This window comes from Schistosoma haematobium, chromosome ZW (assembly GCF_000699445.3).
Source record: "Schistosoma haematobium chromosome ZW, whole genome shotgun sequence".
Lineage (NCBI taxonomy): Eukaryota > Metazoa > Platyhelminthes > Trematoda > Strigeidida > Schistosomatidae > Schistosoma > Schistosoma haematobium.
Window position 1 is genome coordinate 86,874,325 of NC_067195.1, and position 72,089 is coordinate 86,946,413.

At 40.7% G+C, this 72,089-nt stretch overlaps 2 protein-coding genes across 4 annotated transcripts; one reads left to right on the plus strand and one right to left on the minus strand.

Moving 5' to 3' along the window:
• Positions 1-5,546: 5,546 nt before the first annotated feature.
• FAM98B_1 (Protein fam98b) lies at positions 5,547-33,267 on the minus strand. Of its 3 annotated transcripts, XM_051212594.1 has the most exons (10): positions 32,856-33,267; positions 32,698-32,819; positions 32,605-32,661; positions 29,843-29,920; positions 29,209-29,423; positions 22,060-22,260; positions 14,834-15,019; positions 13,890-14,682; positions 8,295-8,554; positions 5,731-5,814 (listed from the first exon to the last, which is right to left on the minus strand). In XM_051212594.1, the coding sequence occupies exons 1-8, from the start codon at positions 32,906-32,908 to the stop codon at positions 14,644-14,646; spliced, it is 951 nt and encodes a 316-aa protein (XP_051072787.1). In that variant the 5' UTR covers positions 32,909-33,267; the 3' UTR covers positions 5,731-5,814; positions 8,295-8,554; positions 13,890-14,643. The 3 variants fall into 3 exon arrangements, with proteins under 3 accessions (XP_051072785.1, XP_051072786.1, XP_051072787.1); XM_051212593.1 differs by having other exon boundaries at positions 5,686-5,814; positions 5,871-8,554; positions 13,890-15,019; positions 22,060-24,860; positions 32,605-32,819; XM_051212595.1 differs by lacking the exons at positions 8,295-8,554; positions 13,890-14,682; positions 14,834-15,019 and having other exon boundaries at positions 5,547-5,814; positions 32,605-33,267.
• Positions 33,268-55,878: 22,611 nt separating this feature from the next.
• MS3_00004651 (uncharacterized protein) lies at positions 55,879-57,086 on the plus strand (the record flags this gene model as incomplete). Its single annotated transcript, XM_012946569.3, has 1 exon — positions 55,879-57,086. One exon carries the CDS (start codon positions 55,879-55,881, stop codon positions 56,839-56,841), a length of 963 nt encoding a protein of 320 aa, XP_012802023.1. The 3' UTR covers positions 56,842-57,086.
• Positions 57,087-72,089: the final 15,003 nt, after the last annotated feature.

Below are 72,089 nucleotides of genomic sequence, written 5' to 3' on the forward strand. Positions count from 1 at the left end.
CGATGATCAGATTGTGGTGTTGTAGAAGGTCCATACCAATGATTGGTATAGAAACATCTGCAACAACGAAAATCCAGTGTATGGGTTTGCGTAAACCCACGTTAAGGTAAACGTACCTTTTGCCATACGTAGCGATCGGTTTTCCGTTTGCCGCCTGTAAGTTTAGGGTCGATTCGTGAAGCCGGTCGTTAGGATTCGCTGGGAGAACGCTAACTTCTGCGCCAGTGTCGACGAGGTAGCGAACTCTCGTTGTCACATCTGTGACGAATAACAGACGGCTTTGTTCGCCGGCTACGGTTGCCGTTAACGCGTGCCGGCCTGGAAGTTTCCCGAATTGTTTTTCGAATCAGTCGGTTTCGTGTTGGGAAAATTGCAGGGTTTTCTGCAATTTCTGGAAAGCTTTCCATACTGGTTATGATACCAGCACCAGTCGGGGTTATCTGTCTCTCGTGGTCTAGAGACAGATCGCTTACGAGAAATGCTTCTACGTGGTGTGCGTGATCTCTTATGGTCGGTACGAAGGCTAAGATAACGCGTGAGTGTGTGACATAAGTCGGTTATATCATTCTGAGTCGTGTGAGGCTTTTCTTTGACTGAAAATACCTCGGTAGTAGAAGGTTTCGTAATTTCTAGAATGCGGTCGGCAGATGCAGCTAGCTCGTCTAAGCCGTTGTTCTGGAACGAGACCAGAACTGCTTGCACCTGTTGGGGAAGTTTTGACAAGAAGAGTTGTTTGAATAGACCTTCGTCGAAAGTTCTTAGGCCTATAACCTCTCTCATCCATTGCAACATGTCTGTCGCAGAACCGTGTTGCAGGTCGATGTTATTGAAGAGTTGATCTAACCTTTGTCGATCGGTTAGGTCTCCTATTTTAAGAATCGAGCGTTTTAAGATTTCGTAAGGATCGGAAACATCACTAGTAAACATACTAGGTGTTACGTACCTGTTGAATTCGCGCGGTAGTGCCTTGACTACTGCGAGGAATTGTGCACGTGTGTCGATCACGCCGTGCTCGGAGAAGTCGGCTTCTGCGTAGCAAAACCAGGCTTCGATGTTGTCGGGCCAGAAAGGCATCAAATGAAACGAAGGTGGGGACAAAGTCTTAAGCTTGAGTACTTTAGGTGTCTGTTCAGTCATGATGAAGTATGAAGTACGATAATGAACGAGGGGAAAATATATATATATCCAAGAAAAAACACGAAAAAAAATCACAATGTTTAAAAAAAAATAAAAAATAAGGCAATGATATATCAAAATCCCAAAAAGGAACAGACTCACAGTTGCAATTAGGTGTACCAGATCACGTCGGGTTCACCAATGATTGATGTCACAGGTATTCAGTGTTTGACAACGCTTCTACCAGTAACACCTTCTAATATATTTCGTTCCCACCAAGAGAAATCAAAAGACAGAGTCGAGGAGATCGGAAGAGTATATTTGGCGATGACCAATATATCGGAATTCTCTGATCTAATCTGGCTAGCGATTGCGGTTGATGTTGAGCACGGCGTTACCACACGTGATCTGGTGTGGATGCCTGACCGAGCGCCTTCAGCTAGATGAGTCCACTAAAACATATGGTCAGCATCCAATGTCGAAAACTCACAGAGCTATTTATTTTAGGGATTTATTTACCGCTACAAGCTCAAACGACTAGGTATCAAACCACCTCTAATCGATTGGCTTACTTCATACCTGAAAAATCGACATTTTAAGGTCAGGGTTAATTTCACATTATATCAGGCTATGGAATGTCCAAGTGGGTTCCTCAGGGCTCAGTACTAGGACCTCTTCTCTTCTTGATCTACATAAATGATCATCCACAACAGGTAACGTCAGACTTATTACTTTTTGCCGACGACGTGAAACTTTGGAGAGAGATACGAAGCCAGGACGATATACAGGCACTTCACGAGGATCTGACTCGACTTCAAAGTTGGGCAGACGATAACGGACTTACCTTTAACACTTCAAAGTGTAAAGTAGTCCATCTGCGACATGTTGCAAACTACAGTTACAACTTAGGAAACTCCTTTACAGTAGTATCCCGAGTCGAAAAAGATTTAGGAGTCCTGGTGCCCCATGATTTAAAGTCTTACGCTAACTGTGACAAAAACGCCTTCCGAGCAAACCTTGCACTGGTAACGTTGAAGCGCATTTTTGGACAGTTTGACGGACGAACTTTCCATACAATCTTCAATAGTTTCATCTGTCCCCATTTAGAGTACGGAAACATAGTACTCCCCTCCCTCACTCCAAAAGGACAAGGTCACTTTGGAGCGTATCCAACGTTGAGCCATGAAATCAGTTCGAGGACTCAAATCTAAACCTTACGAAGAACGCCTCCATTCACTAGACCTTTACCCATTAGAGTATAGGCGTCTTCGAGGTGATTTATTAATGGTTTATAGTACTCTTAACACTTCTGGACATCCTCTTAAACACCTACTTAAGCTTAGTTCGAATAATAACCTAAGGGGTAACACCCAGAAACTGGAAACACAACATAGCAAGACGGAATGTAGACACAACTTCTACTCCTTAAGAGTTGTCAAATGCTGGAATTCGCTGCTGGCCGAGCTAGTCCAAGCGGCTTCTCAGGAGTCCTTCAAGAGGCAACTTGACCTATTCTTAAGGACCAAGGTCAGCATCACACTATGATTTACCAATTTCTTTTCCTCTTTTATTGTTAACATACCTAGTTTCCTGCCTGGAGGATTTGGTGATCCCCTGCTACTAGACACGGAAGCCTGTTAAGTGAAAGCTTCTTCTATTCCGTCCACAACCATTTGAAGAGCACTTCATCTGGTCTACATTTTCATTATTATCTATCTTTTGTTAAGTCTGCTAATTCTGAATAGCAATATTTCAATGATAAATGGGACACTTGCCATAACACTTATTTACTAGTCCTTAAGTTAACCATCATAGAATGTCTCACCAATCACTAGAGTTTACCATCATCTATATTGGATACGAGTCCCAGTTGCCATCGTGACAAGCGCGATGCACAAACACTGGCCTTGACTATTTAGAAGTTCCTCCGTATGTATGGGCTCTAGTTATAGTTAAATGAAGATCCTGTTTCATTAACACAGTAAACAGAGATATATTACGAGATACGCTCACTCTCTATTAGAGCAACGGTAACTGCATTTTCCAGTGTTTTCAAAAATTATAAAGGCACAAGAGTGTTTGGTTTGTCATATGTAGTCTATGAAACAACTAGACACATTTTGGCGTGAAACACATTTTAGCAGCATACCTGATGTCATTTCGTGTTAAAGACCATAAAAATTCATACAAAAAGCTGTTTGAACGAGTCAAAAATTTATCAGCTAAAATTGTAAAGAGAACGTTAACACAATCGTATTAATGTTCTCTCCGCCAATCGCTTCGTGTCTAAACGCCTTTTCCATTAGTTGAGAATCAGTTCACAGTCGTCTATTTATGCAAATTCCACCGAAGAACTTTAGCACTCATTACTAGGAATGTAGTTGTATTAATGGTCCTTCTGTGGAAGGATTACATATTCAAACACAGGATTCTGATGTTTTAAAGTGGTATTGTAGACTACTAGTGATCCACATTGAAATAAAACCTCAGAAAGATTCAATCAATAAGTCAAACTCGGAGAGGTCAGAATATGATCACATTGTATATTGGAATACTTGCCAGCTTCTAAATAAAATCAATACTTAAATTCATCAGATGAGACAAACATACCTCCCGACCGCCTATTCTGAATATCTTTCCAATTACAAAGCGTTTTTTGTCTCTAGTTAAACCTTGTTACACGACCTAGATAGGAAGGCTAGACTTTATATGACATCCTGGTAACTAAGACTGCAGTTATGAAATTTGTCACTCTGAATCCTGACATTTCTACGGACGGCAGCAACGCCGGAAATCGCACTAAGTATGCCTCTATTAGGAGACGGAACAACACCTGAAGGGACGTTCCTCTAGATTACTGCATGCTTACATCAAATCTATGAGTCTTGATTAGGAATTTCCCTAAAATATATCTTGCATTTCAGGCAAACAGGTTTTTATGAGTTGCTTAGTTGACATGATCTGAACAGAATTCAACCGAAGGACCAGTTAATTTCCAGCGCTTCAATATTTGATGTCTCATTTTAGTAACTTTGGTCACGGTGAAAATAACGTTGTTCATCACACGAGGAGCTTCAAAGATGATAGGCACCACTGTTTTTAGCCACTACACCTTGCTTCCATGTAAAACAAGTTAGTTAGGATACTTTTATTTTGTGAACCACTCTGCAACTATAACTACAAACAGTGAGTGGTGCTTTTACGTCGTAAGTCACACATTTAGACCGGGGGAAGCCTTACCGAAATACTGAGGGCAACCATCAAAATTAGCTTTAGGGATTCACAATTAGCTACTCATTTAGAAAAATATATTTGTTTTTTTTGCTTGTTTGCAGATAATTTTATGGTTCTCTGGTCTAACTGTTCGAAACTAAAGGCAACCAAAAAACAATTCATAATACCAGCATAGAAAATTTAAAGATTCGTCCCATTCAATAAAAATGCCGAACGAGCAGATTCACATTGAGCATTTCATTCAAAGTCTTAGCAGCACTATAAGCTATGTGAAATCTGATATTCGGTTGGAAGCCTCGTCAACCAAACTTCAGTCTTTACCAATACGTACTTACTTGGAGAGATTAGTCGTGCCAGTACTTATTCATGGCCTTACACAACTGTGTAAAGAAAGGTAACCTAAAAGCAATATACTAAGGTTATTTTTTATAGACCACAGAAACCGATTGAGTATTTAGCAGCATATTTACTGAAAAACAAAAATTATGGACAAGATATCATTACTGGTACCAAGTAATCAACTGAACAAACATAATTACAATTTATGAATAAACAAATCGAATATAAACTTGATTGTAATGCTGGATTCCTTTGCGTACACGCGTCGGCAAACGGAACTTTGGCAAACAATACCTATCGCTAGTTTAAATTCATTCTGGATGTTTTATTTTATGCAGCAAGTCCCACATCATCCAGTTACAAAACACAGGTATTACTAGTTTACTGTACGGTTGTCTATAAAATGGATAGTCCAGTCACACTAGTCTAGGTAAAGAAAGATATTGTTAATTGTTACCAGTAGTACCACACGACAAGGCTAATACTCGTAAAGACCTATTGTGTAACGGCTGGTGATACTTGCATGTTGCTTAAACCGGAGGCACAGTGGGGTTTTAACTTGTGTGATCGAATAATTGACTTTCAAGGGATTTGACCATTGAGCCACTGATCTACTTCCCGACCCTCACTGGTCGATTTCCGAATTGTGTGATAAGTTTGCATTATTCCCAGTCACACTTTACACACAGGCAATAAAACCTTTCTACTTAGGAAAAAACAACATATGACAATGAGAAGTCAGAAGAGATAATTCGATTTATCAGTGAAAATAGGCCACCACATATTGCTGAGACTGTATTGATCCGTAAACTTTCACCGGACAACTACTAATAGTCGCCAATGGAACGGAGAACAGCTTTTATTTATCCATGAGGTGTTAGTTTTTGTTTTTATTCGGTAAGGACAGATAAAACGTTGTACATTTATGAAAAGAAAAGAAAAGAAAGAAACGTTGAAACCAACTGAAATACAATTCATAATGATGAAGAAAGTAAATGGTGATATCCATCAGCAAAAGACAAAGTAATAATAGTATCATTATTAATAAGGTCTTCCGCGACTGCCACGCCCACCTGGTTGACCTCTTCCATAATTAAAATCACCAGCGACCTGACCCTTTGTAGGCTAAAATGAAAAAGTTTGGAGATTAAATATATTATCCGGGGAATTTTTCAACTCACCATTAATCGAAAACATTCAACTACAACAACTAGTACCACACGTTTGTAGCAACTGGTATAACGCAATTACAGGTTCATGGAACTGCTGCCAATTAAGCTCTAATATTATAGGTCCTCATGTAGTTTTTCTCATTTGTTCAAAATGGCATACTGCAAAACCACACAGTGAGATACCACTGAAGGAAAAAAAGGACATGTGGGAAAAGAGAAGCACAAACTTCAATTTGAAGAGAAACGAATTGAAGCAAAACCCTTGATGTGGTCGGTCGTTTTTTTATCCTATTACTCACCAACACTGATTACCGACATAACTATTTTTTAAAATCAAGCAGATGGACAAGTCCAGAACACTGATTTTTACAGTAAGTAGTTGCAAAAGTTGATGTTGTTTAATATTGTCGTTACTAAAGTCCCCTTAGCTTTGAATTCAGCCCCAAATGAAAAAAAACTTACAAAGTTAGCTGTGTTGTAAAAATATCCCAAACATATTATTCAGTGTTTTCGCTTTATTAGAAAAAACCTTTTGTGCATCTATATAATATACAGTTGTTACTTACATCAAACCCGTGACAGAAATAGCTTTACATTATGAGTCTTCATATATTATGTACAACAGAAAATAGTCAAACGACAAAATCCAGCGGAATGACGCTTAAGCACAATAGCTTACCGTCATCAACGCTAAATGCACCAAATGAAAGACTCACTCACAATGAATAAAATAGACATTGGATTATGAACCTTAGTTTGCCCTTTTTGTAGCTGCGAAACGGTGTCAATAGTTGTAGTTGTCGTTTGCTACGCTCAGAAAACTAGTTACATGTTTAGAAAGGTAGTTATGTATTTTTAAGGCTTTGTAAAAATAGTGTCAAATTCAATACTGCTGCTGCTGGGATGTTCACCCTCAACTCGACGTGGACGGTCATTGGGACTTCCTACTGCACACGCTCCTATGTGCTACAAACCATTCAGTTCCTCAAACGGTTCCCAAAAGCTTCAAGCCACCTACAGTAATCAAGAACCGTACCCTTCGCCTGCTAAGCCGCAAAAGGCACTGTTGGGCAGAATACAAACGAACTGATAACGACGGAGCGTATAGGCAATATAAACATATAAGGAACATATGCACGAAGGCTATAAGAGAAGACAGGCTTCAGTACCAGACAAAGCTTATGGACAAATTTGCCTCCAACCCTAGAAGCCTATTCCGCTATGCAGCCTCTCTTCGTCAAGCCAAAACTGGAGTTTCCCAACTGCTAGGTCTCAACGGCCCGACCAACAACGATGGCGACGCCGCTGACCTTCTGGCGGCTAACTGTAGTTCAACTCAAGGTGATGATTAACACAAGGGCAAGTTGGAAAAAGACGCGTAGTGGCCAAATAAAAACACGGCATTAATTTTCGAAGCCATAAACGTTTGGTTTGAAGCGTGTTAGAAGGTCTGGCTATCCTGTTTCAGGTAAGCACAATAGTTGCACTCTATAGCTCAAAAGTGGTCTTAGTAGGGTTGATGTTTTCGTTTCTGTACACCCTGGATTTTATTGATACTCCATAATTATGGCACTTCAAACTGGTTCTTCACGAATCAACATTTGGTTTATTCCACTGTGATCAATACCACAACTAATGCCTATTACATACACTTTGTTGATGTTTATTTTGTGGATTTCCCTTATCTGCATTGATGTGGAATCTAATCTCGTGTAGAGCATTGGTTCCTTTGAAAATCCAGATGCACATTGGCGATGAATACCAAGCAAAACGAAATCATGGATTGGCTTTGAATTTTATCCAACTGTTAATAAGTAATGGTTAGTCGAGGGTCATTTGATTTAACTTTTGATAAACACCTTATCAACAAACAGAACACAGAATCAACTTTAAAGTCCTTCTATGAAAATTACACTAGAAACCACTGACGGATTCACGTAATGCTCTGTATGGTAGTGATATACAACAACCTAGTCAAATGTCACATGGTCTGCTAGCTAAATTTTGTGACTTGTCACACTCACACCAAATTCATGCGCTTCGAATAGAGAATATACAACATTGAAATGGTGGAGATTTGTAGCTCAGGTGGATGATTCTGGTGGAGTTTTGTTCTCTGAGCTCAGAGAACTCCACCAAAATATACAACATTTATACGCACAAAAATATGATATATTTAATCGAACGATAGCAACGCAAAAAATGCGGCTTTTCAGTCAAACAGCACCTGCGTTTATAAAGACTAATGATACCACCCAATTGTCCAAACTAAAGTAGATAGAAGTTGGGGATTTGAATGTTACACCTGTTGGTTACAAACCAACCGTTTCTTCCAAACACTTAAGTCACCGTTTAATTTGGTCTGAAACCATAAAATTATTATTGTGGATAAGGGATAAATATGATAATAGTAACAATGGTACAATCCCTTACTTGAAAGACAAAATTTTGCTGTGAAGCAGCAGATAAGCCAGGTTCAAATAACATCATACCACCCATTTGTTGGCTGATTGAAGCCATTTGATACGGATCAGTCACATAACCATCACACAATGGTACACCTCTTCCATTGCTCGTGTATGGCGTTGCCTGACCATACATTTGAGCATAACTACCACCACCAACTCCTCTGCTACTGATGTTGCTGCCGACAGTACATCTTCCACCATTCCGAGATTCATCACAACTATAACCTTGTCGTGTATAAGGAAGTAAAAGCAACAACTTGAGTATTTGACGTAATTAACAAATGTATGTTTAGCATACATTTTGCTAATGGATTTGTTTTCAGCGAATGAGGTGATGTGTAGTAAATCTATCGATTTTTTCAGTGCATACAACTACTTGTTGTTTCTAGTGGTCGTATATTCCACGAATTGCATAGTTAGATTAGAAAGCTCTTATTGTCGTCATAGGCAGAATCATTTACCTAAATCCCCATCTATACATAAGTATGTAAGCACTCAGTGATATCAATTGAGATTTGATGGTTTCATTTTGTTTCGATACATTTATTTTTCTCTAGGATTACTTATTATAACTTCCGATTAAAGATCCTTTTACATCAATGGATATATTGCTTACATTTACCCAATAATCTCTACAGATTTATAGAATATTTGAGTTGTGTAACAATGGAGAAGAAAGCCACTATAATACACATAAACAAGCAAGTGGAGAGGAGTTGCTACAATGACGCGGTGGTCGGGCTTGCCTATCGTGATGACCGGACCGAACTATATTGGCCGGAACATATGTTCCACCATACCAGGCAGGTCGACTGAAGAACGGTAAGACTAAAAGCAGAAACTCAAGGTCTGAGGGCGAAGTTGTACTGCTGAGTGTAGGGGGGGGGTGACGTCATTAAGGTGTTTCCCTTGGGCAACCAGTATCTGCAACGATGCTGACTTCTCAAAAGGAAGGAAGGGGTTAGAAAAGGTCGACACTAAAAATGTCACACCTCACCTTACCTCACGGATTTCCGTCTCTGGCGGTGGGGCCCTTTGAAGAACGGAGCTAACACATTAAAAACCTTCCCACAAAAAGGTCATGCGCGACCGGCCTCAAGCAGTTGTCCCTCGGGCTCTGCGGTCACGCTCCCAGGTCGTCAAGACCAACACTAATCCAATTTCCTTTTCAGGTTCCCCAAGAAATACCATTCCACGGTGTGGGCAGCAGGGAAGTGACATCAGCCCTCATACCCGTAACAACACACGAGACCAAGTCGGTCACATTCAAATTCTTCCTACACCGCCTAATTACTCTTATCTCCCCGACTAACCCTTCTCACGTCCTTTTATCACCTCTCACTGCTAGGGCAAACGATTCGAGTACGCGGAACGCTACTCCTGGTCTCCTGAAACCACGCTCTACACTTCATGTTGGAGCTTATAACGTCCGAACACTGTGCCAAATAGGACAATAGGCTTCCTTAGCTAGGACTTTAGAATCTCGGGCCATCGATGTGTGCTGCGTCTCCGAAACGCGCATACAGGATCCGAGTAGCATCATTCATTTGACCCCACCATGTCAAAACGAAGAACCAACTCGATTCACACTTCGTGTATCTGGAAGCCCAGATGCTGCTTCTCGTGGACATGCTGGCGTAGGTATAGCATTGAGTCCTAGGGCAGAACTAGCCCTCTTAGAGTGGATCCCAGTAGACAGTCGTTTGCGCGCTGTTTGACTAAACGGAACAGTAAGGATTCGGGAAGATAGGGACACTCGTCGTTGCCTCTTCGTCGTCTCTGCCAATTCTCCCACTGACTGCAGCTCAGATGATGTAAAAGATTAGTTTTACAGAAAGCTTTCTGACCTTCTCCGGAAAGCTAGGCGCTCTGATGTAGTAATAGTTGCTGGTTACTTTAATGCTCAAGTAGGTAAACTAAGCGAAAGGGAAAGACACCTGGGTGGATCTTATAGCGTCGTGCCTCAAAGAACAGATAATGGCGACCGTCTGTTGCAGCTATGCTCAGATAATATAACCGTCTGTTTCTTGCAAAACTGGATCTCAACAGCGTCTACCGCACTGATAGACGCTCGAAAACTTATTCCATCTGGCTGTGAACATAACGAAGATCAGAGTCAGCTTAAGCGCAAGCTGACAAGAAGCCTACGCAGTGATCGTGAATAGTGGTGGGTAGCGATAGCAAGAGAGATGGAAAAGGCAGTGGTAATGATTCCCCGAGGGAAACACCTTAATGACGTCACACCCCCCTACACTCAGCAGTACGACTTCGCCCTCAGACCTTGAGTTTCTGCTTTTAGTCTTACCGTTCTTCAGTCGACCTGCCTGGTATGGTGGAACATATGTTCCGGCCAATATAGTTCGGTCCGGTCATCACGATAGGCAAGCCCGATCACCGCGTCAAGGTAGCAGCTACGGTCGGGAATCATCGAAGCACCCGCTTGTAGGATTCATACGTTAACAGGAATTACTCAAATTCTTTTCTGGTGATTACTAATGAGAAATACAAATTCTTACAGCTGATAATCATACTTTCTTTAGTACAGTAAACAGAACGAAAAATTGTCAGTAATTTATTTTGAGTATGCAGTTGCATTGAAGGTGTTTGTGTGTAATCAGGATTTATTAGCTGTGGTTTGAACAAACGATGATTTAATTGTTCCTAACTATTTTAGCAATGATCATCGATCCTTCAAATGCCCTGGTACGGCCGAGAGTGGGGAGAGTCCGCTCTCCCTCTCGAAATGCTCTCACATGACCACGCGTATAAAGCCTCTGCGAGGGAAGTCCTACTCACTGCCTTCTCGTGGCATTACTGTTTGTTACGAAGTAGAGAGGACGAAAAGCGAATGTCTGGCGCTTTGACCGGGTTGGTGGACACGGAGAGTACACCTAGGAGAGTTGGAAAACCCTGACTCCAAACCAATGATGCATATGGGCTCCAGTATCCTGAGTGAACAAATGGCGTATGAACCAATCGTTGGTCACCAGCTAACATGGGACTGCATCTCCTTACGATGCTCCACTGCCTTGTGGATCAGACCTATAGGTTGAAGGCTCCGGGTGTGGCCTCCTAAGAAAACCGCCTGCTCCAGTCTGCGTACCCGGGAAGTATCCCAGCCCTCATACAAATCGAATGGTCTATGTGGCGCTTATCTATTTGTGGTGCCTCCTTGTACCAATGTTTATGCGTTTAAATAAAATAATAAGATGCAAATGTTCACAAATTATTGAATACAAATGTTTATGAGGCTTAGGATGGATGATATTTACTGTGCAGGGATCTCGATTATATTTGTTAAAAGGTGATAGAAGTCGGGAAATTTTGTAGACAGCAAAAATATCATTTAAAAAAACAGAATGATGGGGAAATGTAAAACAAAAAGAGGTTCAGCACAACAGTGATTTGCAAAGAACTGGTACATACAAATGATTTGTGTATAACAGTACACGTAAATATACAAAGAATTTGAACTGGTTGGTATAGAGGGTCCAGTTTATTAACATCCTGAAAGCCCTATATAAAAACACCTCAGGCAGAGTGAGGGCATACAACCACCTCTCTCCATTGTTCCATTCGAACAGTGGGGTTAGACAGGGTTGCCCAATCTCACCATTCCTCTTCAACTTTGCCATCGATGACATTCTGGAAACAGCTCTGATGGATGTAAGTAATAGTGGTGTGGATCTGTTGCCTGGAGAAAGACTTCTCGACCTTGAGTATGCGGACGATATTGTCTTACTGTGCAATAATGCCCAAGGCATGCAATCCGTACTTAATCAGTTGGCAATCAGTGTCCGTAGGTATGGTATGTGCTTTGCACCTTCGAAGTGCAAAGTACTTCTACAAGACTGGCAGGATCGTAATCCTGTACTCACCCTGGATGGTGAGCAGATGGAAGTAGTTGAGAAGTTCGTGTATCTGGGTATCTGCATAAGTGCTGGTGGGGGTGTGAGTGATGAGATCAATGCACATATAGTGAAAGCCAGAGCGGCTTATGCCAATCTGGGCCACCTTTGGCGCCTTCGTGATGTTAGTCTGGCTGTAAAAGGTCGGATCTACAACGCGTCGGTGAGAGCAGTTTTGCTCTATGCTTGTGAAACCTGGCCTCTCCGAGTTGAGGATGTTAGACGACTCTCTGTGTTCGATCATCGCTGTCTCCGAAGGATTGCTGACATTCAGTGGCAACACCATGTCAGCAGTGCAGAGGTTCGGCATCGTGTGTTCGGGCACAGAGATGATAATTCAATTGGTGTCACCGTCTTGAAACACCGACTTCGGTGGCTTGGACATGTTCTACGAATGTCGTCCCAGAGAATTCCACGTCGTGCATTATTTGCCGACTCTGGGACTGGTTGGAAGAAGTGGAGAGGTGGTCAGTGTATGACATGGTGTCGTGGTATGAAAGAAAGCTGCAAAGGACTGGCTTCTGTTGGTCCTTCACGACTCCCTGGTTGGGGTCTGAGAGATGGTGCTACACAGTGGCTAGAGACGTTATCAGATATGGCTCAGAATAGAAGCCAGTGGCGATCCTGCTGTAACCTTCTTTTACTTTCTTCATAAAAAGTGGTTGTGTCTCCTTTACCTGAAAGATTTCTTCTGATTGTACCTTTTCGTTCCGTCGTTACTACCACACCACCTTACTCCAATCTCTTCGTCATTGTTCTCTTTTCTTTTGCGCTCCTTAGTTATTTTTCTACTTCTCTTCGAATTCTCATTGTTTTGTGTGGCGCATATATATTGGCGCTCTCTTGTACCAATATTCATGTGTTCAAATAAATAAATAAATAATAATAAACAATTTGGTATTTGAGAACAATTTACATGAGGAATTGGTTCAAGTTAGACAACCAACGTGATCACCGAAAGGCTTGAAGGATTTTAGGTTTGATTACACAAAGTTTCATACTGGGACGAGACAATAGTTTAGTGCTCCCTAATCTCCAAATAATTGTCTAGTAATTGAAGCAATCTACTAACAGACTTTAATCCTGTAGTACATTTACCAAATATGAGTTCATGTACTTGGTTTTAAAACATTCTTGTGTGAGATTTAGTTGTAACACTGTCCAACTAGTTGGATCAAAATAGATCGAGTGAAGTTTACACATGAGGCCTAATAAATAGAATCCTACTGTTTTATTTGCGAAGTCACCTCACTTGTTTAACTTCGACTTAGATGTCCTCCTAGAAACCACGCTCTTCATCCAAAGTCATATGTTCGGCATGTTCAACTACTGATTAACAATTGTCTATTTGTATTTAATTTATTCAACTGTTCAATAGCTGCAGTCGAACAGTTATTCAAGACTACTTGATACGTTACCATGTTTATACAAGCATGTATGATTGGTGATTTAGTTGAATAGACTATAGATTGCAAACCGTAAATTGTTGAGTAAACTTGCAATACTGCTATCACTGTTTTTTATTTCAGTAATATCCTATAGAATAAATCAATTAAAAGTAATGCTCCATTAAAAGACAATAAAAGGTTTACGTCAATACATACGCAGAATTTAAACAAACTACATATACAGAAGAGTAATTGAACGCTTACCACTAGTACCACCCTGAACACCCCCACGATTGCCATAACGACCGTCGCCACCACCGCCGCGACCACCTCTCTGTGTTACACCACCTCCATCTGGATGACGTTGTTTAAAAGCAGGCATTTCAGGTGGAGGCGGTTCCAACTCCCATGCTCTACCACCTCGATCAGGGACCCATAAAATAGACAAAAAAAATATATAACAGATCAGTACTATTCTCAGTTGAAATAAAAAGGCGTTAGCAACTGTGGTAAAGTGAAGTATCAGAATTAGCGGTTGTATGTGTCAGCTATAGAAACACTGATTTTCAAAAGTAATTCCAATAGTGTATTCGAAGTTTTTTTCCAAGGATGACAAGCTGAGTGTTATTTTTAACACAGTAATTCACATGAAACCAGAAGAGACAAATATTACCATGGTCGACAGATTTCATTATTGAAAGAGATACAATCATCTTAAAGTGAGCGTAGAACGCTCGAATTTCAACCGTTAGAGGTACTACGTTCGCACCTTGCTTCGCCTATGTCGGCATTTAACCATCTAACAAATGGAGAGAAACCAGTTGCAAGGAGCTAAGTCTGGTTAATAGAGGTCACAAGGCGTACTGCTCGAATTATGGGACCAGAAACCCTCAGGATAAGCATCTTTGAATGTCCAGGCGGGCTGTCGTGATGCATCACGAATCCATTAGTTTCACACAAATTCGATCTCGCATGAACCCTTAATAGCTTGAGAACCTCCCAATGTACAGGTCAGCACTCATTGGTTGTCTTTCAGAACTTTATGAATGTCGCGTACCTGTTAAACAAGTGTAAATGAAAAAGATCTATAGTACTTTGCGAGGTATTGGATATGATGATTAAACCCAGAAACAATACAAACCAGTGAGCAATGACAATAGAAAATAAATTACATTTTGTTGTCATTAATTGCCAAAAACTACACTTACTTTACCAATTAAAATTTTGTTCAATTCACATGATGTATAACGACGTGCACTTGTACCACTTGTCTTTTCAATTTGCAATATCATGTTGTCACGTACAGCTAAGACATTAGGAATGCCAGGATATGGAATTAGACCCATTCTCTCACGGATTGGATTATATACAGTAGTGATTTTATCCAAACTACACTGTCAGATAAGAAAAACATTACGAAAATTCAGAGTAAAAAAACAGAAATTAAAGTAGTACTTTAAACAAAAATCCTGGTGAGAATCGTATTTTAAAATATATGGAAGTAACTGACACAAGCTATAAAAACTGTAGAACCTGGTACAAATACAGATCGGTTCAATTTGACACAGCTCAACTAAAGTTCCCAATTATAAGCTACGATTACCGAATGGAACCTAGGCTGGGATTTCAGATATTATAACTGCCAATTAATTCACCAACCGATGGGACACATACTGCCATCTTAATCAGTTTGGCCTGTGAAATTCCATACCCTCACTAATGGTCTACCATTCCCATATTAGTACCCTCCCTTTAACACTTAGCACTACTTATCCGATTGTTCTATTATACACGAACAATGTTTCGAAGATATCAGTAAATTATTTACATTTACAGACTGTTTCCTGACCATCAAACAATAGGCAGGGGATCACTGGCCAGTATACTCGCTCTTACATCAGTCACAATGTAGAAACTGGTACGAACGCGGTATATTAAGAATCTAAGCTCTAGATATGACAGGTATCCGGTCAACATCGATCATCGAGTATCTTGTGTAGACAACTGTTTATAAATACTTGTACCTTTTTGATTATGGTTGTAGTTCTCTAAGTTTCAGCTCCGTACAGTAGAACTATCTTGACATTCGTATTGCAGATTCTAATTTTGATATTAAGAGATGGTGGAGAAGATTTCTAGCTCAGGTGGATGATTTTGGTGGAGTTTTGTTCTCTGAGCTGAATGGTTTGGTCGACCAAACCAGACACAGAAATGTCTAACATTCTCAACTCGGAGAGGCCAGGTTTCACAAGCATAGAGCAAAACTGCTCTCACTGACGCGTTGTACATTCGACCTTTTACAGCCAGACTGACATCACGAAGGCGCCAAAGATGACCCAGATTGGCACAAGCCGCTCTGGCTTTCACTATACGTGCATTGATCTCATCACTCACACCCCCACCAGCACTTATGCAGATACCCAGATACACGAACTTCTCAACTACTTCCATCTGCTCACCATCCAGGGTGAGTACAGTATTACGATCCTGCCAGTCTTGTAGAAGTACTTTGCACTTCGAAGGTGCAAAGCACATACCCATACTTACGGATACTGATTGCCAACCGATTAAGTGTGGATTGCATGCCTTGAGCATTATCACACTGTAAGACAATATCATCCGCATACTCAAGGTCGAGAAGTCTTTCTCCAGGCAACAGATCCACACCACTATTACTTACATCCATCAGAGCTGTTTCCAGAATGTCATCGATGGCAAAGTTGAAGAGGAATGGTGAGATTGGGCAACCCTGTCTAACCCCACTGTTCGAATGAAATAATGCAGAGATGGTTGTATGCCCTCACTCTACCCGAGGTGTTTGTATATAGGGCCGTTAAAATGTTAATAAACTTCCAGGCACACCCTTCTTCAATAGACAATCCCAGAGAACAGTCCTGTCCAACGAACCGAAGGCAGCCCTGATGTCAGGAAACACTACGATTGTTGGCCTTTGATAAGTATGGCGGTGTTCTAACATTTGGCGGAGGGTGAAGATATGATCAATACATCCTCGACCAGAACGAAACCCAGCCTGCTCCTCGCGAGTCAATCTTTCTCGGGTTTTGAACAATCTTCGAAGTATGACGGAAGCCAATAGCTTGAACGCAATCAGAAGTAGACCTATCCCCCGATAGTTGTTACAGGAACGACGTGAACCCTTTTTAAAGACAGGGACAAATATCGACTCATTCCATGACGTTGGTACACTCTCTAGTTCCCAGACCTTTGTAAACAACGTTGTCAGTTTCTTAGCAAGAAAGTCACCACCACCTTGAAAAAGAGCCGGAGGTAAGTCATCTGGACCCGGTGATTTGTAACGCTTCAAGAGTTGGAGTTCCTTGCGGACTTCCGCCTCATTTGGTGGATCAGTCGTCACCGGTCATGGAGGGCAGGATAATCTGACCGGTGTTGCCGGAGCAGCAGGCCAGTTGAACTGCCTTTCGAAAAATTCTGCCCATCGTCCAAGACGTCGATGGATGTTAGTGATTGGCATCCCATCATCCTCGCAGATTGTTTCGCTCACACCAGACTTCTTGCTGCCAGTGGCTCGGATGAGTTGGAAGAGATTCCGGTAGTTACCAGATGCAGCACGCTCCGACCACCAGACTTCTCGGTCCTTACCCAAGCTTTTCTCAATTTCGTTACGTAACAGTCGTCCTTTGTGGTCAAACTCACGAGTACCCGGAGTAGACTGAGTGGCTTCAATGAGTTGTAAGGAACCAGATGAAACCCAGTGCTTATAAGCGAGACGTTTCGCAAAGCCGCAAGTGGCTTTACTCGCCATTTTCATGGCGTCGTGAAGTTGCTACCAATAATACTCATCCATACTTTTCGGTGGTATGGTAGCTAGCCTAGAAGCTAGCTCGGTTCGATACTTACTTGCAACAGAAGTTGCAACCAACTTGCTGACATCAATCCTTTGGTGGCGGTCACTTCGTTGTCCACTGAACAGTAAGGTAAGATTGGCGCAGACCAAGGCATGGTCAGAGTCCAGATAGTTACTCAAAAAGGAGCGGCAGTCTTGTACACAACCACGCCAGCGGTAGCTGGTCGCGATGTGATCAATCTGAGCGAATTTGTAGTACTTCACCAGAGTCTTGAATACGGGTCTCGGATAGACAACAAACGTCGATATTAAGACTTTCCAAAGACATAGTCAGCCCTATCTGTTGTCCGACCTGCATAAGTGTGCGAAAGTTGAAGGAAGCCAGTTTGAATGGTGCATGTGGTTTCAGAAAAACTGCTTCAGTATTGATATTTGGTGGTAGCATACAATTTTCAACCAGGCAGTGACTCGAGAACGTTTCGATAAAACCGAGCTTCCACCATAGGCTAGCTACTGTATAACTCGAAAAATAAGGATATATAAAGTGGGAATAAAAGAGAGTGAATAAATGACGTAATAATAATAATGTGAACTGTTTGACTGTAAATTGGAGCGAGAATAGAGTTTTCAGTAGATGTCATTATTTTCATTATATTTGTGCGTGGGCCGTGATACTGAACCGGTGCCCAAACCGAAGCAGGTAGCTTTCTTAGGGGACCACACCCCGAGCCTTTGACCTTGAAAGTCTAACCCACAAGGCAGTGGAGCATCGTAAGGAGATGCAGTCCCATGGTAGTCGGTGACCAACGATTGGTTCACACGCCATTTATTCAGCGGCAATAGCTAATAGCAGACAACTATTCAGACTTGTTAAGGAAACCGGTATTAGGTCCTCCGTCTCTTTACGAAGTTGAAAAAGCCATAGGAAATCTGAAACGAGGGAGAGCAGCAGGCCCTGATAGGTTTACTCCTGAGATTTTTAAGGATGGTGGTTCAGTATTAGCAGTGAGATTAACTGAGGTCTTAGGTAGAATTTGGGAACTGGACGTAATCCCATCTGACTAGTCTCAATCACTGATTGTGCCAGTCTATAAGAAAGGACAAAAGTCCTCTTGTGACAATCACAGAGGAATCAGTTTGACTAATATAGTGTCTAAAATGTTAGCTTTAATAATACTTCGACGCCTAACCAAAGCTCGTGAAGAACAGACTAGAGAAAATCAGGCTGGTTTTCGACCTGGAGGTGGTTGTATAGACCACATATTCACACTAATTCGGGTTCTAGAACACAGACACACATTCAAACGCCCCATAATCGTAGTATTTCTCGACCTTAAAGCGGCATTCAATCATAAGTGCCTTGGAAACATTGCTCGTATATCCTGGAACCATCGAGTAACTAATGTGGTTGTTAGGAAACGGGTACTAGGTAAGAATGGTAAATCAATTGATGAAGTAGTGAAACTTCATCAGTTGAGATGACTGGGACACGTGTTACGTATACCCAACCACCGACTACCTCGACATGTGGTCTTCAGTGGTATAGGAGTAGAATGGAAGAAAGCTAGGGGCGGTCAGATCAAAACATAGCACAAATCCATGAAATCACTGACAAGTGGACTGAGCCATGTTGGTAGGTGTAGACTACCTGGTTGGGGTCCGCGAGATGATAGAAACTGATGGTTAGACCCTGAATGTATTTATTCATTTATTTATTTCAACACATAAATATCGGTACAAGAGGGCACCAAATATATATGCGCCACACCATATTTGTGTGTGTGGGCTGTGATACTGCCCGGGTGCCAAAACCGAAGCAGGGACCCTGAATGACATGGCTCAAAACCGTTTGCAATGGCGCAGGTGCATCCACTCTTTATGTTCTCCCAAATTCTAATCTTCTGAATTCATGTCCCTTTTTCCTCTTTCCAAATTTATTTCACTGTATTATACTTCAAGCCCTAATGTTTCCGAATACTGCTTATACTCTTACTACCTCTACCACTACGGGATTTGAGTCGACAACTGCATCTCTGTGCTAATGTGTGGCAACTCGAACTGCTATACGTACGTACGAAGTTCTATGTTGTTACTGACTGACTGACACCATTTATTCTCTCAGGATACTGGAGCCCATGTGCACCATTGGTTTGGGATCCGGTCAAAGCGCCGGACATTTGCTTTTCGTCCTCTCATTTTCGTAAACAACACCCCCGCCACGAGAAGGCAGTGAGTAGGACTTCCCCGGCAAAGGCTGTATACGCGTGGCCGTGTGAGAGCACTTCGAAAGGGAGGACCCACCCCACTCTCGGCCATACCAGGACATTTAGGGGCAACTCTGTCGTGCTTTCGACTACTTATAGCCTTTTAACTTCACTAAGAGTAGGAGGACTTACATAAGTTTGACGTTCAGGTAGCTTCGAGATATTGGGTAACTGAGTGATTAAAGGCCGATTGAACTGTTCCTTAAAGTGTTCTGCACATCGGTTCGATTACCAGGATTGAGAATGAATAAAATTACCGTCTTTATCCGAGATAGTCTCACTAAAAACCAAACTTCCAATACCCGTTTCCCTGATAAGTCTTAACATTTGTCTGCTGCTACATATCGTTGATGCTTTTTCCATTTCTTCTGCCTTCACAAACCACCACTACTCACGATTATTGTGTAAGCTCTTGATTAACTCACGTCCAAGCTGACTCCACTCGTCATCGTGTTCGGAGCCAGACGGGATGGCTTCCTGAGCATCTATCACACTCCGACAGATCCCGCCGAAATCCCCGAACTTTTTTTAACCTTTTGTTTAAATAACCTGTAGAAATCACTAGTTTCTACAGTTTTTGGATATCACGTCAAGCTGCCTCAAGATGGATATCCCTCTCATGGTTGAACAACTTCTCTAATTATGTCTGGAATATATGCTTAACTTCCTAATTGATTAGGTTGAACTCGAAGGAGTTTTCTTGCTATAGCTTTTCTCCGCCCAATAAGACGCAAATAAATACATGTTCGAAGTAGAGCATGATTTGAATCTTCTAAATACGGAAACCGATATCGCCATTTGAATACAGGTTAGTAAAAGCCACGTAAGCCATATTCAGAAATACTAGTAATCCATTATTCATTAGGCGTAACGGGAATTCCAACATAAATGAAAGGGCTAGTACACTCAATTACTTCAATGATGAATTACAGATTCGAACTAATGGATTTCCGTTGACGACTAGGTTTTCTAGGCAGCTGTGGTTGTATATATTTTAACAGATCGACTTATTTTGTTTGACAGTGGGTGTTAATGGTATGGCAACTTCACTATTTGGTGTCCCATGAGATAATTTTCAGGAATAAAAATGTGGTCTGCATTGTCTTGGGAGAGATATGTGTTTTGGATTTCCTAAATATCTTTACTATGTGAAATATTTTTAGAGAAATCTGAAAATGAATTAAATCATCATTGATGATCATATCGACCTGAAAGTATGACCACAAAATTAAAGAGCTCGGTTACATATGAACTTTATGTAAGTGTTTTGGGTTTTGTGTTATATCTGGACGGAAAATAAGTTAATAGTAACCGCTAGGATCTATTTGTGAACTATTGTTATATATATTCTTATTTTGTATCTATTAAATAACTATATTATATGTATATTCACATTCCTTCTATTATGAGCTTTTATTGGACCTATTGACTATTATTATACGATTTATCATTCTTAAGATATTTCCAATTTATTAGTGACAGTCACAATCACAGCCAATTTTTGACTTTATCTTGTATAATTGTTGTTTTCTACTTATGGTATGATGCGGTCTGGTTTGTTTATATATATACCCAGTATGTCTGAAATATATTATTCGTATAACGGAGGCTGATATTGGTGTTCTGGACAAAACCGGCTGGGTTATGAGACAAGCTACTATCGTGGTGGACCAATAAGAACTAAGAAAGGACTCTAGGCTGCTTATACAGGTTTATGTGTTATTGGCTTGGTCAGTAAGTCAGTGTCCTCAATCGGCAATGATAACTGACAGGCCACAAGAACATAACATTTTAGAGTGCTAACACCCTAGTTTCTCAAGCTCTTCTATCAACACCCGAAAATCACATAACAAGAGTGAGATCATATGACCATTTCTTCTGTCTGTGATAATGCAGTGTGCCTGAAGAAGCCACTTTTTTGCTGCAAATGTTTTACTGCAAACCTACTCAATTACAATCAGTAGCACGAGTTGGGACTCGGACTTGAAATTCAATGCTTATGATCACATCTCAAAATGATGATACTTCAAAGAATACGCGTTATACTGTCATCCGTTATTTTATTAAGGCACTCCAGATTGAGTTCTGATGATCGTGTAACTCAATAAAATGAGGTCTTATCAGGCAAGGCTTAAAATGGGAGTCATTAGTGATTCTCCAATGGTTACTATCACAAACGGTGAAATCCACCTCACTGAAAACATTCAACTTAATAAGTGTTATTTTCACTTTTAAAAATGAATTTTGTTTTTCACGAGTTATTTTTGTACATTAGTATTATTATGATAAATTATAATAAATTATTTTTAAAAAACTAAACCAAAACATTAAGACATCAACTCACTTTCGCTTTATCTGACCATTTAAAACTTTGTACAGTAACATCTAAACGTTTTAAAAGAGTAGCTTGGCGACTGGAATATTGTTGTTGTAGCAATGCGGCGATACGCATTATCTGTGACCATTGGCGATCACTGATACCAGTCAGTGGGATAATTGATTTCCCCATATGATTGGGTGGGCATCTTGAAAGACTATCGGATATCTAATAGAAGAATAGTAATGCAAACAAATGTATGTTTTGGAAGAACCTCCAACCGTATGATATTTTACATCATGAACTGACTTCAGTTGGATAACCAGTGGAAAACAGCGATGGAGGCAGTGAGCATCTATATTGTTTTAGTATGAGGCTCCTAAGCTCTCCATAACTATATCTTAACACACAGTCTTATTGATTAATCTTAACGGATTTACGCCACAAATATATCAACCATACTCAGTCATTCATAAACAGTGTAGTTAGTCAGTCAGCTACAACGTAGGACCAGGCACATTTATGCATCGGTCCAAGTTGCCATACCTCATTAACACAACAAGATGGACACCGGATTCACAAAAGTAGTTAATTCAGAGGTGGTAATATATAAAAGAAAGATTGGAATAAGGATATAGTACAGGAAGAAAGAATTAGTTCGTAGAAAGAAAGATATGAAGCAATTTTAATCTCTTAGTTTAAGGGAAGATAGAGAGCGTATACACCTACGCCATTGTGATCGATTCTGAGCCATGTCACCAAGGGTCTTCAACCATTGGTTACGACAGTCACGCGGACCCCGACCGTTGTTGCTACTTTGACGTGGTGGTCGGGTTTGCCTATCGTGACGAAGAAACCGAGCTATACTGGCTGGAACAACTGTTCCTCAAGGTCCTATCATGTCAGACAGGTCGATTGAAGAGCGGTAAGACTAAAAGCAACAAACCCAAGGTCCGAAGGGGAAGTTGTACTGCTCACTGTACAGAGGTGTGAAAGCAGTAAGGTGTTTCCTTCAGACAACCAGCATGACAGCGATGCTGCCTTCCCACAAGGAGGGGTGGGGTTAGAAAAGGTCGACCCTAAAAATGCACACCTCGCCTTATCCCACGGATATCCGTCTCCGGTGGTAAGGTCCCAAAAAGTACGGAGCTAACACAAAAATTACCCATAAAAAGGCCGTGTGTTACCGACCTCAAGCAGTTGTCCCTTGGGCACTGCGGTCACGCTCCCAGGTTACTAAGACCATCTCTAATCCAATTTCCTTTTCAGGTACCTCCAGAACAACCCTTCCACGGTGTGGGCAACCGGGAAGTGATAACCACCCTCATACATCTAACAGCACTCAAGACCACCGTATTCCTAATCAACCTCCGTCTTCACTTCCTATTACTCCTCCTACATCGACTTTCACCTCTAAACTTCCTTTTTCGACTTCCTCCTCAAACAGTGTAGTACCTATCACTAAACTCACTCGGATCAACTGACCACATCTTATCAGTATAGTGAGGTGAAATTATTAAAACAAATGCTAGAGTAGTAGTAGGAGTAACAGTATCAGTTTTGGTAGAAAATACTGAGCATATATAATATGATTCGAGAAAAAATGGATTTGTGAAATGAGAAGTATAAGTAGTTTAGGGAAAAGACTAAATGCATTTTTGTTAGTATGACTGATTTTAAACCACCTTAGCAAACATTTTCAACTGTTTGTTACGATAGTCATGAGGACCCACCCCCAACTACGTAGTTCTCATCTATCTACCACAGTAAGTGACAGGATATCAATAAACAACCTGTGATGTTATTTTCGTACCCTGACAGAGTTATTCGAAAGAAAAACAGAATACATGGATATCATTTGTGCCAATCAAGAAGTTAGATTCCTGCTTTATAAGAAGAATTATGTATATGCTCAAATAATGTAACTCCTCCTGAAGCCCTTTTAGGGATACTTTCGGTCCAAAACCGGGACCGACACGGGGTTAGTAACCGCATTCCGTCGAAAACAACGTTGTTAATAAACGTTAATCATAAAAAAATCAATGTGACTTATCCCGTACATATTCTACTACTTCAGTATTCATCATGTTAATTGTATCTCCTTATGTTGGTGAGGTGTAGCAGATTCAAAGTTTGGTGTTGCTTATGACTGACTGACATATTTATGTATTCGACTGCAAGCTATAACTTTCGATATCATTCGGTTGTCCAAATGGCTATTGCAATTCGAACCTGAGACTTAATAGTTCAAAGCAGAGTGCTTTAGCGAATAAGCCTTCAATTTCACTCTAAAACGAGTTGATCTATGGAACCCCTAGACTCCAATATGTTATAACCGAACAAAAAATAAATGAATGGTAACTGCTGAGGGTTGTTTATAGACTATTGTTACGTATATTCTTACCGGATAATTATTAAGTAACTAGATTATGTATATATCTACATTCCTTTCATCATAAGCTTTCATTTGACTTATTGGCTAATGTTATACGATTTACTATTCTCCAGTTATTCTCAATTTATCAGTTACTGTCTCCCACACACAGCCAATTTCAGCATGATTTTGCATAATTGTTATTTTTTATTTTATGGTGTGATGGGGTCTGGTCCGCTTGCGTATAAACCAAGTACGTCTGACATATAAGATCCATATAGTGGAGGTTGATATTTGTGTTCCGGACTGAGCGAGCTGGGTTAGGTGAGAAGCTGCTATACAGAAGGCCAACAAGGAATCGGAATTAACTCCAGCCTACCAGTGCTGTTTGACATGATACTGGTTAGTGATTTTATCACGTGATAGTTAAGAGGCGATAGAACGCAACAGAATACTTTGAGGTTTACAGGGTTGCAAGGAAAGCTGGAATAAACAGTCACAGTTAAATATGTATGTTTGTTTGAAAATTTCAATATATATCCACATCTTGAGACAAATTTCAATAAACTCAATCTGGTATTTAGTTTCGACACTTGAAAATGTAGGTATGACTGTAAGAGAAACAGTGTTGCAAAGATGATAGATTTGAATAACCCAATGGCAGGGAATAAATTAGAATATATTGTGATAACTCCGCCTGAAGTCCCTCCGGGGGCTACTGCCGCTCCCAAGCCCGGATAAAGGAGGAGGGATGGGTATGGGGTTAGCGTCCCCATCCCGTAGAAAACTAACTCGCTAAAAAAACGCTAACCAGAAAACAGTATTCAAACCTTTTGAACTCTGCCCTGGGAGTCAGAAGGTCTTCATTTAGAAGAACTATGACGCCTCATGATGAAAGCCGAATTCCTTCGGAAGTTACGAGGCCGATGCCCCTTCTGACAACCAGAGCGACCATTTATTTAGGTACATGGAATGTGCGTACAATGTGGGACACCGGGAGAGCCTTCCAAATTGCTGCAGAAATGAGGAGATACAACCTAGAGGTGCTTAGGATCAGTGAAACACATTGGACACAAGTTGGACAACAACGACTAACTACAGGAGAGCTCCTGTTATACTCCGGCCATGAAGAAGAAAATGCACCACATACACAAGGAGTTGCATTGATGCTGTCCAAACAAGCACAAAATGCACTTATGAGATGGGAATCTCATGGACCAAGGATCATCAAAGCCTCCTTCAAAACAAAGATAGAGGGTATTTCAATGAACATCATCCAACGCTATGCGCCTACCAACGATTACAATGAAGACGCTACAGATCGATTCTACAATAGGCTGCAGTCAATCATCGAGAAGTGCCCAACAAAGGACCTGACCATTCTGATGGGAGATTTCAATGTCAAGGTTGGAACGGACAACACTGGATATGAAGACATCATGGGACGACACGGACTGGGAGAAAGGAACGAAAACGGTGAGAGATTTGCAAATCTATGTGCCTTCAATGAACTGGTCATAGGCGGCACCATATTCCCACATAAACGCATACACAAAACCACATGGACTTCACCGGATCACACCACGCAAAACCAAATCGACCATATTTGCATCAACAAAACGTTCAGGAGGACTATAGAGGACGTGACAACCAAGAGAGGAGCTGATATAGCATCAGATCATCACTTGCTGGTCGCCAAGATGAAATTGAAACTCAAGAAGCACTGGACAATGGGGCGGACAATATCACAAAAGTTCAATACGGCCTTTCTTCAGGATACTAACAAACTCAACAAATTCAAGATAGTCCTAAGCAACAAGTTCCAGGCCTTTCATGATCTACTCAATGGAGAAGGAACTACTGTGGAGAGCAACTGGAAGGGGATCAAAGAGGCAATCACTTCAACATGTCATGAGGTCATGGATCGCAAGAAGCACCATCACAAGGAACGGATCACTGTTGACACACTGGATAAGATTCAAGAAATGAGGAACAAGAAGGCAGCAATCAATACCAACCGAACAAGAGCAGAAAAAGCCAAGGCACAAGCTGAATACACAGAAGTAAACAAACAAGTGAAGAAGAGCATCAGAACCGACCGACGTAAATATGTGGAAGATCTAGCAATGACGGCGGAAAAGTCTGCAAGTGAAGGAAACATGAGATGATTGTATGATACAATAGAGAAGCTCGCTGGAAATTATCGTAAACCAGAACAACCAGTGAAAAACAAGAGAGGCAAAGTAATCACCAACACTGAGGAACAGCAAAACAGGTGGGTAGAACATGTGGTGGCATTGAACCCTAACCACACAATAGTCAACGCTGAACACGAGACACCTAGGAAAATAGATATTGAACATGTGCCGCTGAGAAAAGCCCAACGAGGGAGAAAGCGGGAAGAATGGATCCAATGAATTCGAATTGGTCGGATGGCATGGCTTGGCCTAGCAATCGTGGACTTTGTTAAATGTTATCTTATGCTTTTTATTCATATTAAATATATTGCTCTATCTCTGGTCTAAGCTTGTATTGGTGATTGTTACATTGCAATGAATCAGGGTAGACAATGATGTGACTTCCACGTAAGATCTTTTAGATTAGGTACTTACATCATAACAACTCTACAATTTCAGGACCAGGTTTATTATCAGAGCAGTACTAATATCGAAGTAGACTATAGTTCAAAAGAACTCTTGAATCGATCAGCCCCACTGAACCCACCCAACATCGAAACAGCACCCACGGACCACCCATTCGATGTTGGTCCACCAACAATTGAAGAGATAAGCATGGCCATCAGGCAAATCAAGAGTGGCAAAACAGCAGGACCGGACAACATTCCAGCAGAGACACTGAAAGCAGACGTAGCGGCAACTGCAAGGATACTCCACATTCTCTTCAATAAGATTTGGGATGAGGAACAAGTACCAAAAGACTGGAAAGAAGGACTCCTGATCAAAATACCGAAGAAAGGCGATCTCAGCAAGTGTGATAACTACAGTGGCATCACTCTTCTCTCAATACCGGGAAAAGTCTTCAACAGGGTATTGTTAAACAGGATGAAGGACTGCGTAGACGCTCAACTTCGTGACCAACAGGCAGGATTCCGTAAGGATAGATCGTGTACAGACCAAATCGCAACTCTACGGATCAGTGTGGAACAATCAATTGAATGGAATTCATCACTCTACATCAACTTCATTGACTACGAAAGGGCATTTGATAGCGTGGACAGAACAACACTATGGAAACTTCTTCGACACTACGGAATGCCTCAGAAGATAGTCAACATCATACAGAGTTCATATGATGGATTACATTGAAAAATCGTGCATGGAGGACAGTTGACAAAGTCGTTCGAAGTGAAGACCGGTGTTAGGCAAGGTTGCTTACTCTCACCCTTTCTCTTTCTCCTGGTGATCGACTGGATCATGAAGACGTCAACATCTGAAGGGAAGCGCGGGATACAATGGACATCTAGGATGCAGTTGGACGATCTAGACTTCGCAGATGATCTGGCCCTTCTATCCCAAACGCAACAACAAATGCAGGAGAAGACGAACAGTGTGGCAGCAGCCTCAGCAGCAGTAGGTCTCAATATACACAAAGGGAAAAGCAGGATTCTCCGATACAACCCAGAATGAACCAATCCAATCACAATTGACGGAGAAGATTTGGAAGATGTAAAAACCTTAACATATCTGGGCAGCATCATTGATGAACATGGTGGGTCTGATGCAGATGTGAAGGCGCGGATCGGCAAAGCAAGAGCAGCATATTTACAACTGAATAACACCTGGAACTCAAAGCAACTGTCAACCAACACCAAGGTCAGGATTTTCAATACAAATGTCAACACGGTTCTACTGTATGGGGCAGAAACCTGGAGAACTACGAAATCCATCATCCAGAAAATACAGGTGTTTATTAACAATTGTCTACGCAAAATACTTCAGATCCACTGGCCGGACACTATTAGCAACATTCTATTATGGGAGAGAACAAACAAGATCCCAGCGGAGGAAGAAATCAGGAAGAAGCGCTGGAAGTCGATAGGACACTCATTGAGGAAAGCACCCAAATGCGTCACAAGACAAGCCCTCACATGGAATCCTGAAGGTCAAAGGAAAAGAGGAAGACCACAGAACACATTACGCCGAGAAATGGAGATATACATGAGAAAAATGAACAAGAATTGGATGGAACTAGAAAAGAAGGCCCATGACAGAATGGGTTGGAGAATGCTGGTCAACGGCCTATGCTCCATAGGGAGTAACAGGCGTAAGTAAGTAAGTATATTGTGATAAAAATGAATGATAAGGGCAAAAGGACGAGGACACACGGTAATGATGATAAAGACAGCTTAGTATATTGTTAAAAAGATAAAAACCACTAATATTCCCTGAAGTTGTCTTGAAGCACCTAGAAAAGAATGAAAACATGTTAGACGACCGTACTTACTTACTTACACCTGTTAACCCTCACAAAGGAGCATATGCCGCCCACCAGCATTCTCCATTGAACTCTGTACTGGGAGATCCCTCTCAATTTTTTCCAGTTGCTTTCCTATCCATCCTTTTGACGACTGTAATGTTCTGCAAGTGTCTCCAACCATCCTACTCATGCAACTAGTATCCAGTCATATGAAATGGTAAATAGTTCGATTTTGCCACAAATTATCCAAACACAAATTAATAAATGTACGATACTATTAGGATTTATTAGAAAACACTTCCGAAATAAAAAGCATGAACGAAACGAACATCTGTATAAGCTATGTACCGTTTGTAATCACTTACACCTTTTTGAAGACAAGAATATATAACAGTAGGTGCTGAGTCATCAGGAAGCACTTTTAAGCCAAGAGCTTTAAACGCTTTCTGCAAACAGGATAGAATTTCTACTTTATCCTCCGAACTGTCCACATCCATGAAATGATGTTCGTCACTTTGTTTACCAACAGACTTCATTGTAGATAATTGTCTAACAGCCATTATCTCTGAACATAGATATTCTGAGAAAGAAAAACAAGAACAAAATGTGAAACCGAGACAATGGTTGTACCACATCCCCTTGCATTATGTATCATGGTTGAGTAATAGCATTTATTGTATGTATAAACAGTCAATCCATCAGCAATGAGCAGCATAAAAACTGACGCATATGCACATCAGTTCAACTTCCCATACCACAGTATAGTGCGACGAAATTATAAGGATAAATGTAAGAATAGTAGTAGGAGTAGTAGAAACTTACTGAGTTAAAAACTCATTTTCACCTCATTTTGGAAACAATTGAGTGCCATTTTAAACTTTTACACAGAACAATAAATAATAACTTATCCTAAACGTAATTTGCCATGAATTTAAACAAACTAAGATTTTATCTATGAAGCAATTACACAGTTAAAACATATAGAAGGGTTAGACTCACGTAAAAGCAAACTACGATTATTAACAGAAGAAAAGCGGTCAGAAATAGGTCCTTCTGTTAGCACTGAATATGGGCAACCTTTAAAACAAAACAAAAAGATCACTTGGTGAAAGGAGTCCACCTTGTCAAACGGGATATCCGATAAGTCACAAAATAATCAATAACTAGTGTCAGCGATGCCCTAGTGGTTAAAAGACTCGAGAAACAACTACAAGGTCTCTGGTTTGAAGCCTAATCCACCTGTTTCTGTTCCCAGGTAATTCACACACACGCACACCTGCACGTGATTACTAAGTTAGATGAAAAGTAATTAAAATTTGTTGATCTAACTCCCAGTTATTGTGTCGAAGCATAATAATATAATTTGACTTTAACCAGTTTAACAGTATCACTATACGTGAGCAATACGTCAAAAACATCTGCGAGGGAACACTAGCAACTTATGAAAAACTAACCAATGAATTTTTAAATTTAAAATGATATAGAGTAAAATACTTGAAAGTAGACTTACCATCTGATAGTCAGACAGACAACAAGCCTACGCTACAAGTCTCATAATTTCATGAAATTCATGCTGGCTCTTTTCTTTACGTGCCAACATTTCAACATTTGTTGACCTACTGTGTTAGATGACACTACAGATCATTGTTGGACAATCAACTGAATGGAACTCGTCACTATACATCAACTTCCTTGACTATGAGAAAGTATTCGACAATATGGATAGGAGAAACTTATGGAACCCTCATCGACACTATGGTGTACCTGAGAAGATCGTCAACATCATACGGAAGTCATACGACGGACTACAGTGAAAATTCATAGGTGGAGGACAGCTGACAGATGTATTCCAAGTGAGTACCGGTGTCAGAAAAGGCTGCTTACTCTCGTCGTTTATCTTTCTTCTGGTGGTTGACTAGATTATGAAGACCACTATATCTTAGGGTGAACACGGAATACAATGGACAGTTTCGATGTAACTAAACGATTTGGACTTTGCAGATGACCTAAACCTTTTATCTCATACACACCAACAAATGTAGGTGAATACAGCCAGTGCAGCAGTAGCCTCTGTAGCAGTACACAACGTATCATAAATAATACAAGCACATGAACAAAAGAACACTCGACTTGCTATTTCCATAACTAATTAGTGAAAACATAAAAAATTAACCACTAGGTTTAGAACCGATTTACGAGATTCCGAATAATTGTTAGTCATATCATAAATGTTCTCATCAAAGTGCAGTCAGTCATTCGACTACGACATATGACCAGGCATATACATGCATCAGTCCAAGCTGCCACACCTCATTTGCATAACAAGATGAACGGCAAACTCACTCACACATTGAAACTGTATATATTATCTAATGAAAGTTTATCTTACATTTTAAAGAAAAAAGAAACAAAACAGAATCACGACTGAGGATAATTTTCTTTCTTATTTATTTATTTGTTTATGGGTTTTTTTAATTTATCAACTAAATGGTTATCCATTTGAAAATTTATGAATAAATAAACATCTTAGTCAGTTAGTCACAACGTAGGATCAGGAACATATATGCATCGGTCCAAGTTGCAATATCTCATTAGCACAACAACATGAACACCAAATTCATAGAAGCAGTTACTTCAATGGCACTAATATATAAAAGAGATTGCATGTGAGGATATGATACGGGGAGAAAGAATTAGTTCGTAGAAAGAAAGATATAAAGCAATTTTAATCTCACGGTTTACGGGAAAACAGAGAGTGTATACACCGACGCCATTGTGATCGATTCTGAGTCATGTCACGCAAACTCTCCAACTATTGGTTACGGAAGTCACGTGGACCCCAACCAAGTAGTCTATATCACTAACATGGCTCAGATTAGAAGTTAGTGACTTCAAGCACTGATGCCACGTTTTGGTTTGGCCGCCCCTAACTCTCTTTCAACCATCCCCAGCCCTACTCAGCATTGCACGTCGTTGTAATCGGTGTTCAGGCATACGTAATACGTGGCCCAACCATCTCAGTCTACGAGGATTCACAACTCCATCAAGTGATTTACCGCCGTTCCCTAATACCTTGAGTCTAACCTCACTATTACTTACCCGGTGATCCCAGTAGATGCGAGCAATATTTCTAAGACATCTGTGGACAAATAATGGTAGTCTACGAGTATCTTCTATCCTTAATAGCAACGTTTCGCAGCCGTAAAGTAAAACATACCGAACTACTGCGTAGGATACTCGTCCCTTAATTGATAGACGGATATCTCGCCTTCGCCATAGGTGACGTAAGTTAGCAAAAGCTAAACGGGCTTTTTGAATCCGTGCTGAGATCTCGTCAGACACCAACCCATTAAGACTGATTAGACAGTGGGCAACTCCGAGGAACACCGCTTGAGTTTGAAAATGCTGGTGACAGCCAAAGTCGAATAAATAAAACCGTATTTCATAAACGAGTTACATAATCAAAATTCTAGGTTCATGAAGCGATGTCAAAAACCCACCACCAGCCCTTTCTTACTGAAGTACTGTATAATCTGCTTTGAAATCTAAGTGGTTTAGTGAAGGCTAAGCAATAATCACCAAATCACATTAAATTGGTGGACTTTACCAAACACTTGACTTTTATGTTGCTTATATTCGTAAATGAATTTGAGGCACTGAGACATTTTATGGATGGGACTTAAGAAATTCACTGGATTCTTTAACGTTCTCGTCTGAATCTCGTGAGCATACTGTCTAATTTACAATTAATTATAACTCACCATAAGATATCAGGAACTTTTCCAAGCTGTTTGTGAAGTTGGCATATTCATACTCGTCTGAAATTTATTGCATAACAAAAATGAACCTGTAACCTGTAAGTGGATAAACATTCGAAGAGATGTTGTGAGATTTGCCCAGTTCAGACACCAAATCACTAACTACTGATGAGAATTCATTGTCCTTCTCAAGAAAAGTTCTTGATTCGTAGCTTTTGCTGGCAAAAAAATAAACAAAAACAGGGATATATTACCCAACAGCCTTAAGAAAGTTTAGGAGGTCATTCCTCGACTTCTTGGTCATCATTCGAAACTGCCGGGCCGAAAATGAGTCAAGTGGTTCTGGACAGAGTATAAGCTCCTCTTAGTGGCTTTTCGTATCTAGTAGTAGTGGATCACCGATGCATCCAGTTTACGACCTAGGTATATTTAACGATAAAAGAGAAACAATGCTCGCAAATTATAACGTGATATAGTTCTGAGTCCTTAAAAATATGACAAGTTTCATATTCAGATTTGTGTAATCAGGCCTGCGGCCCATGTTATTTCTTTTCTATTATGCTTCTGTGAGTGTTCAGTCTTCTCTTGAATGAGTCAATTGAAGGTGCGGACACCACTGCTTTGGGTAACAGGTTCCAAGTATTTATGACTTGGTGTGAAAACCCGTATGCCACGGGTATTTTGTTCGTTCTTGGCCTTTCTACTCGCCCGCTATGTCCTCTGAGATGTTCCGATCTAGTGGGAAGGAAAAGAGAGAATATGTTAGGTCCAAAATGATTTCTTAGTATTCTATACATCAAAATTGGATCTCCCTTTAGTCTGCTATAGGATAGAGGAAAGAGGTCTAGATACATACGTATATTGGAGGTGAAAACTCAGCTGAAGCTCGATTCTTCAACCTCATCGATGACTTGGGATTATACGAAAATGTGAGGCCAGCAACTCGTTGGAGAAACAGTCAGACACCATCGCGCTTAGACTGTGTATTTACAAACGAAGAATTCTTAATTGACGACCTCTCAATCCTGGCTCCCTTGAGAAAAAGCGATCACGACGTTATAGCTTACAGTTTGGTCACCGAAATTGAGCTAATATAAACCAACAACAACTTGCGCTTGAATTTCAAACGGTTGAATGTTTCAGCTCTACATGACTATCTACAACAGGGGGATTGGGATGTTCACCTTCAACTAGATGTTGATGCTCATTGGGACTTCTTACTGCACACGCTCATATGTACTTCAAATCATTCAGTTCCTCAAACGGTCCTCCATAGCTATCAGCAACCCACAATCATCAAAATCCGCACTCTTCGCCTGCTAAGCCGCAAAAGGCACTGTTGGGCAGAATACAAACGAACTGACAACAACGGCGCGTACAGGCAATACAAACATATAAGGAACATATGCACGAAGGTAGACTCCAATACCAGATGAAGCTTATGGATAAATTTGTCTTCAATCTGAAAAGCTTATTCTGTTATGCAGCCTCTCTTCGTCAAGCCAAAACTGGAGTCTTAACAGCCAGACCAACAACGACGGCGACGCCGCTAACCTTTTGGCTGAACACTACTCTCGGACATTTCAACGTTTCAACTATACTGACGAAAGCTTCATCTGCAACTCCAAAGGACTCTCTGAAGTGAACCTGAGAGCTGACCTGGTGTTCCGGAAACTGTAGCACATAAGAATAGACACTTCTGGCCCGGATATGGTCCATTCTGCTATACTGAGGGAAGCGGCCTCAATCCTGGCAATGCCACTTAGCGTGATGCTCTCACACTCGCTAAGCCGAGGCAAATTACCGGAAGATAGGAAGCTGGCTCACATCACACCAATTTTCAAGTTACCGACCGGTGACTCTTCTCTCAATACCTTCAAAACTCATGGAGTCCCTGATATGCGACGGTTTAAACCACTATCTACTGTCCTTAAATTTCTTCTCACCCCAACAGCATGGTTTCAGGAAGGGTTACTCTTGTATAACCAACCTGCTGACTGCGGTTGACAGATGGACAAGCATCCTCGATTGCAAGGGAAAGGTTGATATCATTTACCTTGATTTCTCAAAAGCTTTTGATAAGGTTAACCACTTGTGTCTTACGAATAAGCTCAAACGACTAGGTATCAGCCCACCTCTAATCGATTGGCTTACTTCATACCTAAAAAATCGACACTTTAAGGTTAGAGTTAATCTCACTTTATCTCAGGCTATGGAATGTCCAAGTGGGGTCCCCCAGGGCTCAGTACTAGGGCCTCTTCTCTTCTTGGTTTCGAACGGGAAGTTTAGTCCTAACGTGATTTGCATATATCAAACTTTTGCTGTGTTCTTACGCAACAAAAGTACCATTTCAGTTCTAAAGAATCTATCCTGACCTATACGTTCAGTAGATTACTTTTTTTGAGTTTCACCATATTTAATTGTTACCTGTGGTTTTGCCTCAGCTTACTATTCGGTTTTTTTTGTTTTTCATGTATAGACTAGTTTCAGTTTATATCACTCGTTTTTACCTATTTTTGTCCGTTTTCAGTGTGCTTTTCAGTGTTTTCTTTAAAGGTCTTAGGCTTTTGCAAGCATCTATAACATAGTTTGCTTCAACACAGTCATGAAAAACTCATGCAAACGTCCGGGATGCCGTTTTGCTGTTACAACTGGCATGCAGTGCGACAACTGCAAAGGTTGGTTCCACGAAGCATGCACAGATCTGACAGCAACTGCTTACAACAGACTCAGCAAGTCAGAGCAAAAGTGGGTGTGTGTCACGTGCAGCACGGACGCTGTAGTCTTGCTGAGTAACATCATTGTCCTACTGACAGGTCTTCGGAACAAGTTGTCAGTTAACTGGGATAACGATAGTAAAAAAACCGGTAGACAAACAAGAGCGTGCGACGGACACAAAAATAGGGATGCCGATAGGTATACCACCGATGGAGCATCCGTCAACACTAATGATGACGTGTCGAGGCTCAGCACCATCATTACGTCGACGGTACTAGACTCCTTAAGCAAACTCGGGTCTCCCAGCTTAGGGTCCCTGAACACAACAGTGGTTCCCAAAAACCCTGTAGGTGATTCGACCCACGTTAAGGGAGCCCAAAAGAACCAGGCATCACTGCCTAAGCCGAGCAACCCAAGTGTTGCTGTACGGAAAATAACTGGTGATTTGGTCGCACAGTCTACCCCCAAGACTGTTCGTCCGGTCAACAAAGAGCCCAAGACTCAAAAACGCCCACTGACCTCCAAGCAACAAGTTATTAAACCTGAACCCATCGTGAAATCTGGTAAAGTAACAACAGTTCGTGACGATTCTCTCATTATCATGAACCTCGTTGACAATCCTGATCTTCCTCTCAGTCTGCAGGACAAAAACGACAGGATGCTCTGGAGTGAATTGAACAAGAAGCTCGAACTTCCTAGAATAGAGCCTTTGACGGTCACCCGGCTCACTTGAGGAGAGGATTCTAAGCATCTAAATCACCCGAGGCTTCTCCGAGTAACACTTAAGAATGCTGCCGACGTTGAGGACGTCTTGCTAGCAAGTCACTTGTTGAAATCCGATGGTAACGTAAGAATATTGCCCGACATACCATACTGTGAGCGCAATATCATACGGAACATCCCCAAAGAAACTTGCGATCAGTTTTTCCGCGGAAGAAACATAATTGTGCAAGGTATACCGGAAAATGCAGACCCTACTCAATCACATTCTGACATCAGGGAATGGAAATTCATCAAACAGTCCTTGAGGCTCAAACACATACTGACTCAGCATGTGACTAGACTAGCCAAGAAGGACGGTGACCCCAGACCCCGTCTAATGAAGATAACCTTCCCATCTTCCCACATGGCGGCTGCAGTTCTGGAAGCATTTCGTGCCAACAGACGTCGTTTGCCACCTGGAATCCACATGCACCCGGATAGGCCATATGAAGCTAGGACCAAACACAAAAGCAAGTTGGAGCTGACCATTCCACTCGTGGACTGTCTAAATGATAAAAACGTGTAAAGGACAGGGCCTACCACCTCGGCAAACCTCATATAGGTGGGCTACCTGTCCATTCACATAAGGCTCATACAGAAAAACAGGACGAAGCCCACGCGTTCCAAATTGAAAGCATAAACTGCTTATATATGAACGCCGCGAGTCTACCAAATAAACTGGATGAATTACGTGAACTTAGCAACGCTAATAAGGCCCATCTGATAGGAATATCTGAAACCTGGATATCTTCTCAGTTCTCGGACCAAGAGTTAGCATTACCTGGGATGACTTTGTTCCGCAACGACAGAAAAACAGGAATTGGGGGCGGAGTAGCCATATACATAAGCTCTTGCTTGGAGGTGCACCAAGTTCACAACCTCGAGTTTAACAATCTTGAGGAATCCATATGGTGCTCTGTAAGATTGTCCAGTACTTCGAGGTGTCTAGTCGGAATCATTTACAGGAAGCCAACTGCCGACATCGAGTACGATAGTCGTATGCTGGAAGGACTATCCCGTTCCACCCGTCTCGGTTTCACACACATCCTGATTCTAGGGGACTTTAATCTCCCTAGAGTCAACTTCGCGGAACACACGTACACCGGAGGCGACAACTCAATTGAAGCTCGGTTCTTCAACCTCATCGACGACTTGGGCTTATATGAAAATGTGAGGTCGGTAACTCGTTGGAGAAACAGTCAGGCACCATCGCGCTTAGACTGTGTATTCACAAACGAAGAATTCCTAGTTGACAACCTCTCAATCCTGGCTCCTCTGGGAAAGAGCGATCATGCCGTCATAGCCTTCAGTTTTGTCATCAAAACTAAGCTGAGGTATCCCAACAATAATTTGCGTTGGAATTTTAAACGGCTGAATGTGCCAGCTCTACATGACTATCTACAACAGGTGGTTTGGGATGTTCACCCTCAACTCGACGTGGACGGTCATTGGGACTTCCTACTGCACACGCTCCTATGTGCTACAAACCATTCAGTTCCTCAAACGGTTCCCAAAAGCTTCAAGCCACCTACAGTAATCAAGAACCGTACCCTTCGCCTGCTAAGCCGCAAAAGGCACTGTTGGGCAGAATACAAACGAACTGACAACAACGGCGCGTACAGGCAATATAAACATATAAGGAACATATGCACGAAGGTAGACTCCAATACCAGATGAAGCTTATGGATAAATTTGTCTTCAATCTGAAAAGCTTATTCTGTTATGCAGCCTCTCTTCGTCAAGCCAAAACTGGAGTCTTAACAGCCAGACCAACAACGATGGACAAATTTGCCTCCAACCCTAGAAGCCTATTCCGCTATGCAGCCTCTCTTCGTCAAGCCAAAACTGGAGTTTCCCAACTGCTAGGTCTCAACGGCCCGACCAACAACGATGGCGACGCCGCTGACCTTCTGGCGGCACATTACTCTCAAACACTTCAACCGGCTGACATCAACTTTACTGACGACAGTTTCATCTGCAATTCCACAGGACTTTCCGAAGTAGACCTAAGCGCTGACTTGGTGTTCCGGAAATTGCAGCACTTAAGATTAGATACTTCTCCTGGCCCGGATACGGTTCATCCTGCCATACTGAGGGAGGCAGCCCCAATCCTGACAACGCCGCTTAGCGTGATGTTTTCACACTCGCTAAGCCGAGGCAAATTACCGGTAAATTGGAAGTTGGCTCACATCACACAAATTTTCAAAGGAGGTCGACGCAATGAACCTTCAAGTTATCGTCCGGCGGCTCTTCTCTCAATACCTTCAAAACTCATGGAGTCCCTGATATGCGACGGTTTAAACCACTATCTACTGTCCTTAAATTTCTTCTCACCCCAACAGCATGGTTTCAGGAAGGGTTACTCTTGTATAACCAACCTGCTGACTGCGGTTGACAGATGGACAAGCATCCTCGATCGCAAGGGAAAGGTTGATATCATTTACCTTGATTTCTCAAAAGCTTTTGATAAGGTTAACCACTTGTGTCTTACCATTAAGCTTGATGATGTCACAGGTATTCAGTGTTTGACAACGCTTCTACCAGTAACACCTTCTAATATATTTCGTTCCCACCAAGAGAAATCAAAAGACAGAGTCGAGGAGATCGGAAGAGTATATTTGGCGATGACCAATATATCGGAATTCTCTGATCTAATCTGGCTAGCGATTGCGGTTGATGTTGAGCACGGCGTTACCACACGTGATCTGGTGTGGATGCCTGACCGAGCGCCTTCAGCTAGATGAGTCCACTAAAACATATGGTCAGCATCCAATGTCGAAAACTTACAGAGCTATTTATTTTAGGGATTTATTTACTGCTACAATATTTTCAAGCAGATCTTTGTATAGTAAACCCGAAGTTCTGTAATTGCACGGGCAGCTGCATTCTGTACTTCTTCCAGGATATCCGAGTCACCTTTTAAACAGGGTCTTGCAGCCGGAACGCAGTTCGCAAGCTTAGTTCTCATTGAGGTTGTGTATACTGTGGCGAACATGGTAGTATCTAACTTGGTGAATGTCCGTTTTAAAGCCCAGAGGGTTCGAAACCTCTTAGCTGCGGCCGCACGGCAATGGACGTGGTCTTAAAATCATGACTCACTGTCACCTCAAGATCCTTGTGAGACTACGGGTACAGGAACTTCCCCTATGCTGTACCCATTAACCTTTGTATCCCCCAAGTGCATGTGGACATACTTTGCCGTGTTAATAAGCATCAGCCACTCTTTAGACCAGTCTATCACATTTTTTAAGTCTGCCTGAAGGGTGCATGCATCTGCGTCTCCCGTTAATACTCGCCAGATTTTCACATCGTCAGCGTATAATAACATTGGAGACTGTACTATACTTGTAAGACCACTTGCATACAGTATAAAAAGTAAAGCACCTAGGACGGAACCTTGGGGTACTCCACTAATTACTAGTCTCTACATGGAGCACTTGGAATTTATTCTTACTTTTTGCCTACGACCTACTAGGAAATCCTTAAGCCATTTTAAAAGAGGTCCGGTAATACCATGGTTTCCCAACTTCATTAGCAGTCTATTAGTTGGCACCTTGTCCAATGCCTTACTGAAGTCCATGTAGACAACATCCACAGAGTTTCCGTTGTCTAGCGCCTTTATCCAAAATTCCTTTGCCATAAAGTGGTCCGTTGTGCAAGGTAAACCCTTTCTGAAATCATTTTGTTGGCTGTTTAGCCAGTTATTGGTTTCTACAAATGTCATTATGTTCTTGTTGAAAATCCTTTGAATATTTTAACTACAACACTGTTGAGGCTGATAGGCCTGTAGTTCGATGGAAGTTGTCTTTGTCCTGTTTTATGTATGAAAGTGACGACTGCATCCTTCCAGTCCATGGGTGACACACAATGGTCAAGCGATATATTGAATATCCCAGCCAGTGGAGCTACGATATAGTGTTCAGTATGTCTTAAGATTTTGGGATATAGTTCACCTGGTCCTGTTGACATTTCCATGACTAGGGTGCTAAGAGCCTTAAGCACATAATCTTGATCGAAGTCCACGGTGAGTAGGTGGTGTGTTATCTCTGTATTTTGGTCTAGTTCTTTGTTTAGAGGAGGTTCCTGTGTGAACACTGCCCCAAAATAGTCAGCCATAGCCTTTGCTTTTTCCTGAACTTCCTCTATCATTCCAGATTCAGTCCCTTCTTTAACTAGGCTGCGAATTCAATGATACATCTGTAGTTGGCGTCGAGTTGCTACTAGCTGTGATCACCACTACAGGAAGATTGCGTACCAGATATTAGGTTTGATCGCTTCGTAAACCAAAAGCCAGAAGGCGATTGACTGTCGTAATAGAACATATTTGTTGGCAATCTCGTGGTATCGATATAATACCGAGATAGTGCCAAACAGTACAAGCGAGACTACGTAGCGTAAACGAAAGCGTGAGAGGTCACAGTTAGCGGAAGAAGGTGAGGTTTTAATACAGTTAAACAAACAGGTACGGTAAAAACCACTGGTACAATTGGTTATAATAATTGTTTCCATTATACCAATCACGTTCTCTTCTGTAATTTGTGTACGAGAATAGTCTCTTAGGCTGCTTGATTGCAGATTGCGCCAACTGTATCACATGTTTTCTTCGAGCTTCCCAGACTTTATTTATACACGTGTTTCTTACCGACCTGTAGCGTTCCATCGTACTTGCTGTAACGAATAGAGAACGATGAAGATCCCTCCACAGCGTTTTTGTCATACAGTACTGTCAGTTACTTGTTTTTTCTTTTTTTGTCGTGTACTTTAACCTCGTTTAATCACACCTTTTGTTCTCCACTTTCCTCGTCTAAGCTTTTATTATGTGATTTTGATCAAAAACTTATCTTCTGTTGCCTAATTTTCTATTGCATGTTGTCGGACTACTGACAATAAAGTCGTGTTTGACTAAGTTCAAGGTCACGGCGTGGTTCGGTTTGTGGCTATTAACCTTTTTGTTGTCTGGTTGAGAAGATCGCTGGAATACCTGCAGATAGATATTTGGTTCCATCTTGTTGGGAATATTTTTATTGATCCTCAGGTATCGAACCCTTTGTTATTAACTGTTTCTTTTATTGTCTAGCGCGCTACTTTGCGTTGGAGAAACTTCTGACTGTATAGCACAGGCTGTACCGTTTACGGTATTTCGTATTTTGATATAATTTTTCCTATTTCTGAAATTAGAAGCTTCTAAATTGAGCACGGACTTTGCGTTTTGATATAATTTGATACGGGTGTCTCAAAAACGCTTGTAAGTGCATATCGAATTACACTCGTACGCGCGTAAAGAAACAAAGCGGGCAAAAGTGTCTTAGGTGTAATAGTTGTTTAAATGTTCTGGAAACCTCACTCTTCTTCCAGAACGGGTTGATTCAAATCTATTTTCAGATACTGCTGAAGTACCCACGTGCGTGTTGGCTGTGGGATTGCGTATCATGAGGGTAGTAATCATGTCTCTAGATTGTACCGAAGCGAAATCGACATGGATAGGGTTTCCATTTAGATACGCTGCTTTGATGAGGTCGATTCTGATGCTATCGTCGGTTCTGTTCTCATAGACTATATAGTGCTTAGGTTCGCGCTGAACAACTTTGAAGGGCCCTTCGTATGCTGATTCGAGAGGTCGTCCATGTGAGTCTCGACGAAGGAAGACGTATGTACTATATCGTAAATCAGGTTGAACGAAAACATCAGTTGATTGAGATCGAGTGGAAACAGGTTTTACTGAACGCATTGCGTTTGTAAGCCTGCTCGTGTAGGAGTTATGATCCATGTTCAACGAAGAAGATGAAGTGTCCACGAATTCTCCTGGAAGTCAGAGTGTCGTTCCATAAACGAGTTGAGCCGCAGTGTATCCAATGTCGGCTTTCACTGTATTGCGAATACCTAGTAAGACGAATGGGAGAGCGTCGGTCCACTGTGAAACATTTGCGGCTGATAGTGAAGTTTTCAGCTGTCGATGAAAACGTTCTAACAACGCGTTTGCTTGTGGGTGGTAGGCGGTCGTTCGGAAGCGAGTGATTCCTAAAAGTGAGGTCAGACGACGGAAAAGTTCAGATTCGAACTGCCGTCCGCGGTCTGTAGTGATGGTTGAAGGGCAGCCGAAGTTTGCTACCCATCGTTCGACGAAGGCGCGAGCCACTGTTTCAGAAGTGATGTCCTTGATAGGTACTGCTTCTGGCCATCGAGTGAAACGGTCTACGCAAGTTAAGAGTATCCATTTGAATCTGATAGAGGTCTTGTAGAATTATGGCCTACTATGATTTCAGTGATGCTCTAGTAATAGACCTAATCCTAAAATTGTAGATTTGTCATGATATAACTGCCTAATCTATAAGATCTTACGTGGAAGTCATATCATTGTCTACACCAACTCACTACATTGTAACAATTACCAATACATGATAGAGAACAAACTTGGGCTAGAGATAGAACAATATATTTAATATGAATAAGAGATATAACGTAACATTCAGAAGGGACCACGCATGCATGGCCGAGTCATGCCATCCGATCAACTCCGATTAATTCAACTCCTTGTTCCCGCCTTCCCCATCGATAAGTATTTCTCCACATTAAATATTGAATATCTATTTTCCGAGGAGTCTAGTGTTCAGCTTTGAGGATTGTGTGGTTATGGTCCAATGCCACTACACTACTCTCCCATCAGAATCAACGTGACGTTAATTCGATATCAAACTGGATGGGATTGTCGCGCACCGGAGGATACAAAGAATAGTAGGAATCCTCCGGGTATTGATAAGCTGAAAGACAAATCAAAAAGGCGGAGGCATCTGGTCGAGAAATACATGTAACAATTTTAAAATGTTTGGTTTGATGCTTAACACGCTTAAAATGAAAATTTGGGCTAAACATGGGATAATAAGAATAAAGTGATTCCGTGTAGAAATATTTTAATAGGTCGCCGTAAGATGCTTGTGAATAGATTAACTTATAGGTAGTACATATTTTGTGTTTAGAAATATTAAAAAGCAATGAATATTATAGTAATGTCAATATTGGTACTGCTATTGGTTTAACTTATGAAAGCAACTAACGTTCATGCCGGTAACCTGTCCATATGTGTTGATTTCCACTTGCATTTGTATTAGTAGGCTAACTGAAAGAATAAAAGTATTACTGTGGAGAAGAATTTCAACTAGTGTTCCAGTTTGTTTGATACGGTTTATCTAGTTACGAGGAGATTTTCTTGACCTTATTTTTACTTGACCGTGATAGAATTTAGTAATACTGCAGTGAACACGAACACCAATGGAAAACAATCGAATTGTATTTGACACAAAATTACAGAGCCAATGGTAAAATGCAAAAACCATATAATAATTCGTTAATTTGCAAAAATACTGTGATGACGGACCACCGGTGAACTCGAGGAAGCTGAAGAGGCTCAGAAGGAGCCGAAGACGTCTCATCCAATCACCTTTCGGAAGAATATTCTAGAATTCCAATGTGTGGCTTCCCTATTGGATAATGCTAATAACCCCCTGTATGTGGATTGGAAGACTATAATGGTGATTTCGTTCTCACTAAAAATTATAAATACCTGACAATTTTGTACTATGATTGACACTGTTCGGAATAATATCCCTTTAGTCAGTCTTCTGTCTTCTTACTGCGACTTGAAAGGGTTTGGTGTTCTAGTGCTCTGTTATACACGGTAGTATCAAGAAAAATCAACTTTTCAAGATATAACATCTGGCGACGGGTTGTTGTACCAATATGTCATTTACCTTTGAACAATTTGAAGCCTTACTGGAACGCCAAGAACAGTCCCAGCTGCGCATGATAGAGATGATAACTCAGAAAATGAACCTGGATCAAAAATAAGTTACAGATGATCCCTTCAAATCTCATGTTGACCAGATTGTTAATTCTATCCATGAATTTAATTTTGATGGTTCAGCTGACATTACTTTTGAAACTTGGTTCAAGAAATATGAAGATTTGTTCGAGGTCGACCTCAAAAAACTTGATGACGCCTCTAAGGTCAGAATGCTCTTGCGAAAACTTGGAACTGTTGAACATGAACGTTACAGTAACTTTATCCTTCCGAAGAATCCAAAAGATTTTTCTTTTGATGCAACGATTGAGATTTTGTCGCAAATCTTTGCTGAACAGTCATCCTTGTTTAATATTCGTTATCAATGTCTCAAGATGACAAAAGCAGGTGATGATGACTGGGTGAAGCATGCGGGTTTAGTAAACCGTGAATGTGAGCGCTTCAAACTATCAGCAATAACAGAAGACCAGTTTAAGTGTCTCGTATTTGTGTGCAGCCTCCAATCTCTTGTGGATGCCGATATTAAAACCAGAATTTTGAGTAAAATTGAACAGTGTCCGAAAATGACACTACAAGAAGTAACCGCAGAGTGCCAGAGATTGGCAAACCTAAAGATTGACACTTCCATGGTCGAAAACAATGGCCAGTTGCCATACGTTCATGCTGTAAGCGGAAAGAAAGATTCTTACTCAAGAAAGGTATCGCACACAGATAATCAGCCTTCATCTCCATGTTGGTCTTGTGGGGGCTGGCATTATAAAAGATTCTGCCCATATAATGGACATTGTTGTAGCAAATGTCATCGAAAAGGACATAAAGAAAACTGTTGCAGAAGAAGAACCCATAAACGACATTCTTTGAAACCCTACTCGAAGAAATACAGATTTAGTGCTCGAAATAACAAAATATTGGTATCACATAATCGAGCACGAATTTGCCGCGAAAGAAAGTATGTAAACTTGGATATAAATAAAAAGCCTGCCCGCCTGCAGCTCGACACCGCTTCGGACATCACACTTATTAGTCGAAGAACTTGGAATCTTATCGGAAAACCACAGGTGCTTCCAACAACCCAGTTAGCTCACAGCGCTTCTGGAGGAAAACTAAATATTGTTGGAGAGGTTTGTTGTACAGTTTCGAAAGGGAACGCGAAAACGAATGCAACTTTATATCTTACACAGAATCCAGGATTAGATTTGCTAGGTCTAGACTTGATAGAAACACTACAATTAGCAAACCACCCCATTAACCACATATGCAGCGCAGTGAGAACCAATAAACCGGTAGAAGAGGATCTGAAGAGTGTTGTATTGGAAAGACATAGTCAGGTGTTTACGGAAGAGTTGGGGGAATGCAAAAAGGTAAAAGCACTATTGATTCTTAAACTAGGAGTCACCCCCGTCTTCAGACCAAAACGCCCGGTACCCTATGCAGCGCTACCTATTGTTGAACAAGAGTTAGAGGGTCTGCAAAGAAGTGGAATAATAGAGCCAGTAAACTTTTCTGATTGGGCAGCTCCAATAGTGATTGTCAAAAAGCCAAATGGAAGTATCCGGCTACGTGCAGATTATTCGACGGGACTAAATGAAGCGCTTGAAGCCCATAAATACCCATTGCCGGTACCAGAGGATTTATTTGCGAAACTGAATGGGGGTAAGTATTTTGCGAAATTAGATCTATCAGACGCTTATCTACGGATTCCGGTAGCGGATGAGTGTAAGCATTACTTGACAATAAACACGCAAAAGGGGTTGTTCCGATATAACAGACTTCCTTTTGGAGTAAAGACCGCTCCTTCAATCTTCCAACAAGTTATAGACACTATGTTATAAGACATTCTTGGTACCGCGGCCTATCTCGATGATATATTGATCATGGGTACAGACTATGCTGATTTAGAGAATAAGGTGGATACGGTTCTCAGACGCATAGCAGATTATGGGTTCAGACTGCGTGCTGAAAAATGTGATTTTTACATGGAGCAAGTCCGGTATCTGGGATTCATAATGGATAAAAACGGGAGAAAACCTGATCCTGAAAATGTCGAAGCCATTAAGTCCATACCTCCACCGACAGATGTATCAACTTTACGTTCTTTCTTGTGAATGATTAGTCATTATGGTGTTCTTCATCCAGATTTGCATCGTCATTGTGCTCCTCTTAATTGCTTACTGAAAAAAGATACCAAGTGGTTATGGTCAAACGAATGTCAGGAAGCATTCCTAAAACTAAAACAGCTCCTATCATCAAATCTTTTATTGACACACTATGATCCACATCTTCCAATTATAGTCGCAGCAGATGCATCTAACTATGGAATAGGGGCAGTAATTTCACACACTTAACCTGACGGGTCTGAGGAAGCAATCGCACACGCTGCGAGATCACTAACTATGACTGAAAGGAACTACAGTCAGGTAGAAAAAGAAGCTCTCTCCATTATATTTGCGGTAAAAAAGTTCCACAAGATGCTGTTTGGTAGACAGTTCACTTTACTTACAGACCATAAACCGTTACTGGCAGTTTTTGGATCAAAAAACGGTATCCCTGTATATACAGCAAACCGGCTACAGAGATGGGCAACAACACTGCTGGGCTATGATTTCAAGATAAAGTATCAACCAACAACGGATTTCGGATAGGCAGATGCCCTCTCAAGATTGATTGGTCTGCATGCAAAACAAGAAGAAGAGGTGCTTGTAGCCGCCATAGATGTCGAGGTCGAGGTTCACAAAGTATTGTCAGACGCAGTTTCCGGACTCCCGGTCACATTCGAAGCCATTAAAGAGGCCAGCAAGAAGGATAATGTATTGAAGATTGTTCACCATTGCATACTCAACAAGTGGCCTTCATCTAGACTACACAGAGAACTCTTACAATATTTTAGTCGACGAGAGTCACTAACAGTTGTCGATTCATGTATAATGTTTGGCCACCGTATCGTTATCCCCAGAAATCTTCGACACCAAGTCATTAAACAGTTCCACAGCGGGCATCCGGGGATAAGTAAAATGAAGTCACTAGCTCGCAGCTATGCATACTGGCCGTCAATGGACCATGATATAGAGCAAAAATTTCGCAGTTGTTGGTCCTGTCTAGAGGCTGCGAAGAATCCAACGAAAGCTGAACCACAACCATGACCTAAACCGGACGGACCTTGGCAAAGAATACATGCTGATTTCGCCGGACCAATACAAGGTAGAAATTACTTAGTTGTTGTCGATGCTTTCACAAAATGGCCAGAAGTATATGACATGCCCAAAATGACATCGGAGAGTACAGTAAGAAGATTTTCAGGATTGTTTGCTAGTTTCGGGGTTCCAGAGATATTAGTGACCGACAACAGTACTCAGTTTATGTCATCTGTTTTCAAACGCTTTTGCAGTGAAAATGGTATATCGCACCTACAATCTCCTCCGTACCATCCTCAGTCGAATGGCCAAGCAGAAAGATTCGTAGATACGTTAAAAAGAGCTCTGGTCAAAAGAGGAGGTGAGGGTATCCCAGAACAAGTGGTTAATAATTTCTTGATGTCTTACAGAGTTACCCCTTATCCGGCAGTACCAGAAGGAAAGTCTCCGGCCGAGTGTATGGTCGGAAGGAAAATCCGGACAGTCTTTAACAGTATGTTGCCGCCCAGAAAGACAAATAAACCCACGAATGAAGGTCGTAAGGTCAATCGTAGCTTCCAGGTGGGTGAAAAGGTACTTGTCAGATCGTATCAAGGTAATAGGAAGTGGGAACCAGGCGTCATAGAACGTCGAATCGGAAATGTACTGTACCTAGTCCGGAAAGGTGTCGGAAAATGCATAAGACATATAAAACAAATGCAAAGAAGTGATAGTACAGTGGTCAAAGAAAACCGGTTGACATTTCAATTGCTCGTAGATTCATCTCAGAAGAACCATCATGAGCGCAAACATCGAAAAGACAAACGACACTGTACGACCCTCGAGAGTAATGAACCGCAAGAGGAATGCGACACCCAAGCTTCAGGTGGATCCAAGAAAAAAATCTTAATAGATAAAAAATCTTACACAACGGACTTTAAAGGGGGAAGGTGTGATGACGGACCACCGGTGAACTCGAGGAAGCTGAAGAGGCTCAGAAGGAGCCGAAGACGTCTCATCCAATCACCTTTCGGAAGAATATTCTAGAATTCCAATGTGTAGCTTCCCTATTGGATAATGCTAATAACCCCCTGTATGTGGATTGGAAGACTATAATGGTGATTTCGTTCTCACTAAAAATTATAAATACCTAACAATTTTGTACTATGATTGACACTGTTCGGAATAATATCCCTTTAGTTAGTCTTCTGTCTTCTTACTGCGACTTGAAAGGGTTTGGTGTTCTAGTGCTCTGTTATACACGGTAGTATCAAGAAAAATCAACTTTTCAAGATATAACAAATATCAATCCATCATATCAAACCGAACTGTTCCTGTCGTAAACATCAATCCATTGTCTCACATTTCATTGTTCATGCGTTTTTTTACAAATTGCATTGTGTTTCTTTCTTGATCTTCCCCCATCTTCTGCTGCCAGACATTACGTTTTTAAGTCGCATCATATACTCCTTATGTTAATATAAGTAGCACACCACAATACTACTGGTACATATGAATGACTATCAAAAAATGTTCTCATACGTACAAAGTTATAATTATATGAATTTTGGACAGATAACTAAGAGCAATTCGTTAAACACGAGTGTATTCGTAAGAGACATGGTCTAGACTCAATGTTCTAATTTTTCATAGACTATTTATTTATATTCATACCTACCGGTTGATGGTGCATACAAGTTAGTTGCAAGTATGCAGTTTAACATGAGGCGGAATACAATGTAATTGAGTTATAGTGATTATAAGTTATTGAAATCAACTAAGCCTACGTGCCACATTTCTAGGTGATGTGGCGCTGCAAGATATCTTTGGCTAACTAAGTCTTTACAAAATGATTAACGGTGATTGATTCTCATGTGCTTATCAGGGAGAACATAAGTTGAACCCAAGGGAGTAGATTCCAAACTCATGTTTATTATAATGGCTTGAAACTTAGTGAGTTTTGGGGCAAATTCAATACTGATGTTCCCAGTTTGTAGGAGCTTTGCTCGAGTGCTTATTCTGATGATTTGCATACATGATTGTGTCGCTAAACCTCTACTTAGACTGATATGATTTTGAGAAATTTACTGAATGAGCAACTGATAGAGAAGCATACGGCAATCATCTGGAATATTTTCGATGATTAGATTATTCAGTAGACGACATATATAACGCCATTCGTGAGGAGGAGTAATGGTCCAAAAGCATCCAGAATAAAACACGCAGTATGGCAATTAATTCCAGAGTACCTAGTGCTGTTGACGTTTTTGTCACTCGCTCGAATCAAAACAATTGAATGAATCCAGATAATTGTGTAGTTGTCAATAAACGAGCCATCTGAAATGACTTTATGATTGCAGAAAATTTATCGCTTAAACACCGCGTGTTTTTGGAGTAGTGTCACCTTGTTGCTTGTCAGTGGAACTCAAAAATGGGAAATTAGGCAGGCAGTGGTCGAAAGAAAAGATGTTACGCGATAGTGTACAGTTTAAAACAGAATGTGTTAAGGCAACGAGTAACGATCGGTAATGGTTTTCGCATTCAGTCGCCGATAGTCACCAGTTGGACGCCAATCGTTGTTGTCCTTTTTGAGGAACGTGTGCAACGGTGATGCCCATGGGCTGCTTGACCGTAGAATGATTCTGAACTCTATCACGTGATCGAATTCGAATTTGGCCAACATCAACTTTTCGAGAGCCAGTCGGTGCGCTTTCGAGAATACAAGTGGTCCTGTAGTCATGATGTGCTTTGTAACGTTGCTGGTTACATACGGCAATTTTGCCTGCGTTTGGTGTATCCCAGAATACTTATCGAGTAGTGGTTAATAGAATGGATCTGTCGTGTGCCTTATTGTAACTGGAGATAATTTGCAACCGGAAAAAGGAGTTACGCAAAGAAACAAACTATTGTTTCCGTCCACTAGCCTCCGTTTGCGCGTATCGATGAATAGATTGTGGTGTTGTAGCAGATCTATACCAACAACAAAAATCCAGTGAATGGGTTTGCATAAACCCACGTTAAGGCAAACGTACCTTTTATCAGTTACGTTCGCCAGCTACGGTTGTCGTTAACGCGTGCCGGCTTGGGAGTTTCCCGAACTGTTTTTCATGTTGGTGGATTTTGAGTTGGGAAAATTGCATGGTTTTCTAAAATTTCTGGAGGACATTCCAATCTGGTTATGATATCAGCACTAGTCTTGGTTATCCGTCTCTCGTGGTCTAGAGACAGATCGCCTACTTGAAGTGCTTCTTCGCGGAGTGTGTGAGCGTTCACGGTTATTACGAAATCGTAGATAACGTGTCAGAGAATGACATAGTCCCGTAATGTCATTCTGTGTCGTTTGAGGTTTTCCTTTGACTGAAAGAACTTCGGTATCAGAAGATTTCGTGGTTTAAAGGATGCGGTCGGCTGATTCAGCCAGCTCGTCTAAGGCGTTGTTTTGGAACGAGACCAGCATAGCTTGCACCTGTTAAGGAACTTTGGGTAAGAAAAGTTGTTTGAATAGGCCAGCATCGAAGGTTGTTTGGCCGATAACTTCTCTCATTCTTTGCAGCATGTCTGTCGCAGGACCGTGTTGCAGGTTGATGTTATTAAGGAGTTGGTCTAACCTTTGTTTATCGGACAGGTCTCCGCGTTTAAGGATAGATCGTTTCAGTGTTTCGTAGGGGGCCGAAACATGGCTAGTAAACATGCTAGATGTTACGCACGGTAGTGCCTTGACTACTGCGAGGCATTGTGCACGTGTGTCGGTCACGCCATGCTCGTAGAGGTCGGCCTCTTCGTAGCAGAACCAGGCTTCGATGTTGTATGGTCAGCAGGACGTTAACCGAAACGAAGTTGGGGTCATAGTCTTTATCTTAAGTACCTTAGGTGTCTGTTCCTCACGGAGAAATATTAGGTAAAAAATGGACGAGGAAAAATATATATATTCAAAAACACGGGAAAAATATCATATCTAAAAATTAAAATAAAGCAGTGATATATGAAATCCAAAAATGGAACAGACTCACAATTTACAATATGGTGTACCAGACCACGTTGGGCTCACCAATGAAGATGCCACAGGTATTTGGGATTTGACAACGCTTTAACTAGTAACAGCTTCTAATATGCATCGTACCCACCAATTGAAATAAAATGACAGAAGTGAAAAGGTTCGAAGATATATTTGATAAGCTATCAATATATCGGGGACTGACTGATCTTATCTTGCTAGCGATTGCGGGAGAAGTTGAGCACGGCGTTCCAACTCACGATCTGGTGCCGATGCATGACCGAGCACTTTGAGCTAGGTGAGTCCATTAAAACTAATGCGGTTGGCATCTAATGTCGAAGTCTTACAGAGCTATTTATTTTGTGGATTTATTCACAGTAGATTATAACAATTTCAAAAAGGGCAGTGATTTTTGATTTTTGTACTTGTTGTGATTATACTTGCTTTTGGTACTTATTGCACTAAAAAGCATTCTTGGTCTACTTTAACTAAGAGTTCTTTGGTTAAAGTTTGAAATTTTTGGCTACATTTTGTCCTGGGTACCTGATTTTAGTCCTTGACTAACACTTGTGTTCACATTGTTATCATTTTTTGTTTTTAAACCTTTTAAATCGAATTACAATGGTTGGTAAGACTCACAAATGTGGGCAACCAAATTGTTTGTTCTCCGTTGAGGAGGGAATGCAGTGTGACGACTGTAAAAAGTGGTATCACAAAATGTGTACACGACTAAGTCCGACGGCTTACAAAAGATGCTCGAAGCCTAACTCACATTGGCTTTGTGTGTTCTGCTGTACGGATAAAAAGGTACTAATACAGGAGGCTATGTGCCTATTGGCTTTGGCCTGAAAGAAAAACGATGGCGGAAGCACTGATAACAGGATCACTGACGATGAAGAATGTGTCAGTGTAGTAAGTGCTGCTACTGGACCCATTAAACACCTGACTGCGGTTGACGGGAACGTGAAATCTCCGTTGACATTAACGAGAAATGAAGTGTCGCTTGATATTGACATCGGCAGTCATACACCTCTAGTCGAAATAGAAGATCCGGATAAAACTGTCACCGTTCCACATAGTCCAGGTGTGGCTGTTCTGAGTGGTGACAAATGGACTTCGGTAAGAAGAAAAAAAATAAGAAGAAAAAGGCTGTAGGCAAAACGCAGCTGGTCAGCAAGACATCGGAAGGGACTTTATCAGAAGAAAAATCCTCACCGCGTGAAAAGACAGATCTCTCTGAGAGATCAGTCATTTTTCATAAGATAAGAGAATCTTCAGACACTGAACCAAAGGCAAGATTTGAACATGATCTCAATCATATTAAGACATCATTAAGTAAACTACTCCCAGATACAGGTTCAGGAGTTAGTATTTGTAAGCTTTATAGAATAGGAAAAAAGGCGGATTCCGAAAGTCCTCAGAAAAACCGCCTCCTAAAGGTTACATTCAACACGGTGGAAGAAAGGAACCTGGTTCTAAGTAATTCACGTAAACTGATTGGGTCCGGAATATATGTCCGTGAGGACCTCAGCCTAGCTGATCGTATTAAGAGAAGAGCTGCAGAAGCGGAAATAAACGAGCGTCGCCGAAACGGTGAGAGAAACCTCGTTCTTAAGGGTTTTCAGATTGTAAAAGTTCGGAGCAAAACGATCCCCAAGCCACTCTGGGTGGCAAGGGAAAGCTCTCCACAGACTTAAAAGTGTGCTACACAAATGCTCGCAGCCTACTAAATAAAATGGCGGAGCTGAAGTCATTGGTGGATAAAGAAAAACCGGACGTTATCGCTGTCTCGGAAACTTGGTTAACGTCAGAAGTATTAGATAGTGAAATCCAATTGACTGGTTTCATAACCAGTAGGGCTGATAGATTAAACAGAAGGGGAGGCGGGGTTATTGTGTACACGAAAAGTACCCTAACCATAAGATTAGCTGAGACAGTAGCACATGTTTCAGGGACATGTGAACTGGTGAGATGTAAGTTGAAATGCCGAAGGCAAGGTATTGAAGTAGTTGTAGTTTATCTCAGTCCAGAATGTGTAGCAGATGATTTTCTCCTCAGTAAACTTAAGTCCTGGTGTAACAACGGCAAAAGCCTTGTAGTAGGCGACTTTAATGCACCATATATAAACTGGGTTAACTTAGAAGTAGAGTCATCTATATCGTCGTTCGACTCCAAACTGTTAGAAACCTCGATTGGACTAGCATTATTCCAACACATTAGAGATCCCACAAGATACGACTTAAGAAACTCTTCCTCTCTTTTAGATTTAGTCTTCACACACGGTGATGACGTTGGTCAAACGGCTTTTCTCCCACCACTTGGGAGAAGCGACCATGCAGTCATCTTATTCAAATTCATGGCTGACATTGCTTGTCAAACAATTGCGCCGGCCCGTCCTAACATATGGAAGGCAGATATGCAGGCAATTAACTCCGCAGCATCGGCTGAGAACTGGGAAATTGACTCAAAGGCATCAGTACAAGAGGCATGGACTCTATTCAGGCAGTTATACAATCGGGTAACTCAACCATACATACCCTGGACTATCCCAAAGAAAAAGAAGCACGGACATCCCTGGTTAGGGCGGGATATTCGACGCTTACTAAGACAAAAGAAGAAATGCTGGGATGTTGCCATCCGCCTTGGCACAGCAGGTACGATGGAACACTACAGATCGATAAGAAACGAGTGTATAACTAAAATTCGGGAAGTGCAAAGAAAATATGAAATGCAGCTGGCACAATCTGCACTCAAGCAGCCCAAGAGGATATTCTCGTACATAAACTACAGAACAAGGATTCATCACTGGATTCCCAACCTAATTAAAGTAGGAAGTGAATCTGAAATGATAGAGGAAGATCAGGAAAAAGCTGAGGTTATGGCTGACTATTTTGGGGCAGTTTTCACTCAGGAACCTCCTCTAGAGAAAGAACCAGACCCAATTACAGAGTCAACAAACCAGCTGCTCACCGTGGACTTCGACCAAAACGATGTGCTTAAGGCTCTTAGCACCCTAAACATGGAGAAGTCAACAGGACCAGATGAGCTACACCCCAAAATCTTGAGACATATTGCCCAATATATCGCAGCCCACTGACTGTGATATTCAAAACGTCACTTGACCAAGGTGTGTTACCTATGGACTGGAAGGACGCAATCGTCACTCCCATGCATAAAACTGGTCTACGACAAGTTCCATCAAATTACAGACCCGTAAGCCTCACCAGTGTTGTAATTAAAATACTGGAAAGGATAATCAAACGGACCATAACAGCATTTATGGAAACCAATAACTTGCTGAACATGGCACAACATGGTTTTAGAAAGGGTCTATACTGTACAACGAACCTCCTTATAGCTAGGGAGCTCTGGATTAATGCGCTAGACAATGGAAACTCAGTGGATGTTGTCTACATAGACTTCAGTAAGGCTTTTGACAAGGTGCCAACTAATAGACTGCTATTGAAGTTGGCAAACCTTGGTATTGCCGGACCTCTTTTAAAATGGATTAAGGATTTCCTAGTAGGTCGTAGGCAAAAAGTAAGAATAAATTCCAAGTGCTCCATCTGGAGACCAGTACTTAGTGGAGTACCCCAAGGTTCCGTCCCAGGTCCTTTACTTTTTATAATGTACGTTAATGATCTTACAAGTATAGTACAGTCGCCAATGTTATTATACGCTGACGATGTAAAAATTTGGCGAGTAATAACTGGAGACAAAGACGTATTTACTCTTCAGGCGGACTTAAATAATATGATAAACTGGTCTAAAGAGTGGCTAATGCCTATCAACTCGGAAAAGTGTGTCTACATGCACTTGGGGGATTCAAAGGTTAATACGTACAGCATAGGGGATGTGTCACTACCCGTAGTCCGGTCTCATAAGGACCTAGGGGTGACAGTGAGCAATGATCTTAAGACGACGGCCCATTGCCGGGAGGTCGCAGTTAAGGGGTTTCAAACCCTCTGTGCTTTAAAAAGAACATTCACTAAGCTTGATACTACCATGTTCACCACATTATACACATCCTTAGTGAGAACTAAGTTAGAGAACTGTGTTCAGACTGCAAGCCCCTGTTTAAAAGGTGACTCAGATATACTAGAAAAGGTACAGAGGGCAGCTACGCGTGCAATTCCGGAACTCCGGGGTTTATCATATAAAGAGCGGCTTGAAAAACTGAACCTCTTTACTCTGTCCTATCGCAGACTAAGGGGAGATCTAATATTGATGTACAGAATACTGAGAAATGATTTCGGACCTAACTTATTCTCTCTCTTCCTTCCCACTAGATCGGGACACCTCAGAGGACATAGCAGGCGAGTAGAAAAGCCAAGAACGAACAAAATAGCCGTGGCATACAGGTTTTCACACCGAGTCATCAATACTTGGAACCTGCTGCCTGAAGCAGTGGTATCCGCACCTTCAATTGACTCTTTTAAGAAAAGACTGGACACTCACAGAAGCATACTAGAAAAGGAATAACATAGGCCGTAGGCCTTCTGTCCTTACTACACAAATCTGAATCTGAATCTGAATATCAAGATTTAAACATTCTTACAAATTATTTCAGATAAAATAACATTCCAAAACAACCCAAACTTACATAAAGCTTTGGCTTTACATTTCTTTTGCACAAATATGAGTTCTGGATCTTAAAAATACTAAACTAGTTCTATCTCTCTTCGAGAAACTCGATGAATATCGTCAAAAAAAACCAAATTTTCGTTGAGCGATTTATTATGAGTAATAATAAAGACATAGTAATGCGTTTTTACGGTCTTAAAAAGCTGAAATTGGAACAACCTGTTCAAACTTTTTCGTGATGTTTATACGCATTGAAAAGCCAAGACTAGTTTAAGCGCGGGGTTTCGTGTGCTTCGAATCAGCCGTCAGCTGATATGATGCAGGTGCCGTTTGATGGTACGTCCCTTGACCTACATGCAAATCTTCAAATTCGAGATGCATGTCAACTTAATACACAAGTTGGAGGTTTTCAAACTATTCATCCTTCATTTTCATCTTGCATATATCCATCTCTCGAACAAACAATTAATTCAGTAAACACTGATGCTTTCAAAAAAGAATACAACTATGATACAGAACTTCAAAGACATATACTCCCCTCTCTTACACTAAATAACTTTGGCTTGCATCACTCAACTTCTGGTTCCATAAATCCTATGCCTCCCATTACGTACTCACCTGGAGTTTGTCCACATCCATACGTGCATCAGACGTTTTCAAATGCTGATTCACCGTCTACCTCAACTGACGTACAGGATAACACGATTTGTCCGAATACAAAGAGACGAAGTCGAGGGAGAAACTCTAGACTTAATTTCACCAATAGTTCACCTGGTATCGATGATAAACCCGTGTCATTGAGTACGAAGGACTCACAGATAAGCTCTTCAGACTGCAATTCCGACTGCAGTACCGTAACCAGGTCCTCCGAAAAAATGAAGACGTCAGATAAAGATGATCGCTATATTCAGCGTAGGCTGAAAAACAACTTGGCAGCTAAACGTTCAAGAGACAACCGCAAGCGTCGTGAAGATACAATAGCATTACGTGCTAGCTATCTTGAGAAATCCAACTTGGTACTACAAACTCAGATATTAGCTTTAAAAAGGGAAGTTTGTTTGTTACGTGGTATACCATTTGATCCAAACTACAAAGTTCGTGTTTTTAATGACAATTACTTAGCCTCTTGCCAAACTACTCCACAGTCTAATGTTTCTACTGACTTCTCAAACGAATGTCCTTTATCAGATTTTTCTCCTATTGCATGTTCAAATCAGACCTTAAACTCTAATGTTCCTTATCCTCCAATCACTGAATTTCCTGGAAATTGTGGGTGAATGTTTATTTGCTATTTCTGTATGTAAATTACACAGAGCTTTCTATTTATTCTTTTTGATAGCGATTTTTAAAGATGACTTCACATTAAACTGACCAAATATTCGACTTCTAATTCTACCCATCTGTATGAATATTTTGCATTTCGGTACAGTCTATCTAGTCTATTTCTTAATCTTTTTAGTTACTTTTGGACCGTTATTTGCTCAATTGACTAGGTTTAATGTTATATAATTGATATGTTCTCTTTGCTTAGTTGTATTGTGAGTTCACGTGTGGTATTACGATTTATATCGTTCGTTATATTCGTATATCCTTAGAAGTATTTTTTTAGCAAGTGATTATACCTGACCAGTCTTATTTGCATAATCGTGTCAAATCATAGTGAAAACCATCAGTAGATTACCAGCATAGGAAAATAAGTATATGTTGAGTATTAGGGGGGCGTATTCTTTATTCATACAGTATTTGCAACTTTCTGATTTAGTTTGTGAGAGATCATTGCTGTATGCAATTATACTATATACTAGCGTTAAACTAGGTTCATGTAATATTGCATACACTTATGGTATCGTTCCTCGGAAGCGCTAATATCTTTTTTCGGTAGGTTCTAATAAGAAACGTTCTCTAGGACAATCTGCAGTCGTCATAATCATTATGACACTATACTGAGGTTCACTTCTAAGCACCAATATTTAGATCATGTAGTTTATACTATCTAGTGATGACTTTCCTTTTCTTTCTTACTCTGCAAGTTGATTGTCCCATTCTCTGCCAATAAGTCCTGGTGTAAAGTCTTTCAAAGTGAGTATATGAAGTTATTATATATGTATTTCCTATCTGGGATTAACGTCTGTTGTTCTTGGAATGTCCAGTCGTTAATGTAGTGACTGATATTCATTTCTTATCAAAAGCGTCTTTCATAAAAAGTTTCTTACCTCACACGTTGGACTTGGTTTGTTAATAAGTACGGTCAGCCAATCGTCATTTTCAGTTACCTGTCTACGCTCTTTTTATTTGAAGGTTTAAAGGTAGTTGGTAGGTTAATATTTTCTACTTAGTCTTCATGCGGGCTCGTATATTTATTGCAAAATAACTCGTTCATCAGGTGCTTGTGTATGAGTCATATAATGTGCCAGCGCTAGTAAATAAAGCCAATTATTATAATGATAATATCCGATTGTCCAAACCTAAGTGGAGTGGCGTTCGAACCAGCGACTTAGTATCTGAAGTTCAAACTACATAACTGCCAGGCTGTGCTCCACAGTGCGGTAGTTTGTAGTCTGAGAAGTTCTTACTTTTAGCATCAGTGAGCAGCTACTCAAAAATCATGAAAAATATATCATGTTGGTCACCCGGAGGTGGATAAACCTGTCTACGCACTAAATTCTAGGTCGCTATATATCAATCGTGTCCATATTTTTCACCCATTGCAACTAATCTAGGTCTCCGTAAAAGATCACAAAAATCCTAGCCATCTACTGTTTAACGATATCACTGGATTTTCCACTTGTCAGGCTTTATTTTCACACTTGGCAATGTTATTTCTCACTGAATTTCAGACAGTCATCCACCTCTGAGTGTTTGTTAGGATGAAATAAAACCACATTATCACCATGATCTAAAAAGTGTATTCGAGTGAAGTCACGTGCACTTGGATTGGTCCAGTTTATAATCAGACATCGTGAAACTTGCCCATGTTTAACTCTTGAGTTTTAGTTTCCTTCATAGCGCTCATGGCCATAAAAGTTTCGGAATATGTCTCAAAATATTCTTAGCAAGTAAGCGCACCGTAACCGTCGTTGGTGGAAATGATACGGAATGTTTATTTATTAAGTCGGCTATGTGGCATATATTCTTGTCAGCTTATAGCTATTATTTTATGTAAGTTCTATTGCTATTAGGCCGCTCAAGCTAAGCTAACTAAGGAAATTGAGACTCGTTATTCGTTAGTTGAAAGTCAAGTATTTTATTCAATAAGTTGCCGCTAGCTGATGTATCAATTTCAGGGATAATGTAATGCTATCGTATAAGTAAGCTATACTGGCAGTTTGTTGTGTTACGAATACATATAGTTATAACGTTTCCCGCCGTAAAGCATAAACAAGACGTGAACACCTCGAAGAAATCGTCTAAACTCTTATGTACTATCAGACTAAAGCAGTGTTCTCGGCGAGCTGACTTATTCTGCAACACAGTTTGCTATTACAATGGGATGGGATCTAGTTCATGACTAAGGGGTCGTAGTATTATGGGTCTATAAGTAGACGTCGGATAACATAAAAGTTTTGCACAAGATTGCTTCCTTTTTAGGAGTATCGTACAAGCAAGCTGGAACATTGTATTAAATTAGTCGTAATGGTTTTGATATCTATGTTTAAAACCGTCGACTCGTGTAATGGTTTGCGTTTAGTCAGGTACTTCTAGGGTAGCATGAAGAGTAGCTTGAGTGAGGAGAGCTAGAAAAGAGAAGAACAAAAAAAATGAATCGACGACTCACCAAGTACACGCAATGAGCACTTAGCGAAGTACAATATACTATATAGACTCCTTTGGACCACTGATCGTACCACGGTCATATAACTATGGATAAAGTTTTCAGGCGGCACTATTTAGAGATAGTAAGTCGGTTTATAGACTTGTGATATGAGATGTTCTCAATTGTAAGGATAGAACGTCACGTGACTTCTGTTAATTCTGACCATCTGGTCCTATAGATATCCGATCTTACTTTGAATATGTTAACGGGAGTTTCTGATTTCGAGTGCTTCCGGTAACCTGTGATTTGACTAAAAAACGAAACTCCATACACAAAGAATTTGATCTTGATATTTGGGATCTCTGAGAATGGCGTCTTTGATTATCAGTCTTAGAAGGACGAAATATATTAATGTCAATATTGTATCATGTAATCTATGGAGATGGACTGAGACACCTCGATCTATTTCGCCTATTTTTATACTATAGGTTAGTAAGACCTTCCATCATTTTGTTCCCACGGTGTTGAAACATTTCAAGTGTCCTTGTTTTTTATTGGAATCAAGGACTCACTGCTTGAATCTAGTATTCCACATGCGGGTATCTTCACCCCCAGTAACTGGATACGTTTTGGCAACCATCTTATTGCTATCAGCAACTATGAAATCGTCGCCAACAACGAATCCAAAATTATAACCACTAACCGAAGTAAAACAATCCACTTATTGTACACAGGTGCGAATTGTCACAACCTATTTCAAATACTGTACTCTTCCAAGAACTTATTTCTAGCAACACTTGATTTGTCCACTTAGAGAGTTTAGATCCTCTTGTAGTCCTATCATATAACTAATTTTGTTTAGTGTAATTTGTAAACAGTAGGACGAATGACTTCGTAACTCCGAGTAAATTTTTCCCAACACTCTTATGAAGATGAAATACTGTAAATTCTCATAAATTACCTTATATCACTAAGATAGTCACTTATTATACACGCTTAGAAATAAAAATTCCTATTATCGTATACTGATTGTCACAAACATGAAGATAGTTGGAGGCTTAGAAGAACCAGACTAAGGTATGGTAATAATCTATTGGATCACTGACTATTGATTTAAAACGGGTCGGAATTTTCAGACATTGATCGAAGCATTGAGACATAATCGTGATCATCTATTGGACAATCCCAATTCTATTCAATAAGAATACATAACCTTGCTAAATAATAATGTAAAAATATCTTTGCCTCGGTCTGGGCACCCGGGCAGTATCACAGCCCACACACAAATATGATGAACTGCCTATAATTATGGAAACTACTTTACCTACTTCAACTAACAATCAAATTATTGTTATTATTATTTACCACATTATTCACCCTCTTTTGTACTTATACAGCGGCTCGTCTTTGGTGGAAATTCGACTGTATCTAAACGTTCTCGAGTCACTGTCCGGTTGAAAATTGTATGTTACCACCGAATACGAGAACTGAAGCAGTTTTTCTGAAACCACGTGCACCATTCAAACCGGCTGCCTTCAACTTTCGCACACTTATGCAGGTCGGACAACAGATAGGGCTGGCCATGTCTTTGGAAAGTCTTAATATTGATGTTTGTTGTCTATCCGAGACCCGTATTCAAGACTCTGGCGAAGTACTACAAATTCGATCTCCATCTGTCGCTTCGAAAAGCTTGTTTTACGTGCGCTTATCCGGGGACCCTGTGGCATCTTCGTCTGGTCTTGCTGGCGTTGGTGTCGCACTAAGCGCTAGAGCTGAGGCAGCACTAGTCGATTGGATCCCCATTAACAGTCGGTTATGTGCTGTTAGATTAGAAAATTCCATCAAAGTGAGAAGAAATCGATGTGAGAAACGATGTCTTTTCGTCATCTCCGCCTATGCCCCGACAGATTGCAGCCCGGATGCAATCAAGGATGAGTTTTACCACCAGTTATCAGTTCTTCTCCAGAAAGTGCGTTCGACAGATATTGTAGTACTAGCCGGAGACTTGAATGCCCAGGTTGGGCATCTAGGCACAGAAGAGAGTCGTTTAGGTGGTCGATGGGGACACGTTTGTCGCAGGTCAGATAAAGGGGACCGTTTACTGCAACTATGCACAGACCACAACCTGTTTCTGGCTAGCACTAACTTTCGGCACAGTCATCCCCGATGTGCCACCTGGCGTCCTCCCTCTGCATCCCAAGTCTGGACTCAGATTGGTCACATCGCGATCAGCTACCGCTGGCGTGGTTGTGTACAAGACTGCCGCTCCTTTTTGAGTAACTATCTGGACTCTGACCATGCCTTGGTCTGCGCCAATCTTACCTTACTTTTCAGTGGACAACGAAGTGACCGCCACCAAAGGATTGATGTCAGCAAGTTGGTTGCAACTTCTGTTGCAAGTAAGTATCGAACCGAGCTAGCTTCTAGGCTAGCTACCATACCACCGAAAAGTATGGATGAGTATTATTGGTAGCAACTTCACGACGCCATGAAAATGGCGAGTAAAGCCACTTGCGGCTTTGCGAAACGTCTCGCTTATAAGCACTGGGTTTCATCTGGTTCCTTACAACTCATTGAAGCCACTCAGTCTACTCCGGGTACTCGTGAGTTTGACCACAAAGGACGACTGTTACGTAACGAAATTGAGAAAAGCTTGGGTAAGGACCGAGAAGTCTGGTGGTCGGAGCGTGCTGCATCTGGTAACTACCGGAATCTCTTCCAACTCATCCGAGCCACTGGCAGCAAGAAGTCTGGTGTGAGCGAAACAATCTGCGAGGATGATGGGATGCCAATCACTAACATCCATCGACGTCTTGGACGATGGGCAGAATTTTTCGAAAGGCAGTTCAACTGGCCTGCTGCTCCGGCAACACCGGTCAGATTATCCTGCCCTCCATGACCGGTGACGACTGATCCACCAAATGAGGCGGAAGTCCGCAAGGAACTCCAACTCTTGAAGCGTTACAAATCACCGGGTCCAGATGACTTACCTCCGGCTCTTTTTCAAGGTGGTGGTGACTTTCTGACTAAGGAACTGAAGACGTTGTTTACAAAGGTCTGGGAACTGGAGAGTGTACCAACGTCATGGAATGAGTCGATAGGTGTCCCTGTCTTTAAAAAGGGTTCACGTCGTTCCTGTAACAACTATCGGGGGATAGGTCTACTTCTGATTGCGTTCAAGCTATTGGCTTCCGTCATACTTCGAAGATTGTTCAAAACCCGAGAAAGATTGACTCGCGAGGAGCAGGCTGGGTTTCGTTCTGGTCGAGGATGTATTGATCATATCTTCACCCTCCGCCAAATGTTAGAACACCGCCATACTTATCAAAGGCCAACAATCGTAGTGTTTCCTGACATCAGGGCTGCCTTCGGTTCGTTGGACAGGACTGTTCTCTGGGATTGTCTATTGAAGAAGGGTGTGCCTGGAAGTTTATTAACATTTTAACGGCCCTATATACAAACACCTCGGGTAGAGTGAGGGCATACAACCATCTCTGCATTATTTCATTCGAACAGTGGGGTTAGACAGGGTTGCCCAATCTCACCATTCCTCTTCAACTTTGCCATCGATGACATTCTGGAAACAGCTCTGATGGATGTAAGTAATAGTGGTGTGGATCTGTTGCCTGGAGAAAGACTTCTCGACCTTGAGTATGCGGATGATATTGTCTTACAGTGTGATAATGCTCAAGGCATGCAATCCACACTTAATCGGTTGGCAATCAGTATCCGTAAGTATGGGTATGTGCTTTGCACCTTCGAAGTGCAAAGTACTTCTACAAGACTGGCAGGATCGTAATACTGTACTCACCCTGGATGGTGAGCAGATAGAAGCAGTCGAGAAGTTCGTGTATCTGGGTATCTGCATAAGTGCTGGTAGGGGTGTGAGTGATGAGATCAATGCACGTATAGTGAAAGCCAGAGCGGCTTGTGCCAATCTGGGTCATCTTTGGCGCCTTCGTGATGTCAGTCTGGCTGTAAAAGGTCGAATGTACAACGCGTCAGTGAGAGCAGTTTTGCTCTATGCTTGTGAAACCTGGCCTCTCCGAGTTGAGGATGTTAGACGACTCTCTGTGCTTGATCATCGTTGTCTCCGAAGGATTGCTGACATCCAGTGGCAACATCATGTCAGTAATGCAGAGGTTCGGTATAGTGTGTTCGGGCACAGAGATGATAATTCAATTGGTGTCACCATCTTGAAACACCGACTTCGGTGGCTTGGACATGTTCTCAGAATGTCGTCCCAGAGAATTTCAAGTCGTGCATTATTTGCCGACACTGTGACTGGTTGGAAGAAGCGGAGAGGTGGTCAATGTATGGCATGGTGTCGTGGTATGAAAGAAAGCTACAAAGGGGTGGCTTATGTTGGTCCTTCACAACTCCCTGGTTGGGGTCCGAGAGATGGTGCAACACAGTGGCTAGAGACGTTATCAGATATGGCTCAGAATAGAAGCCAGTGACAATCCTGCTGTAATCTTCTTTTACTTTCTTCATAAAAAGTAGTTGTGTCTCCCTTACCTGAAAGATTTCTTCTGATTGTACCTTTCCGTTCCCTCATTATTACTACACTACCTTACATCAATCTCGTCGTTATTATTCTCTTTTTTTCTCTTCGAATTCTCATTGTTTTGTGTGGCGCATATATATTGGCGCTCTCTTGTACCAATATTTATGTGTTCAAATAAATAAATAAATAAATTTTTGATTTTCACTCGGATAATAGTTTCGGGGCATGGTAGATCACATTTCTACCTGAAGTTTGTTCTGATGATATCGTTCAGAAAATCGATGAAAGCTCCATGACTAGACCATCCAGCTCAGAGAACAAAACTCCATCAAGATCAAACTTAAAGTGGCATGAATCAAGAAGTTTTATTTATTTGAACATAAAAATATTGGTACAAAGGAAGCGCCGAATACGTATGCGCCACGCAAGTCACTTGATTTGTGTATGGGCTGTGATACTGCCTGGGTACCTTGACCGAAGGATGTGGTTTTCTTAGGGGGCCACACCCGCAGTCTTCTACCTAAAGGTCTAATCCATAAGGCAGTAGAGCAATTTAAGGAGATGCAGTCTCACGGTAGCAGGTGATCAGTGATTGGTTCATACGCCATTTGTTCCCCCAGCATCCTGGTTAAATGTTCAGTTATACTGAGTTCTAATCTTTATGCCTTACCAATTGAGTAAAATTAGCTGGAACTTTTATTACTAAAGAAAATCAAGTATGAACCCGACAATAAGAAGAAGTTCATATTGATTACTTCGAATTCATGCATTTAAACTAACAAATAGTTTATCAGCCAATGTCACTGTCTGAATTATTTCATGAAATCAATATAGACATAAAGTTTGTGTAGACAAACTATCCCATATATCAGAAGGGGTTTTGTGGAGATTGAAGTAATTTCAGTAGTTTAGATCATGAGTCAAAGGAAGCTAGACCACCATGTAAAACCTGGAAGCACTGGATGGCCGCTTCGTCCTATTGTGGGACTCCTCAGTAGTGCGCATCCAAGACCTCGCCTCTCGGGATTCGCACCCCTGACTTATCAGTATCACACGTGAGCGCTTAACCACTAGACCACTGAGCTAGCACCCAACGGTGTTAATGTCTAACTTTAACTAATCCACATTGTCGTAAATGGACACTGATGAGGAGTCCAACAATAGGACGAAATGGCCATCCAGTGCTTCCAGGTTTCCCATTATGATCTAGGTTCAATTGACTCACTATCTCAACTATTGAAATATCCCATATTGTAATATTATCATTAATAAATTGTAATTATTTATTTATTCTTTTAGCGTTACACAATTTCATTCTAACTGCAATTCATCAAGTTATGTGTTAATCTACATACAATGCACTCCTATCTTGCAAATTCCGTCATCCCAAATTAATCAATTGAATGTCTTCATGATCAAACTAAAACAATCCAACATCACCCTAAACACTCAATTGAGCTATTCATATTCTACATCATTTCGACCACATATATACATACTAAATATTTCCTTATTCTCTTATCAACTCATGTTACGTCAATGCTTATGTAATAGTAATACCATATGGACAAACATTCGTAATTATTCTTAACAAACCGATACAATTAATTCATTATTATGTACTCACAAATCTACTCTTATTTCAGTGAGTTAACAGTTTTCAAACCCTTCATAGTTTCTTTTGAGTTTAAAGTAGTATTATGACAATTATCATTTCAATATTCATTAACATTGATTACAATTGATCTCATTGACTAACTAAACATATTGGGTACTATTCTTCTCATTACGTCATCAGTAACATTTTCATTGCCATCGTTATCCTGAACTATCATATCAACAAAGGTCAATCATTGAGACAGACAGGTTGTTTCATTCAATAAATACCTACGAATCTCTCTTCATCTCACATGGTTTCTCACACCTTCTTAACAGTGCAATCAATCTAATTGAGTGAATGAATTTATTTTTATTTTTTGGGGGTGGGGTGGGGAGTGGAGAGGAGAAACCACTATACTATCATACTTGCTATTAGTACTTCTCTCATTATTCTTCTCTGATCATCTCATCACTAAGTCATGTGACTTTTATATTTGTAAACAATCAATTGACTCATTTTGAATGAAAGTAATTAGAAATTAGTATCGAACCGAATATGTTTCATCATTAACTTTATTTGTCTTCCGATTGACTGTTTTTGCCATGTCAAATAAGTACAGTCATTATTGTTTATCATATTAGGACGAAACAGCCATCAATTGCTAACAGTTTTTCAATATTGATCTAACTTGGATCAGTTTTGTGATTTCAATGATACTCAACAATCTTCGATTATGGTCTATTGATAAGTTATAGGTACTCATTACTGAAGAGTCATATACTAGAATGAAACAATTATTCAATGCTTGTTGTTACTGAATAAAAACAATAGGTTAAAAAAGAATGATAGAACCTTCTAACTATATTGTCTTCGTCTTAGTATAAACCGAACTCAATCGATTATGTATATAAATCAACTATCTAGCTAATTATAATGTGATAATATCATGCACAATGTATGTGATAAATTACTTAGAAACTGAAGATGATATATTATAAAACTTGTGTTTTTTACTTGAACTCTGTACATATTGGTCAAAAAAACAGATTATCTGTAATCTGATCATCGGTCAAACTCCGCCTGTAGCTCTTCTAGATCTACTGTTGGTCCTATGCCCTGATGAATAAGGAGGATTGGGTGTGCGGTCAACATCCTGTAGAAAACAACTTTACCAACAAACAAAGAAATGAAGCTAATCAGTAAGTAAGTAAGATCACCGGCCAGTTATATACATTTTAGGACTGTGACGATAAGGTTAATTCATTCATGAAATTATGTTTTCTATTACAGATTGGTCTTATTTGGAATATCATTGAAAATCATTAGACTGTTTAACAATGTACAATCACGGCCTTCTTAGTAATCGAAACTAAAACATTCAGTTCTAGCAATAAGTACATAATCACCAGATCACTGGGTTGGTATCCAGTTCTACGCAAATCCAGCATGAAAATTTTCCATTAATAATGACAACTAGTGTGTTCTAATGATTAAGTGCTTAGTTCTAAACCCAGGACTCCTGCATTCGATCTCTAATCCTGGATTAATCCAGAAGTTGTTTACTTCGTGAACTTCTAGTGACCTACTTTTATCAAGAGAACGCGATTGGTTAAATGGAAACAATTATTATTATAACCAATTGTACCAGTGATTGTTTTACTGTGTTTGTTCGTTTAACTGTACTAAAGACATCCATTATTCTTCCATTCTTCCTTCCGTTGGCTGTGACCTTGCACGAATTCGGTTACGTTCAGTAACCACACTTGTACTCCTTTGGCACGATCTCGGTATTCTTTCGATACCACGAGCTCTCCAACAAATACATCTCGACTAAAGCCATTAATTGCCTTCTGATATTTGGCTTACGGGGGATCTTATCGGTTAACTGGCACGTAGTCGTCCTGTAGTGGTGATCATAGTCAACCGCGACTCGACACCACACTACAAACTAATGTAATGTCTCAGTTCATTCACTCTTATTAATGACCTATATACTATCTAACCAAACTTGTCGGTTGACATGGTGTACATGTATGCATAACTCACACCTACATCATTTCAGTTTATACAACTTCACAACTATCATTAACTAAATCAACATCCGTGCATAGTTCCTACACATATCAAACCGCAACAATACTCACACTATTATCCCATCATAGATAAATACTACTTTGAAGATATCGATGATCAGATAGATAGATAGATTAAGTAAACAGTCGATGATTGATTAGTGTCTTTATTTCATGTGAATTATGGTTAGCCGAATTCAACATTCACTTCCAATTGTTAACCCCTACATACGTACACATAAAGAGAGAGAGAGAGAGAGTGTGTGTGTGTGTGAAAGACATCTCTGAAATGATAATTAAATGAGCTTGAATAATCGATTATCAATCAATCAATCAATCAGTAACTTAAAAATGTCTTTTTGAGCACATTTCATTTTTGTCTGTTCAACACACACAGCACAAAAAAAAGAAGAGAAAAAAAAGCACATCGTATATTCGATTGATAATTGTTACACATTAGAGTATTCACAGTTGACATTCTGTCAAAGGTTAATTCATTTAATCATTGAATTTTAATAAGTTGATTATAGCTAGATTATTATAGAAAACTTGAAAGTATTGAATGACTGTTTCATTCTAATAATGGAACTTACTATTCAACTGTCCAATATTTCCAGATATTTCCATGATGGTCTAGCTTTAATCGACTCATGAATTCAACTATTAACATTACTATAATCTCCACAATCACCCCACACCCCCTTCCATCCGTATTCTGTTAGTTCATTTGTTTATAATTGTTAAAAAAAAAAAAGAAAACCAACAGAAGATGAACATATCACTGACGTGATTTAAGTATCATTTACTATAGTAGAATGAATAAATAAACATATTTTACAAGTATACATTATACCATTGGACATTGAAATAAGTGAGAAAACGTGATATATACGACTAGTTAAGTTGACTATGTATACGTATGCGTGTGTGTGTGTATGTATGTATGTAGGTGCAAAGTTAAATGTTTGTTTCTAAAAACGGAATCGAACTTTAAAATGATAATGAAAATGCATTTGGTGAGATTAGATGGTGGTTGGAGGTAGTCTACAGGAAACCCTGGACCCGGGTTTCGTGCTACTTGACACTCATCAGCAAGGTGTACCTGTAATCTTGAGGGAACTGGTGCTCCCTGGCGGATTCGACTTCGTGTCACCCAGCTTCACAGTCAGAGACGTTACCACTGAGTTATCCGAGCCGCGACCGACCTCCTGTAGGACTGGGTGGCGATCACTCAATTGTAAAATGTATTTAGTTCTAATAAATGGCTTCATTAAAGTTAAGTTGGATGAAGCTTCACTAGTTCGTATTATTGTCTAGAAAAATAAACAATTAAATACTAATGAATGAGTAATTGTATTCGGAGAATGTAATTTTATTATGACAATTAAGCTTTCTCGAATTTAAATATGACAAACAGGCTGTAAATTCTAACATCAATCATCGTTTTGCTCATAGTCTTATTGCTAACCCAAATGCCCTGGTACGGCCGAGGGTTGGGAGAGTCAGCTCTCCCACACCAAATACTCTCACATGGCCACGTGCGTACAACCACTACCAGGGAATTCCTGCTCATTGCCTTCTCGTCACATTACTGTTGTTTACAAAATTCAGAGGACGAAAAGCAAATGTCCGGTGCTTTAATCGGATTGGTGAACACGGAGGGTTCAACCAGGGGAGTTGGAAAACCGTGATTCCAAACCAATGGTGCACATGAGCTTCCGGATGCTGAGGAAACAAATGGCATATGAACCAATTACTGGTCACCGGCTACCGTGAGAGTGCATTCTCTTACGTTCCTCCACTGCCTTATGGATCAGATCTTTAAGTCGAATGCTTCGGGTGTGACCCCCTAGGAAAGCCACCTGCTTCGGTCTGGGTACCCGGGCAGTATCCCAGCCTTCATACAAATCGAATGGTTTATGTGGTGCTAATCTATTTGGTGCCTCATTGTACCAATGTTTATGCGTTTAAATAAATAAATAAAATAAATTATTGCTAACAGTCATTGTAAAGATTGAATTTTATACATTATTAATCAATGAATACAGAAGAAATAAATTTTAATTAAAGGTGCTATTCATCAAAAGTCGATTTTAGTTTGGTGTATGTGTCACTTACTTACTTACGTCTGTTACTCCCAATGGAGCATAGGCCGCCAACCAACATTCTCTAACACACTCTGTCATGGGCCTTCCTTTAGAGTTCTATCCAACTGTTATTCATTATTCTCATGTTTGGCTTCATTTCTCGGTGTAATGTGTTCTGTAGTCTTCCTCTTCTCCTTTGGCCTTGAGGATAACATGTGAGGGATCGCCTTGTGACGCAGTTCGTTGCTTTCCTCAATGTGTGTCCTATCGACTTCCAGCGCTTCTTCCTGATTTCTTCCTCCACTGGTTTCTGGTTTGTTCTCTCCCACAGTATGTTGTTGCTGATAGTGTCTGGCCGACGGATTGGAAGTATTTTGTGTAGACAACTGTTAATAAACACTTGTATCTTCTGAATGATGGTTTTGGTAGTTCTCCATGTTTATCCCCGTACAGTAGAACTGTTTCAACATTTGTATATGTGTAGCTTTAATTATTCTTCTGAAAGTTCCACGATCAAACCATCCAACTCATAGAACAAAACTCCATCCAAACTAGATAATTTCCTCTGTAATTCTGTTGATGCAAGGTGTGGAAATTTCAGTTGGATCTTAATTATTTAGTAAATGAGATAAACATATCTATTCACCATTCCGTTACATCATCATAACATTCTTTATTTAGTTATTGAGTCTAATATTCAACATAGGGGAGAGGCTAAATCTAATTAACTATTTATAAACTGACTGATTGATACAAACCCCGAATTGGAACTATTTCGTAATTGTCTGTACCTTAAAAGGTACCTTGTGTTATTTATGTTTAGTTCCTTAGTAACGATAGAACTCTGTTAATTAAGTTTCAATGTGGCCACTAATCTAATTGACTAGAACTCCTGTGCACTTGTTATCTTGTGAAAGATGATACTTCCTTGTGAGATTCAATCTCTCATCGTCTAGTGTCATAGATTGAGACTTTATCACTGAGCTTACGTTTAATCTTTACTAGAAATTATGTTAAATATATAGACAAGATAAAAACGATCTAAATCAAGATAAATAGGATACAATTCAAATTGATAATCCATAGAGTGATTGCCATAAGCAACAGCCTACTGTGTGTGTGTGAGAGAGAGAGAGAGAGAGTAAACCAGCTTCCAGTTGAAGAGGGAATTAGGAAAGAATGATCGAGTTAGTGGAAATCAAACTGTATCATGAAGCAAGTGCTAAATTAGAATCGTGAGGGGAAACGGAAAGTGAAAGATCAAAGAACACACTACACCAAGAATCAGAACTTACTTGTTAACTTGCGCCTGTTACCCCTCGTAAAGCAGCATAGGCCGCCCACCAGCATTCGCCATCCAACTCTATCCTGGGCAATCCTTTCTAGTTGATATTCATCCTGAAGATGCCACAGGTATTCGGAGTTTGACAACACTTTAACCAGTAACACCTAATATGAAGCGTACCCACCAAGTGAAATTAAAAGACAGAAACGAGGAGGTTCGAAGATATATTTGATAGGCTATCAATATATCGAGGATCGTCTGATCTAATCTGGTTAGCGATTGCAGGGGTTGTTGAACACGGAGTTCCCACTCGTGATCTGGTGCGGATGCATGACCGAGCGCCATCAACTAGGTTAGTCCATTAAAACTAATAAGGTCAGCATCTGATGTTGAAGACTTACAAAGCTATTCATCTTGGGGATTTATTTATCGCTACAATCCTTTTCATGTCTGACTCCAACTCTCAATGCAGTGTGTTCTTTGGCCTTCCTCTTTTCCGCTTTCCTTCAGGATTTCAAGTTAGCGATTGCCTCGTGATGCAGTTTGGTGATTTCCGTAATGTAGATCCTATCCACTTCCAACATCTTTTCCTAATTTCTTCCTCAACTGGAACCTGGTCTGTCCTCTCCCACAGTATTCGGTCAACAACGGACATTGAGTATCTTGTGAAGACAATTGTTTATGAATACTTGTACTCGTTTGGTGATGATTGTGGTAATTCCCGAAGTTTCAACTCCGTTCGGTAGGACTGTTTCGACGTTTGTATCGAAGATTATGACTTTGATATTAGATGACAGACAGTTGTTTTGAGTTCCATATGTTGTTCAGTTGTGGGAATGCAGCCCTTGCTTTACCAATCCTCACCTTTATGTCTTACATCCGATCCTCCTTGTTCATCGAAGATGCTTCACAGGTACGTGAAAGATTCCACATGTTTCGAAAATTGGAAGCAGACATGAAAAAGATAAATATCAACTGGAAAGGACTGTTCAGGATAGGGTTAGATAGTGAGTGCTAGTAGACCGCCTATGCTCCTTCACGAAGATTAACAGGAGTAAGTAAGCAAGTCAGTAATACAGTGATTGAATAATTATGACAAAATTTGTCTAAATGTTTCTGTGATCTATTTCTTTTTAATCGAGATAAGTTGAAAACTCCAGTACTTCAATAAGCTTGTAGTGGCATTGGGCCTTAACCACACAATCCTCAATGCTGAACAT

Excerpts from the sequence above, each read along its gene's own strand:
- FAM98B_1 (XM_051212594.1), bottom strand. The coding sequence starts at position 32,908 with ATGATGACCAAGAAGTCGAGGAATGACCTCCTAAACTTTCTTAAGGCT. Across the intron at positions 32,820-32,855 it reads AACTTTCTTAAGGCTGTTGG|CAAAAGCTACGAATCAAGAA; the intron begins GTAATATATCCC and ends TTTTTTTGCCAG. Across the intron at positions 29,921-32,604 it reads AAAGTTCCTGATATCTTATG|GTTGCCCATATTCAGTGCTA; the intron begins GTGAGTTATAAT and ends TTTGTTTTAAAG.